The sequence below is a fragment of the Papaver somniferum genome, chromosome 10 (genome assembly GCF_003573695.1).
Source record: "Papaver somniferum cultivar HN1 chromosome 10, ASM357369v1, whole genome shotgun sequence".
In the NCBI taxonomy this organism is placed as follows: domain Eukaryota; kingdom Viridiplantae; phylum Streptophyta; class Magnoliopsida; order Ranunculales; family Papaveraceae; genus Papaver; species Papaver somniferum.
Window position 1 is genome coordinate 73,925,136 of NC_039367.1, and position 72,089 is coordinate 73,997,224.

The window sequence follows — 72,089 nt, forward strand, 5'->3', positions numbered from 1 at the left end:
AATTCTACCAAGTGATTAAACTTGTTATGTATCTTTCAAGATACGAATTCTACAAGAAACAAGTCTCATAATCGATTATAATTAAGTGGATGTATCTACTTAGATTGAATACGTACAAATCTGTATAAATCCAATTATAAAGATAAACAATATAATGTGGAAAAGGAAAAATATAAGATACCAAAAAAATTGTTGACAAGGAAACCACAATAGTATAAAACCCTCGATCGCTCGTCCAGATTTGAACACCACATTGTATTAATCCGCTATAGACATTAGTCTACTATCAGACTTCATACCGGAATATAGTTGAGACCGAACCCACCCTCCAAGCGATTCAATTATATCCGCGCTCCTTACGTCTCTTGAACCTCGCAAGTATCTACACAGATGGTTCACTTAGCTGATGTCCTTTACAGCCTAAGAGTTGCTTCAGCCAAAGTGAAGACTTTTGATACCAATCTGCCTTTAACAGATAAGCCCGTTTGATTCTCGTTTAGATCAAAGATCAAGGTGAGTAAATTTGTTTACAATAGACAAAGCTAGCAAACCTCACAAATCCGGAACTTACGACTCCCGAAGAGCAGCCTGGATTCTTAACCACCTCTTAAGAACAATCTTCAAAAGGTCAATTAAGATCAGTTTTCAGATATCCATCTTGAGGAATCACAAATTCTGAGACGAAGAGAACTTTGTGATTACTATCTATCTTGCCTGGAAGAGATTACGAAAACTTCAATAACAAAATAGCAAGATCAGGATACACGAACTATCAAGGTAAAGATAGTCGGATCTGGTTTCACGAATCCCTAAGCGAAGTATTTTAGTCGTTAACCACGGTTCATGAAATGTACCCAACTGAACTTGCGGTTTGCGAACTGGTTCGCCAACCTTCCTGTATTTCTGAAACTCAAATATCTATGGTTTGCGAACTAGTTCGCCAACCTACCCTGAGTAGAAATATCAGTAAGTTCAGTATTTCTCTCTTATGATATTTGAAACATTCCGAAGTGATTAAATCATTTGCATGGGCAATTTTCAATGGGTCCACAAATTAGTTCATAAAAATAATATTGTGAAGGACCGTTAAACATCTTTGCTAGATCATATTTCGATATTTTTCACAAGACAATCTTGACTCGAAACTTCACCTTTGTAAATCTACTAGAAGTCACACAACATAGTCTCAACAGATATAATGGTAAGATAATGAGTAAAATATAATAGTTCAGTCTTCACATACCCGATACAAAAGTTCTCCAAATGTCTTCGGCGATCTTCAGTCTTCAAGGGTGGTCTCAGATACTCAGCTACAAATTTTAACCTAGTCCGAGACTTGATTTAGTAGACTAGTGATAATATTTTTGATGATGTTGTAGTAATGAGGTTCAAACTCTCAGACTTGTGAAGATTAAATTTAAAGATTTAATAAAATTATATACAAAAATATTAACAAAGTGGGCGAGAGGTATGAGAAAATAACCAAGACACTGATTCCACTATTACACATGAATTAATGATGGTAAATAATCCAAAACTCTAATTACATTTTAAGTCCTTTATATCTTAACTCACTAATAATCAAGCAAATTCTCAAACATCAATTATATCCCTTAAGTATAGATTATCTAAACAAAGCATAACCTATCTAATTGAATCACAACTGATTAGGAAAATTACGCAAACAATTTAAAACACTGCAAAAGCAGTGATTGAGTGAATTATAATTAAATATTAGAGAAAATAAAATAGTAACCAATTATTCATGCGTAAATAGCTTCATCATTGCCTTGGTTGTGGGAGAATTAGCCGCTCATCATGTTGGAAACACGCTAAAAATCATTATTATTGCTCAAAGGGTGTTTACAAATGATGAAAATGGAGAAATAATTCAAAACCGGGTTTGTAACAATTATATTTGTTACAAACCAGAGAACTACAACCCACACTATGTGTCACTGATACTGTTGCTCTAAGACCCACGGCTCTGTGTCGCAAACGCTGGAAAATAAGTCTGCCTCTGATGTACGACCCACGCCTGTGAGTCGTTGACACTGTTAAAAAACGATTGTCTCTGCAGGTCCTTTCTTCGTGTTCTTCATGTTCATCAGCAGCAGCAGCAGAAACCGAGTTTGGGAAAACTCGAATTTCTTCTTCTCTGGCTCTCCTCAGCCCCCCAGACTCTCGACACCCCTTCTCTATGATCCCATCCACCTATTTATACTCCTTCGACTCGTTTAATCACGCCATGATTCTCAATATTCTTCATTGAACTCGGGCAGTAAAGAAAATATTTTGGGAATATTTTCTTCCCTAATTTAGCTTCTCATGCGTTTCTACAGCTGCAAAATCTCCTCATTTATCTTTTTCAAGGTCCAAAGTGTTGCTAGAGTCATCATACATGAGCAGAACACGTTTAAATTCTCCAAAACTCATGTAATCCCGTGAACTGTCCCTCTCATGCACGTGCTGCCCTGATTTCTTCTCACGGATTTTTCAGCCAAGTTTGATAGACCAAAACACTTGTAATAGCTTTGTATATGTCCCAGGAACAATCCCATAAATTGTCAGCTATTTAGTCTCCCTATAACACCTCCAAATCCTTGATTGAAATCTGACAGTTGAGAATAACATTTCCCCGCCAAAACGAATTTTTGAAATGTTGAAGATGGTGTCCCCCTAACCAAACTGGGGGTGCGAATAGCAGGTGCCCAACTGAGGCGCCCCTTATCCAAATTGAGGGTGCCTTTAGTACTTTTCTCCGGGAGTCCAAATAGCACTTTTTGAGCAACTTTTTCCACACAAGTGTATTTCTCCAAAAACACCTGCAAACACACAAAGCATCAAAATTAGTACAAAAGTCGAGCACTAACAATAGAGACATTGAGTACAATTTAGACACAAAAATGTGTCTATCAACTAGAAATTAAGATATAATTTTGATCAACTAATATTGACGGCAAACTTGAGATATAAAAACTTGTGGGTTTAACTGAGCAATGTTCTAACAATCTCCCCCTTTGTCAATCTTAATGACAAAACTATTTAATACATATGGATTCAAAAATAAATAAACTCTTCAGCTCAATCCACTATGCTTGATTTCCTTGGTTCTTCAACACATATCTTGAATGTTCTGCATGTGTTCGTTCAACAATTTGTTGTTGAAGATCCATAGCGATAACAACTTCTGAGAATGCTCAAAAAGATCTTTGATATAATGAGGTAATCACTTTATTCATTGGTTGTTATACAGAAACATAGTAATTTTACCTTTCTCAAAATTCAATTGCACCACAATTTTGAAGCAATACTACGGTGATATGTTCTCCCCCTTTTTTAATACATACTACTTTTGCAAAATAGGTAAAACCTATAGAAAATAATTCACTCCTTCTTACGTGATGCTCCGTAAAGCCATATGTAATGTAGTAAGATACTACTTAGTAATTCTCCTTCTTTTTGTCAACAATATTGGCAAAGGCGGAAAATCGGGATAATCATGAATTAATCAAAAGAGTTTCAATACTAGAGAACACATACCAACCTTTATATTAGACAATATCACCAAGAAATCACGGTTTGCGTCAAGGAGACATAAGGCACAAGCATCTCCTACAATTCCATATCCACTCTCCCCACAAAGATATTACCACTAAGTGTTAGAGCATAGCTCGGTCAACCTCGCATGCGTTGCTATCTCAAGCATGTTTGTCAATGTTAGTGATCAAAACTATAAGTCTTGATTTCTAGCCTATATAGCTAAGTCTCGGACTAGGATAGAAAAGTGTAGTTGAGCTCAAGGACTTCATGGCGATTCATCATACAACAACGAAGATCTATACAAGGAACCGTGGAACTTCATCAACAAAAAGGTATGTGGAGACTTGAACTTATCTATCACTCAAAAGTCTATCTCTTCTATCTCCTACTTCTTATGAGACAAAAGTCGTATGCTATATAGACTAGATCATACACATTTGACATTTCGAGCTGAGCGTTCATTGCTTATCTTTTATCTCGAAATCGTGTGTTGGTAAAGGGTTTCGCTTTGATCAAGTTTATCTTCACCTAGTGACGAAAGTCATGAAAAGTTTCAATCACTTTGATAATTGCTCTGACGTGAATCGATCTGTGAATAACGGTTACATAGCGTCATCTGAGAATGAATCAATGATTGAAATGAGAGTTTAGATTACATAACCATGTATTCCTTGAACCGAAGTTTTCGAACTTTGTTGATCAAGAGAAATCGGGAGGATTGTGGAATTGGCTTGCCAAGTCCGCGAACTGACGGAAGTTCTCGACCGAGAATTTCTACTGGGATTTTCTAAAACTCGTTTGTGTGCTAAGTCCGCGAACTCATTCCGCGAACCCAATCCGCGAACTGGCGGAAGTTCTCATCCCGAGAATTTCTGCTGAGTTTGGAAAACTCAACCAATTAACTTAAGTCCGCGAAATTGTTTGTGAACTTAAGTGGTTATGATTTAAAGATGTGCTCTGAACATGAAACATTAAATTACTAAGGAATGCTTTATGCAAACCGTGGCTATAATGTTCATGAGTCGTTTCAATCGAATCGAATCATCTTTGTTTCAATTGTGTCTTGTGTAGTTACACAGTTATGGTGAAGACAAACAAGGTTAATATGAAATGATCATATGGTTAACATTTTGGGTTACTATGTTGAACCAACATACACGTACACGTTTGGGCATGGTTTTCACGAACCCAGTAAACGTCTACCCGAGTGTGTGTGACAAGCTAAGTTTTCGATCTAACGGTTGAAAAATATTAGCTTGAATCTAAATCAGGTTTTCATCTAACAGTGAACAAGTATTGCTTTGTAACTAAGGCAAAACCCTGATTTGAAGGCTATATAAAGGAGACATCTAGCATTGTGCAAAACTAATCCCCACACGTCTGTGTGCTACTACTGCGCCTGCTAGAGTTGATCTCCATTAACCTTTGATTTTCTTCTCTAAAATCAGGTTAACGACTTAAAGACTTCATTGGGATTGTGAAGCCAGACCGATACTACTTTATCGTAGTTGTGTGATCTGATCTTGCATCTTATATCGTACGAGTACAATCGATTGATTGACTTGAGATCGTGAGAGTTCTCCGATAGGCAGGATAAAGAAGTCACAAACATCTTCGTCTCACTGTTTGTGATTCCTCGACAATCCTCTTGTGTAGTCAGGAAGGATTGTAGAGGGGTGATTGATTAATCTAGGATGTTCTTCGGGAATATAAGACCGTATTATCAATTGGTTCATGTTACCTTGATTTTATATCTAAAGACGGAACAAAACCTAGGGTTTATCTGTGGGATACAGATTTATCCTCTTATAGACTTGTATGTGTGAGACAGATCTGTTTATTATCAAGTCTGTGATTTTGGGTTGCAGCAACTCTTGGTTGTGGGTGAAATCAGCTAAGGGAATCAAGTGCGCAGTATCCTGCTGGGATCAGAGGCGTAGGAGTACAACTGTACCTTGGATCGGTGGGAAACTGATTGGGGTTCAACTATAGTCCAGTCCGAAGTTAGTTTGCAGTAGGCTAGTGTCTGTAGCAGCTTAATACAGTGTGTATTCAATCTGGACTAGGTCCCGGGGTTTTTCTGCATTTGTGGTTTCCTCGTTAACAAAATTTCTGGTGTCTATGTTATTTCTTTTCCGCATTATATTTTATATAATTGAAATAATACAGGTTGTGCGTTCGTGATCATCAATTGGAAATCCAACCTTTGGTTGTTGATTGATATTGATTGATCCTTGGACATTGGTCTTTTGTACCATCCAAGTATTCCTTGTATTTGATAAAGACTCGCTATTGTTTTTATCTTGAGTAAAAATCAAATCAAGAGAGAGATATTAACTCATTGAGATACTTCTATCTAGATTGAGTCTGACTGTCTAGTTGATTCTCTAGCAAAATATTTCGGAGTTAGTCTATACAGATTGCTAATCGAAATATTTGGTGGTGTTGTTAGACCCCCGCTTTTTCACTAAGCACAAGTTCAAAATAACTCTACCCCATTAAATGTCATTCGCGGAAATACAACATGAGCGACCTTACTCTAGTCACAAGAGAAGGATTTCTTGGAATGTAAATTTATTTGCGAGTTACAAACAAAATAAATTTGTATCCCTTATTTTTCTCTCTTCTCGCCAGTTACGAGCAAAAAAGTTAAAAATAGCGATCTTAATGTTAGAGGCACTAAGATACAAGATTTTCGTGAGAAAAATCATCAACAAAAACTAGTATCTACGCCAGTTACGAACAAGAGAACAATTAGTGCGGTATGACTCTACATAAGAACTATAACTTCTCTATCTATGTACGAAAGTAGATATTAAAGTTCTCCACTTATTCCCTGGAGTGACGCAATCAAGGAAGTAAGGAATCGTGTAGCAGTTTATTCACAAAAGTGTAATCCTGGAGATCAAAACTGTAATTCTCAAAATAGTTTACTCTTCTTTTGCAAGAGTGAAAAAGCTTAACCTATGAGAAAATATGAGATATATGTTTTATCCACTAAAGGATGATAACAAAGAACAAATCTCACAGTATAAGCAATACAAATATATAATCCATGAAGATTAGGTATTGCAAGTCATCTTCCAAAATAAAATTTAATTAATAAACTTTAAACATGCTAGACGATAATATTTGGAATAGCTAACGTAATACATAAAAACTACTCCAAAAACTAGTGTTCCTCCTTAAATAATGAGAACAAATTCTTACAAGGAGTTTATTAACAAAAGATAGCTCATATCTAAGAGACTATGCTGAGAATTCCTTCTTGGTATTGAAGAATCCATTGATGATTGGATCATTCAATTCTCTTACGTCTTTAGAGATATCAGTTAACTCACTAAGCTCTGTTTCAAGACTACACAAGGTATTTTTCCACAGATTAAGCTTTTGTTCATAGCGAGGTACCTCTTTCAATGAGTGATTAATCTTGAACAATAGATCGTTTCTCCTTGTCACGAACTCCTTCACCTTGGTTCTAAAATCATTGTCACGGTAACAGGTGGACAACAAACATGTATCCGAGGAAGAGTCTGCATCTTCTGAAGACTTTCTTTTTTTGGTTCTTGATGATGTGATTTCTTCGCACAGAAAAACATTGACAGCTTCTACTCCATCCTCACCTCTAATAATATGAGCCATTGTTCTGTACCAACTTTGAAGTTCAATTCACCACGGTTCGTGAATTGTACCCAACTGAACTTGCGGTTTGCGAACTACTTAGTCAACCTACCCTAAGTAGAAATATCAGTAAGTTCAATATTTCTCTCTTATGATGTTTGAAACATTCCCAAGTGATTAAATCATTTGCATGGGAAATTTTCAATTGATCCATAAATTAATCATAGGAATAATATTGTTAAGGACAGTTGAACATCTTTGCTAAATCATATTTCGATTTTTTCACAAGACAAGCTTGACTCGAAACTTCTTCGTTGTAAATCTACTATAAGTCATACGACATAGTCTCAACAGATGGAATGGTAAGATAGTGAGTGAAATAGAATGGTTTAGTCTTCACATACCTGAAACAGAAGTTCTCTAAATGTTTTCATCGATCTTCAGTCTTCAAGGGTGATCTCTGATACTCAACTACAAATTATAACCTAGCCCGAGACTTGACTTAGTAGACTAAAAATCAAGATATAGTTTTGATCAACTAATATTGACAACAACCTTGAGATAGCAAAACTTGTGGGTTCAACCGAGCAATGCTCTACACTTGGTTTTCACACTATAAATAGTAGACCTTGTGTTCTTACAAACTCATCCCAAAACACACTGCCTAGCCGTTTATGTGGGAAGCCCACTAGTATTATTTTTTTACAATACTTATTGAGATACGAGAGTATCCTAAATAAGTGAAATCTCTTAGTGGACTTCGTTTAAAGTCTCATGTGGGATCAAAAAGCTTTTAGTAACACCGTTGATGGAAAACTAAATCGTATTGTTATTTTAGTTTTCAAATATTGATTTGATTGAGTGACGGTGAAGTTGAACCTTGATAGACCTAGTTTGTTTAGTCCGTGATCATTCTCTTAGGATATAAGGTCACTCGAAAAAGCTCAAGGATCGACGATTCCTGATCTACCTAGTGATCATCCATTTTTACCAGACTTCGTTATGTATGTGATCGATCTTTAGTGGAAATCAGGTTGTTTGTGCAGGTACTTTGAAGTTTGAAGACTAATTATTATTTTATTTTTTTGGTATTCTGATCTTTTTGATACTTCTTGAAAACTTGATTGACTGAGATCCGACAAGTTTTTTATTTTGATAGACTTTAAAGCTTGTCATATAGACCGACAATCTATCTAGTTGTTTCTTTTTGAGATTGTTTGAGGGTAAAAATTGATTCTGCTGGTTTTGGTAAATTTGGGTGTGTTGATGAGAAATGAATTCAAACCCTAAACAAATGCACTGCAAGGGAGTACTTTTATATTCGAGAGATCAATTTGTAAGACTCTGGCCTAAACCAAGAAATGGTCGTTCCAAACTCAATTCGGTCACAAAGGGAAGGAGAAGGGTTGATCTTAGGGAGGGAAGCGAAGAAGGTGTTTGGGATTATGAAGGTGTGTCTGTTTGATGACTTATTTCAGAAAATGATTTCTGGCTACTCGTTTTGATAACACTTGTGTTCCCCCCTTTTGAAATAGGTCGAAAAACCTATTTATACAAGTCATTTGAGCACCACCCTTATCTCGTAGGAAGTGGAGAAGGTTATGTAGTGGAGTAGTGGGGTTGTGTAAGAGGTGGTGATCGTTACACAGTCACACCTTCACCCACTACTCTCACCGTTGTTAACCGTTCGTCTTTTCCTGACACATTCTCGTAATGGGCGTGTTGCACGCTGTAAACCGCCATACCAATACCCCGGTAAGTATCCCCCGGTTTGCGACATGTTTAATGTCTCGAGTAAGTGGGTCAAGTCGTTAGACTTGCCGCAAAGAATAACATGCAGTACTATTAGGTGAAACAACTAAGTTGTTTTGTGAGGCCGACATAAAATATCGTATGCGTTCGATGCATGTAAAGTATCGCTTTTAAGCAAGCATCTCAAGACAATCGACGTGCATGAAGCATCGTTGTCTTAGAGCTTATCAAATAAGTCGCGAATTGAGCGTCTTAAAATGGCAGCATGTCCGATCACCTTTGGGTGATCGTTTGAAGGCCGCCTGAATGAGCCACCACTTGTCTGATTGATCCCTATGACACAGTAGAAGCCGGTGATCATTGAGGTACCTCATTGATCGCCTAATATCTAATCCAAACTGTCCGACCGAGATGGCGAAGTTGGACGAACGAGATGGTTTGCGGTAGATGTTTTCCGCCGTTGATATAATTTAGGGTTTGAAAACCGTGTGACATACCACCCTTTGGGTGTGCGTTTCGAGGCATCGAGCCCTGGTTTGCATAGGTCGGTCGGTCACGTGTAAAGGTGGGTCGATGGTGGTCACGTTAACACCTTTGGGACCATTTGAACCTAGATCTACACCGTCCGTTTAGGCTTGCGAAGATGGATGGTTGTAATTATTTTACCACAGAAATGTGTTGCTGTAAACCCAATTAGGGTTTTGAAACAGCCGCGACTTCTCTAGTTCGATCGAGCAATTCGATGCATCATTGACTTCCCATGGGTAAGTCGATCGAACAGGAATAGTGTTGGGCCGGTGGTGAACTCGCGCGCACCTCCCTGATTTTCCATAACGCGATCTAAGCCATCCAAACAGGCTGGATAAGTTGGATGGTCGTGATCGATTTAAGACACTAATACACTTCCGCGACCCAAATTGGGGTTTAAAGCATCGCGTCTGTCTGGGAAAATGATTCATTTCTCTACGGACTTGCCGTGGATAAACCGATCGAGTGGGGGAAAGACTGGGTCGCGGGTGTGCATGCTGGCACTTCCTTAATCACTCGTAGGAAAATCAAAGCCATCCAACCAGGCTGGCAAAGTTGGACGGTTGTAACACTTTTGAGACTGTTTTAGTCAGTCTAGCTCATTCGAGCTTCTTTCAATAACGCGACCACCCTGTTTAGGGTTGGTGTTTGACAACGCTGGGATGTGTTTAGGCAAAGTCCGGTTGGTTGGGACGTTGGTGGGCCCACCGGCGGTCAATGATAGACACATTTTTGTGTCTAAATTGTACTCAATGTCTCTATTGTTAGTGCTTGATTTTTGTACTAATTTTGATGCTTTGTGTGTTTATAGGTGTTTTTGGAGAAATACACTTGTGTGGAAAAAGTTGCTCAAAAAGTGCTATTTGGACTCCCAGAGAAAAGTACTAAAGGCACCCTCAATTTGGATAAGGGGCGCCTCAGTTGGGCACCTGCTATTCGCACCCCCAGTTTGGTTAGGGGGACACCATCTTCAACATTTCAAAATTTCATTTTGGCGGGAAAATGTTATTCTCAACTGTCAGATTTCAATCAAGGATTTGGAGGTGTTATAGGGAGACTAAATAGCTGACAATTTATGGGATTGTTCTTGGGACATATACAAAGCTATTACAAGTGTTTTGGTCTATCAAATTTGGCTGAAAAATCCGTGAGAAGAAATCAGGGCAGCACGTGCATGAGAGGGACAGTTCACGGGATTACATGAGTTTTGGAGAATTTAAACGTGTTCTGCTCATGTATGATGACTCTAGCAACACTTTGGACCTTGAAACAGATAAATGAGGATATTTTGCAGCTGTAGAAACGCGTGAGAAGCTAAATCAGGGAAGAAAATATTCCCAAAATATTTTCTTTACTGCCCGAGTTCAATGAAGAATATTGAGAATCATGGCGTGATTAAATGAGTCTAAGGAGTATAAATAGGTGGATGGGATCATAGAGAAGGGGTGTCGAGAGTCTGGGGGGGTGAGGAGAGCCATAGAAGAAGAAATTCGAGTTTTCCCAAACTCGGTTTCTGCTGCTGCTGCTGCTGATGAACATGAAGAACACGAAGAACGGACCTGCAGAGACAGTCGTTTTTTAACAGTGTCAACGACTCACAGGCGTGGGTCGTACATCAGAGGCAGACTTATTTTCCAGCGTTTGCGACACAGAGCCGTGGGTCTTAGAGCAACAGTATCAGTGACACATAGTGTGGGTCGTAGTTCTCTGGTTTGTAACAAATATAATTGTTACAAACCCGGTTTTGAATTATTTCTCCATTTTCATCATTTGTAAACACCCTTTGAGCAATAATAATGATTTTTGAGCGTGTTTCCAACATGATGGGCGGATAATTCTCCCACAACCAAGGCAATGAGGAAGCTATTTACGCATGAATAATTGGTAACTATTTTATTTTCTCTAATATTTAATTATAATTCACTCAATCACTGCTTTTGCAGAGTTTTAAATTGTTTGCGTAATTTTCCTAATCAGTTGTGATTCAATTAGATAGGTTATGCTTTGTTTAGATAATTTATGCTTAAGGGATACAATTGATGTTTGAGAATTTGCTTGATTATTAGTGAGTTAAGATATAAAGGACTTAAAAGGTAATTAGAGTTTTGGATTATTTACCATCATTAATTCATGTGTAATAGCGGAATCAGTGTCTTGGTTATTTTCTCATACCTCTCGCCCACTTTGTTAATATTTTTGTATATAATTTTATTAAATCTTTAAATTTAATCTTCACAAGTCCGAGAGTTTGAACCTCATTACTACAACATCATCAAAAATATTATCATTTTGGCGTCGCCGACGCGGATTTGTGCTTAGGTAGAATTTTTAGGTTTTTTTTTTTAATTTCATTTGTTCTTTTTACGTTTCTTTGGGTGTGTCTTTGTATTACAGGTTTGAAGTTGGATACTAAAGACTTGGAATCAAAGCTTAAAGCCAAAAGAGACGCAAAAAGACAAAGCAAAAAAAAAAAGAGCGAAAGAAAAATTAAAAAAAAAAAGAGAGAATTTTTTTTTTTTTTTAGAGACCTTCCATTTTTGTAATTATTATTTTTATTTCTTTTCTTTTGCACTTTATTTGGACTTTGGACTTGGACAATTTGTTTTTTAAACCCTAAGTAAGGGTACATTAAATATAAAACTGTTTGCAGGGAAGGACGACGATTACAATATCGTCTCGGCCCCTCGGGTTCGCACATGACATAGGAGTCATGGCCCGAGTCGACTTCAGCGGTTCTGCGCCCGTCTGGTACGGGAGGTAAGATTTCGAAACACCTGTGAATCCCCTGTCAGCGGGTTTATTGTATGCCTTAAGGTGAATATATGCTGAGGATTTGAATACGGTTGTTTTAATTTCCTAGTAAAGGGCAAGGCCTGTCCAAATTAAGATAAGGACTCGGATTTCATCACCGTTTCCTTCTTGCCCGCCTTAGGAAAACGAAACCAAACGCGAACCTAAGCTTAAAATTTTGACTAGAACGAGACCTATAGGGTAACGAGCTTAATAGGAAAGTCTTTCAAAAAATATTGGTTACTCTTTTGAGCATACTTTGAAGTTCATGATGGTTTCTACGAGTTGAATGCGTGACTGCGCCGCCTTATAATACCGGTGAGACCTTGGGTATCAAAGCTCCTCGCAGCTTCCCTCGTCTCAATTCAACTTACTTAAACTCGAATTGATTCCAGAGAGGTTTGCTCAGATTGTAACGAATTCCTTTTCGAAAGATTAGAAGCTGGTCTAGAAACAATCTAAGTGGAGCCATCATGCTTGTTGTTTGCTAGATTTTATAGGTTTGATTTGGTCGAGTCAGCCTTGTTTGTGATTGTGTAGAATTCCCTTGCAATTAAGAATGTCGAACTGGTATGATAGAAGCCAATACAATGATTATCGACCTGAATTTGAATATGGACATCATCCTTTTTATGACCATGTTGGGAATAGTGGTTGGGAACGCCATCCTTTGGAAGGATATGGGTCATACCCTGGTGAGCCCAATTACTATCCACACATGCATCAGTCTTACGAGCGAGAAGATTATAGTACTAGTTCTTCGTCTCTATAGGATACAATCAAACTATTGAAAAGTAGTCCTTTTTATGATCCCTCTGTTCCTATTCCTCCTTTAGAAGAGTCCCTCAGGAAGTTAGCTGAGTCGACGCGTAAGTTAGCTGAGATGAATAGTATAATTATAGACGAAAGAACTACAATAATGAGTGAACCTTCTTTAGAAGACCACCTCAAGCGGATAGCTGAGACGAACGAAAGAATTGCTCGAAATTACTCGAATTGCCAATATAGTGTATCCAACAATACCCTTGAGAATGAAGATAGTTATTTACATAATCAAGATAACAAGGTTAGAATTGGTAGCACTACTTGTTTTGATGAGGTTCGATCTTTTTCATGTTATTATGATGAGGATAATGTTGATGGAGAATCATACTTATGTAGGAATAGTGATCAGGAAATGGATACTCCAATTGAGCTTTACAATGATAATATTATTTCTACTTCAAATCCAAATAATTTTAATAATTATTCACCTATTCAAAAGGACGAGGATTTGACTAGAGATACCCTCGTTTTAGACGATGTAGTATTTCCTGTTTACAAAGCCGATAATGATTTAGAGGAACGAGTTTATTCTGAGAATAATGTTTTAGAGTCTAGCGATTTAGAAACAATAGTCTTAGACGAAGAAGATGAACTCGTAGAGCTTTTAAATATGAGTGAGGATGCATCACCTGAGTATAACCTAACAAAAGCAATTGACCATTTTCAGGATTCCGATGATCTATAAATTAGGGAAATTGTAGTTAGTCTACCTAGAGACACCCAAAACTCGAAGTTTGGGGGGTGATTATCATTCTCCCTGTGCTTTACCTTTAACTCTTAGAAAGTTCCCTCGTGTAGGGCTTGACATTTGTGTCTCAACCATCGTACAAGATTATCTCCATACACGTTTTCCCGAACCTAATAATGTCCAGAAAGAAGTTCAGTCATTAGAAACCCATCCTCTGGTTGATGTGGTTTGCCCAAAATATGATACCCTTATTGACTTTGTTTTCCCACCAAATAGTTTTCTTCCAAATGTGGGAACGTTTATATTTCAAATGTGTCGAATATTTAGTTGTGAGACTAAACCTAAATGCTTTAGGAAATTAGAATCAACACATTTTCTTAAGAATGACTACTACCCTCACTGTGGTTAATTTTGTAAGTCAAACCTGATTGACTTAGAGGATCCTCAATTATTTAGGTTATTATTATGTGCTTCTAAATTTTTATTTGAGTTTTTACAGACTCTAGGACCTAATAATTCGGATCTCACTTTTGAGGAGTTGCAGCCTAAAGAAATATATTTAGACCCTTTTATAGAACCTGAACCTGAGCCACAACTAGATGTAGTTGTCTTAAACAAGGGTATGTTCGGTATCTTTTTGGTCTGTTGCAGTTTCCTCTTCTTGTGGGTAATACTTTTTGATCCAGATGACCCACAGTTATTCCGGCTACTGTTATACGGTTCGAGTTGACTAATCCTTTCCTAAGTCTGGCTGAAGACTTTAAACTTAGCACTTCTTGGGAGGTAACCCATGCTCATGCAACATGGTAATATCTTTCCTTAACTCTTTTTCTTCAAGTGGAAACAGTTTCTCCTTGTTCATGCTTTTAATTTTATCTTTAGAACATCGAGGACAATGTTAGATTTAAGTTTGGGGGTGGGGAAGAACTTTTTAGTTGCACTTTTGAAACTTCTAGCGTCACATGGTATCCGGTTAGCTAAGTTTACATACTGTTTCTCACCGAAAAGATAGAAATTGGAATGCTAGGGATAACAACCTTTTGAGACATTAGAGAAAAAGACATTGAGATCCTTGAAATTCAGGAGAGAACTTGTTCCTTTTAGAAGGTAACCGTGATGGACCTAACCATACATGATGGAAAGGCAAGTAGGTCAGGAAATGCCAGAAAGACAAAGCAACCTCACAATGTAGTCTTAGTTACCGGATTGCGACTCTCTCTCAGTAGAAACTTATCATCATCAATAAGCGGAGCGACATCAAAATCTATGAAGAAAGTTGAAGACGTTTTAGGTTTAGAAGCAACAATAGAAAAGAATAATTCAAAAAATCAAAGTTGAAGTTATAAGAGCAAATGATATAAGTTGTTAGAATCCATGATACCAAGACATCACAAGTTGCGAAGATCCAAGTTTTGAAAGTCCTTCTCTCATGGCCATGTAAATTGTTGTCTTGTAATTTTTGTTTCCAAAAAAAAAAAAAAAAAAAGTGAAAAAACAAAATGAAAAAAAAAAATGAAAAAAATCATCGTTATGTTTTGTCCAATAAGGCCAAAGGGAAGTAGAAATTTATAAGTCAAGCAAGAAATCGAAGAGAAGAGTTAATTGTCAAGGTTCTATGAGGTTCGATAGTTTATCATCAACAGTTGAAGACCGAAGAAGACATTGTTTCTACTGAGCACTATGAGAGAGTCGAAGAAAGATACATTTTGTTGCTTTGTTAGTCCGCGTTCAATCTGGCACAAGATCTTTCTAGCACCGGTTTAACTCATCACACGTAATTAGTCCAGCTGTGTAGCAGATGTCCCTCTCATCTTTATCTCTCTCCTAATCTTATCCAGCTGTAAAGCAGCGGACGCATCTTACAATGTTTATCTAGTTGTGTAGCGGATATCTCTTTATCTAGCAGTGTTGCGGATGTGTCTCCCCTTTTCTTCAGTCAGCTTTAGAGCTGACACCTTTAATTTCTCTGGCATTCTAGTTACTTGGAGATAGATTGAGAATATGTATGTCCTCATAGCTCTTTGGATACTTGTGACCAATTAGAAGTAATGGTTTTGTGGGTACACCTCTGGTAAACCCTCCCGAGATTAACTCGGCTTTATTTTTTTTATTAGTTTTGCTCGAGGACTAGCAAATAATAAGTATGGGGGTATTTGATAGACACATTTTTGTGTCTAAATTGTACTCAATGTCTCTATTGTTAGTGCTCGATTTTTGTACTATTTTTGATGCTTTGTGTGTTTGTAGGTGTTTTTGGAGAAATACACTTGTGTGGAAAAAGTTGCTCAAAAAGTGCTATTTGGACTCCCGGAGAAAAGTACTAAAGGCACCATCAATTTGGATAAGGGGCACCTCAGTTGGGCACCTGCTATTCGCACCCCCAGTTTGGTTAGGGGGACACCATCTTCAACATTTCAAAAATTCGTTTTGGCAGGAAAATGTTATTCTCAACTGTCAGATTTCAATCAAGGATTTGGAGGTGTTATGGGAGACTAAATAGCTGAAAATTTATGGGATTGTTCGTGGGACATATACAAAGCTATTACAAGTGTTTTGGTCTATCAAATTTGGCTGAAAAATCCATGAGAAGAAATCAGGGCAGCACGTGCATGAGAGGGACAGTTCACGGGATTACATGAGTTTTGGAGAATTTAAACGTGTTCTGCTCATGTATGATGACTCTAGAAACACTTTGGACCTTGAAAAAGATAAATGAGAAGATTTTGCAGCTGTAGAAACGCGTGAGAAGCTAAATCAGGGAAGAAAATATTCCCAAAATATTTTCTTTACTGCCCGAGTTCAATGAAGAATATTGAGAATCATGGCGTGATTAAATGAGTCTAAGGAGTATAAATAGGTGGATGGGATCATAGAGAAGGGGTGTCGAGATTCTGGGGGGCTGAGGAGAGCCAGAGAAGAAGAAATTCGAGTTTTCCCAAACTCGGTTTCTGCTGCTGCTGTTGATGATGAACATGAAGAACACGAAGAACGGACCTGCAGAGACAGTCGTTTTTTAACAGTGTCAACGACTCACAGGCGTGGGTCGTACATCAGAGGCAGACTTATTTTCCAGCATTTGCGACACAGAGCCGTGGGTCTTAGAGCAACAGTATCAGTGACACATAGTGTGGGTCGTAGTTCTCTGGTTTGTAACAAATATAATTGTTACAAACCCAATTTTGAATTATTTCTCCATTTTCATCATTTGTAAACACCCTTTGAGCAATAATAATGATTTTTGAGCGTGTTTCCAACATGATGAGCGGCTAATTCTCCCACAACCAAGGCAATGAGGAAGCTATTTACGCATGAATAATTGGTAACTATTTTATTTTCTCTAATATTTAATTATAATTCACTCAATCACTGCTTTTGCAGAGTTTTAAATTGTTTGCGTAATTTTCCTAATCAGTTGTGATTCAATTAGATAAGTTATGCTTTGTTTAGATAATCTATGCGTAAGGGATACAATTGATGTTTGAGAATTTGCTTGATTATTAGTGAGTTAAGATATAAAGGACTTAAAAGGTAATTAGAGTTTTGGATTATTTACCATCATTAATTCATGTGTAATAGTGGAATCAGTGTCTTGGTTATTTTCTCATACCTCTCGCCCACTTTGTTAATATTTTTGTATATAATTTTATTAAATCTTTAAATTTAATCTTCACAAGTCCGAGAGTTTGAACCTCATTACTACAACATCATCAAAAATATTATCAGTCAATGCGGTAATTACCTAGTTCTGCCAGGAGTGGTCTAGCTAGGTTTGTTGAATTTCGCGGCCAAATTGTGTGGTCGTGATTATTTTGAGACTGATATGGACTGTAGTTGCAGGAAATCCTACACTACACCCCTCATATGATTTCATTAATACTCAACTCATTTTTAGATTTACAATCTTAATTTTATTGATGAATCTTTGAATATTCTTACAAGAAAAGATAAAGGAATCAAGAATGACTTCTGCTCTAGACTTTCTCTCTCCTATTTACTTGTTTCTTTTTCAAAAAAGATCCCTCTCCTTTCTTCCCAGTTGAACGACTATTTATAGGGAAATACATAGTGGATGACAGCTAATCTGTCCTTTATTTTCGGATATGGCTTGCGACATTCTCGCAATCTTACAAATGTTAATCTCGCAAACTCTCTAATTTCGCAGGATCATCACATCTTTCTCATGATTTTAGCTGACGTCGTTTATTATATCATTTTTGAAATTGTTCTGCGACGTTGTTGTGTTGTGTTGTTGATAATTTCGCTGAAATATTATTGCTGCGAGATTCTGATCCTACATCTTGACTCTTCTCATATCTTCTCTTCAGAGTAGAGAATTATGTGAGAAATGCCGCAACTGTTCCTCTCTTCATATTCTGCATTTATCACACGTATTCTTTCTTCCATCCGTTTCTTGACACGTCTTCTGTAACCGCTGCTTTTCAACCGCTCATGTCTTTTCGTCTTAATAGTATTTATTTATTCGTGTAAAAAATCTTCCTTATATATTCTTCTTACTCTTCTTTTCACTTTCTTTTTACTTTCTCTTCTCTTTTAATTCTCTCATCTCTGTAACCCTATTGTTCTTCCGTAAATTCCGCTACTGTAGTTCTTCCTTCTTCAATCTTATTACTTTTTATTCATTCCCATACTATATATTCAAATATGCCTCCAAGTGGCCATAAACATGAGAAAAACTTAAAAGACGTCCAAAAAGATCTTGCAGAGAAAGGTTTCACACTTTCTACCATTCCTGGTGAAAGTGTCAAATCAATTCTTTCTATCAAACTTTTTTCTGATCAATATTGTGATGATCAATCAATCATAATTTCGCTAGGTCAAATTCTCGCAGGTCTCCCCATTCCTCTTTACGACCCAGATATCCCTATGTTCTATGAAATTCTCGCTCATTCGGGATTTTCGCGAGCTATTTTCCAGTTGAGTGGGGATTTCATCCGTCTGATGCTAGAGTTCGCTAATCGTGGTGCTGGTAAAGGATCTCTATACTCCAAAGAACTTAGGGATCCTAAATTCACAGACTTAGAAATAATTGTTGAGAAATATACAGTAGCGAGCTTCTTTGAAAATTATGAACTGATCTCCATGAAGAAAGAGAATACTCGTTGGGGTATTCGTTTGAAAAGGAAAGATAATATTGATGAAGCGAAAATACTTATGCAAGATATTGATTGAAATTCTGGTAAGAACACAACTCCTCACCAATCCAAAGATGATAAATGGTGTGTTTTTCCCTTGATGCTAAGAGGGCCTTATATTGCTGGATCAAATATTCTTCCTGAGAATCTCGCTACCTATCAACCTTGGGTATTATCTTGGACCGAGAAGGATAAAGAGGTATGTATCTTCCAATTTCGCTCACTTTACATTTCTTTATTCTTTTGTTCGCTGACCCTTGCGATATTCTACAGATCCAAAAACTGAAAGATAGTTATAACAGAACTGGGAGGACTAGTACCTTGTTAGCTCTTCGCTCATACACAGATGAGGTAAGAAATTTTCTCTTATGATTTTAAACAGTATACTATTGCTTCCATTTCTTATTTCTATCTGTGTGTGAAGATTATTGCTGAAATAGAAGAACCTGCCGATGTTGCGAAGACTGGTGATAAAGGCAAAGGTGCTCTTCGCAGGGAAAAATCAACTGCCCCTCCTTCAAAGAAAAGAAAAGTACGTTTTTCTTCTCCTTCAAATATTCGTTCTCATGAAAATTCCGAAAGCGACAAGGATGATGAGGATAATGATGACCTTGCCGCAAGTGAAGATTCTCCACCTGAATCTTTTATGGCTAAACTCTCTGGCCTCTTTTCTGATTCTTTGCAAGGAATGGGAGATAGCCAATTCGCTAATACCTGCAAAGCTCTCGCTACAATTTGTGATGTCCCTTTACTGGATGGTGATAGTTCTCTTCGCAGAGTTTCTAGATCAGTTACTCCCGATTTCTTGCATTCTCTTAATAGTCTGGTATACTTTTCATCCTTTTACTTCTTCATTGTTGTAACTCAAAATCTTTTTATGTATTAATATTTTTTATATTTTCTCGCAGGCTGGAAAAGCTTCTTTCGCTGTTGCCTCAGATCTAGAGAGGAGACGTGAAAATCTTGAAAAGAAGAATCTTCAATTTCGCACAAAGAATGAAGAATTGGAAGCTGAAGTCAAATGTCTTCGCGAGAAAAACAGACAACTAGAAATTGATTCTTCTTCATATAAGAACAAAATCTCTAGTCTTCAGCATGCTAATAATCAGCTTTATGGTATGTTACTTTTCTTCTTTCCCTTCATTCATTCATCTTGTTGTTTTATCTTATTTAAATGATCCTTTTTGCAGACATTTATGGTCTTTCTGATGAAGCTACCCTTCTTCGTTCATTTCCTAATGCCTTGGATAATGATACCCTTCTTGAGCGTCTTAATAATTCTTTAAATAGTTTCTCAAATGATAGAATTTCATCTCTTTCTCTAGATGAACTTAGATCCAAATTTCGCCTCTTAGAAATTGACCATAGATCTAGTTTAGGCTTGGCCAACCGATTTAAGCGTCTCCTTCTTAATTCTAAAGAGAAAATCAATGATTTGAGAACCAAAATTAGCAGTCTTATAGATGATAAGGATCGTATATCTGATCAAGGTGCTAAGGCTTTGGCGAAATTCCAAGAGACTCTTCTTGAAGTTCAACTTGAACGAGATGAGGCTAACCGCAAGAACATCGAGCTCTGTGAAAGGGAAAATCAAATTCGTTCTCGTCTTCTTATAAGTAATGAGGATGAATTTGTTTGGGCTGCGAAAATCTTAGATAATGCCAGAAAATATTTAGGTGTAAATGTTAGTCTCCAAGCTGAGCATACAGCCTTGATTAGAGATATGATTTCTGACAGAGAAGGTTATTAACTGCTCTTCTTTACTAATCTTTTGTTTTTTATGAATTTTCATCAAGTTAATAATTGATTGTCTTTTGCTCGCAGATTCTGAAAGTAGATATCGTGAAAAGATTGAGGAACTTGAAGCTGAAAAGGAGGAACTCGCAGAGACTCTTTCTTCTCGCAACGACAAGTATTCTAGATTAAAGAATCAAATCAAGATCATTGTTGCGAATTTTAAGAATGATGCTATGCATTTTCGCAATCAAACTATCCAAATGGTTTGTGACGATCATAGTATCCCTCCCTCTGATTATCCTTGTCTATTGGAAGAGATCCCGCAGAATACTCCCAGTCTGATTATTTCTGATAGCGAAGCTGATGATGAAGAATCTGATGGTGATGAAGATTCTGACGCAGACGAAGAAGGGAACAAGTCTGATGAAGATAATGAAGGATCACCTAAGAAGTAGTCTTTGTTTCTTTCTTTGATTCTCTGTAATACTTGTACATTTATTCCTTCTTTCTGTATATTTGTGTTTCTTTCATTTTGACCTGCATTCATTAAAACAATTCTTCCTTGCAATACAGTTAATCAATATAATCATAAATTTTTGAATTTTTGTGCAAATCTATCATATGGAGACAAATAATATTTTCTAATGTCATTCATTCCCATACTTGCCTCTGTTATTTGTATCCAAATGAGATTTTATAAACTATTCTTATTTTATGCCTCAATTTCGCAGTTAATTATATATAATTTCGCAATCTTATGCGAAGTGAATTTTGATTCTTTTCAAAATGTCGTTCCTGTCTGGTCTTATTTTTCCTTCCTAATTAAAGGTATTATTATGCCACATCTTGTCTGCGACAAAATCGCAGGACGTCCTTGCACTTTCATGCAAAAACCCATTGATCTTGCCTTAACTTTTTATTTTGTATTGTGGCCTCTTCAGAAATGTTGCGACAATATGACAGGCCTAAATATTCTTGCGAAAATAAAGCCCCATGACATTGTTGTCTTGCGACGAAATCGCAGGACATCTTCGCACTTTCATGTGAAAACCCATTGATCTCGTCTTATCTTTTTCTTTTGTATTATTTCCTCTTCAGGATTGTTGCACAAATATGAAAGCTTTAATACCCTGCGAATAAAAAGCCTCATTACATTTGCGTCTTAAGACACTTATCATCTCCCTAATGGAGGGTGCCGCCCTTATCTCCCCCATGGTTGCCCCTTCAAGGAGGCGTACTTCTACCATACAAGGTTAGCTCCTCCCATCCAGTCTTAACAACAACCAGTTATTTTCGCAGCCTCTTATCCCTTTTACCTATAGGGCTTATGTTTACGAGACTGCACCCTAAGTGGGTTTTTCTTCAGGCCGAGTGCAGTATAAGCCAAGATTTGTCAAGAATGGAAAAGTACGCTTCAAACGTCCCTGGAACTCTTGACTCAACCGTGTACCTCGGAGCCTTGATCAGATCTGCACTCCTTGGGAGAGTCCTTATTACCTTAGTCGCCCAACCTAAGTCATATGCTTAAGCTGAGAATCCAAGGTGCCTCTCCCGGATGGGATTTTATTGACCCCAAATCTCCATGACTCAGGTTCCGGTGGCGGTGTAGCCTTTCCATGATCCATGCAACAGGTACCCCCTTATATGACGTACTTTAGGTCTTACATTTGCCTCTTGCGAAATTGTATTCGCGAACTAGGGTGTACGCCATAAAGGTTCGCCCCTTTCTCTCTTGTCATTTTTCTCTGATTGTCTTCTGTAAAATTCATTACCTCTGCGAGTGTCTCGTACATCATCATATTGTATTTGCATTTCGCAATCTCAATTTTGTCATTCAATAAAATGTATTTTTGAGAATTTTACTTATTGCAAGAGTGTCGCAACAACTTAATCATTTATACATTTCTTGTTTTTATTACCTTTGACATCCTCTGCTTCTTTATTATTTTCTACTACTGCTTCCTTGGTAGTGGTATGTTCATATTTTTTATTCTGATCTAGCATTAATTTCGCAACATCTCTTCTTCTTTTATTTCGATTGCATCCACCATCAACCTCTCACTTTTTTGTGTCTCTTTGATTTTGTGTCGCCAATTTTCCTTCTTGTTTGCTCTTCCTTCGCAAGATTCTATCTCAGTTTCGTAACACCTCTTTCCTTCAACCCAATCTCCCTTTATGATTCCTACACCGCTGGGGTGAGGAAATTTGATGCACTGGTGGAAAGTTGAAGCTACACCTAGAATCCCATGTATCCAAGGTCGACCAATTAATGCATTGTAGGGTGATTCTACATCAACGACACAGAATAAGATTTCAGGAGATATTCCCTTCAATGGAATTCACATAGTAACCTCCCCTTTGGAATCGGATTCTCCTATTGGTGTTGGTTCTTTTATTGTTTTCACAGGTCCTTCTCCTTCTTCCGAAATTTCGCTGGGTATTCCCTTGCCTTCTTTTGCCCTTATCATGTATACTCTAAATTCTTCTTCTTTCTTTGCCTCCTTCGCCAACTTTCTACAAAAAGATTTCCTTTGTGCTTGTCCTTCATAATGCTTTACTTCAATTTGATGACATAATTTCGCATTATCAACGTCTCCTCTGATTTCTCCTATTCCATTTGGTGTGGGGAATTTAATACATTGATGCAACGTTGATACTACAACTTTTATTGCATGTATCCATGGTATTCCTAGCAACATATTATATTGCGATTCCATATCCACCACGCATAGTGTTACATGTGTTTCGATCTCTCCTAGTGGAATTCGTACCACTATTTCTCCTTTAGGTTTTGTTGTGGATTTTCCAAAGCCATGAACAAAATATGTTGAACTGGACATTTCTTCATCTTTAAATCCCATTCCCCAGAATGCATGATAAAATATTATATCCACCGAACTTCCTGTATCGATTAAAGTTCTGTTTAATATCCATTCTCCCGTGGATTTTGTTATTGTCTCCTTCTCTTTTCGCGTAATAGGCACTGTAATAACCAATGGAGATGTGTGGTTCAAATTTTCTTTTGGTATTTCTGCCGCCATGAATGTAATTTTTTGCTTTTCCCAATCCTTCAAGGGTGATGTCTTTTCTACCGCCATAACCTTCCTTCCTTCAAAATTTCGTTTATGTATTCTTCCTTTGACGCTTTCATGGAATTCATTAACCATCGTTTTTGTTATCATATTACACTCCAGTCTTTTGTCATCTTCATTAATTCTAATCATTTTTCTTTTAACTGATTCAATGATTTATTTAATCACTTTCTTGATTTGAACAATCTCAACAATAATCTTCAACTTTTTATCTTCAAGTTCCCTGTTTCTAGCGCCATTATGTAGTTGCAGGAAATCCTACACTACACCCCTCATACGATTTCATTAATACTCAACTCATTTTTAGATTTACAATCTTAATTTTATTGATGAATCTTTGAATATTCTTACAAGAAAAGATAAAGGAATCAAGAATGACTTCTGCTCTAGACTTTCTCTCTCCTATTTACTTGTTTCATTTTCAAAAAATATCCCTCTCCTTTCTTCCCAATTGAACGACTATTTATAGGGAAATACATAGTGGATGACAGCTAATCTGTCCTTTATTTTCGGATATGGCTTGCGACATTCTCGCAATATTACAAATGTTAATCTCGCAAACTCTCTAATTTTCGCAGGATCATCACATCTTTCTCATGATTTTAGCTAACATCGTTTATTATATCATTTTTGAAATTGTTCTGCGACGCTGTTGTGTTGTGTTGTTGATAATCTCGCTGAAATATTATTGCTGCGAGATTCTGATCCTACATGGACAGTCTAGATTTCCCTTAAGGAAATTAAACATAGCTATCTTTAATTAAAAGTGTATCGATACGATATTCTCTTTGTCAGAGAGTGATGTAGCCTGTGCGGGTATTTTCATGCAGATCTCAATACTGGCATTTTGGGAGATTCATGCTACTCTGCTGAGAGTGAGCACTTAATCGTCATGTCATGTCAATGATGAGAGTTCGGCTGAGAACATAGCACGGAAAATAATAGGCAAATCATGCATTAATTAATAATGCTGGTATAAAATAGAATTCACAGAATATTTGGGATTGCTGTTGCACACACCATTCTGAGTGAATTTCATGTGTATATATATATATATATATATTGAATTGCTTCAAACGAACGAAGAGGTTTTTTTGCACTCATCACTTCTTAAGTGGTTTTACCCCTTGCACGGTGGCAGCGCATTAAATACAAGTTTTACAATTTTAGCCCTGAACTAAAAACCACCATCAACATTAAGTCCCATGCTTAACACGCAATGGTTACACTATTGCGGGGTAAGCACTAGATGGTGACAATAAAATATGAAATAGAGACGAAGAAAATAATCTTACCAGGAAAGGCAGAATCGTCCCTCGAGCATGGGGTCGTATGACTAGCGGGCTCGGTATTAGCGCGCCACTAGTTCGTCCGTAGGAGTTAGCTTGGCGGGCCCAGTTTCCTTCGTCCGTACACGAATCCGAGATGGATTCCTTTTCCCGTTCGAATTCCCAACACGCTGTGTGTATAAAAGGGGATCAACTTCCTTTTTTTTTTCTTTAATCTTTCGTTGGCTTCATTTCTATGTTTTGGTTTCAGCAGCAAGGGCGTGTTGATCGAGAGCCGATCAGCAGCAACAATTCGTGAAGGAGAGCATCGTTCCGGTATGTCTTCCAACGTCTCTTCTTTACTTCCGGCTTTTGTTTGTTCTCTCATGTTAGTTCGAACCTTAGCCGTAGGCGTAGCTTCCATGAACTTGAGAAATCGTCCCAAGATGAATGATCCTCCTTGTAGGAAGTATCGACAACACCATTGATAATAAAGCAATCAACACTACTAGTGTCAGGGTGAAAATAAGTCCATAGGCGAGTGCCGTTTGTTTGCTCCTTCTTTTAGAACCTAGTTTTTAGGTTTCGGTCATGGGCGTAAGTCCCTGCTCGAGCTAGCTATGGGAATAAGCCGGTCGTGGGCGTGTATTCCGCAGCTGACAATGGACGGCAATGAATACGGCTCCTTTATTAGTTTGTTATCCACATGATTCGATCTCTGAGCTTTGACTATTGGTTGCACCAAATTCAATAAGAAGTTGTGTGTATGATTCCTTTTTTAGCCCGAAGTAATGACTCTTTTCCGTTGTGCTTCATTGTAGTTGCTCGAAAGTAAACTAAGAAGCTCTTATTGAGATGTCACCTGGAAATAATGTTGCTGCTAAACTGAAGTGTGTTAAGAACTCCAACGATATGCTGAATGTAGAGGATGAGCTCTTCGTCGTGCCTTATCCAAATGTTAGAACTCATCCTGGTCATAAGATAACCTTGCTTGCAGGATCAGAGAATGAAGAGGCTACTCCGTCAATTTCTACAGCACGTGTGATGAGGTTTTGTCTCCAAAAGAAAGAATATCCAGCTTCTCCAATTGACTTCAAGGTTTGCCATACTCCACTACGCTCTTATGAAGGATGGATGAGGCACATGTTGGGAAATGATCGTATCAAGAATAACTTGACTAAGGCACAAATCGTCGAGCCTATCATGGAGTCCGCAACACTTCATATTAGGAAAGACGCTGCAGGTTTGATCACCTTCATTTCTCGGTGGTGTACTTCCACGCACACGGCCATATGTAGATGGGGAGAAATGACCATCACTTTGGAAAGTGTAGCCACGTTGATGAGTCTTCCAATTGCGGGAAGTTTTAATTATACATTGTCCGCCGCAGAAAGCATCACGCTCGATACTCTAGTTCAGAAGGCAGAAGGATATAACCAACATAAAAATGGTGAGAAATGCTTTTATACTTGGTGGGTGTCTGAAAGGTTTCCTAAAAAATCAAAACCGGGCGAAGTGTTGGATGATGAACTCAGTGCTGTCGCATTTCTGTCTTTGTGGATGTCTAGGGATGTCTTTGACCATCGTTCTGGCAAGAAGACCATAAGACGCGAGCTCGTCATGTTTGCCATTAAGTTAGTGCAAAGCGTAGTCCTCCCTTTAGGCATCTTATTCCTTGGGTCGTTGTACTCTCATCTGGATTCCTTGGTAGCAGACATGTATGTTTCCAACGGTTACATGAAGGTGGAGTCGCACATTCACATCGCCTTTCTCCAAGCCTGCTTCTGGGAACACTTCAAAGGTTATACTCCTGCTCCCGTAACTTCGTTTTCCAGTTTGTATGGAGGTTCAAGAATACTCCGTTGGAAAAACATGCGTCCAAAGCCTGGGTTAAATCTTATCGAATTTTTTAACAACGTGAACGCCATATATTTTCGTCCATGGGGACCGGTTCATTCTTTTGCGGTTCAACCGAAAACTTTTGCCGCTGCTCCTGACACAGTGTTGCACATCGACGGAAAGGATATGAGTTTTGGAGAGATCATATTCCTGCTAAGTTGCACACCGGGATATATTCCATCTTTCTTTGATGAATCTCTTACTGCAGTTCCTTATAACATTGACAGAGCCGCTCGTCACATGGGATTTGATCAAGGAATCCCGTTTTACCGTCCGCCAATGCCTTCAGCGGATCTTGTGCCGTCTGTTCTCGATGCGAGCATCTTTGCAACAAAGCAGAGCCTTCCATTTCTGCTCCTCCGAAGAAAACCAGTGGCGACTAGTAGGTATAAGGATTTCTGGAGGGAAGAGCTACTACCTTTTCAAAAGTTCTCGGAAGAAGTTGTAACAGTTCCTCGTGGCAGACCTACCCTCGAAATTTTGAAGCAACATAAATTGTTGAAGCCGCTTCCGGGCAAGCGAACTAGGGCTGATGCTTCTGATGACCGCAGTCCCCAGGATGCAAGAGCGAGGTCTAAGAAGCAGGCAGGTGGACCGGTGGTTTTCAATTCTTCTCATATGCAAGTACTTTAAGTTTTTCCTCTTTTGATCAACTGATCTCGGAAAATCCTCGCTGAATGTACTTCTTATTCAAAATCAGGGTCTTAGGCAGGAAAATGCTTTTACGAGGTTGGCACGCATTCATAACGCAACTTCAGAGAAATTCGGCGATACTGAATCTTTTGAGGGTGAAGACGAGGATGACGAAGGCTCGGTCGGCGACGAAGGAAGCGTCTCCAAACGTAGTAGGGAGTTTGACCGTTCCAGCTAACCGGGAGATGAGACTGTGACAGATACCAACCTTGAGGTTGATGGAAATGATGATGCAGGGACCACTGGAGATGTTTCATCTATGGTCGTAGACGTACTTCCCTTTAAAGAGCCTCATGTGACCGACAAGGCATTAGTTGTGCACTCCGCCGCTGCTGGGGTCATTTTTGACCCTCCTTTTGACGCCCCTTTCGTAGATCATGTGTTGGTTGGAGGATTCAGTGTGCCAGCTAAGTATGAAGAGTTATACACCAAGATATGGAAGAATCATGGTCACATCGCCATTTCCAAGAAGCTAAAAAGTCGTTTTGCATTAGTCAAACATGTCGAAGAAGCTTTATCCTCCATTTATGGCATGAACATCGTGACTGGGCGCACCGTTTCTGAAGATATAGTTTCAAACTGGGAGTTCCACCGAGATGTGTTAGTGAAGTATGAGTTTAACGCCTCTTGGTTCTGTGAAGGATTTTCTGAAATCCAGAAGTTGCAAAGAGAAATGGAGGATGTTCCATCCATGGACTTCATTAATCAGCAAGAGGCAGAAGTCGAGAAATTGTCCCGGTAGTTGAAGCTGAAGAAGACTGCTCTCCATAACATGAAAGATTCCTTTTCCAAGAAGAACGAGTTGTTGTTGGACGACTTCCCTTGAATAATTTATGCTTTCTCTTTGTTTTTAGGCGTCTTTGAGTGACGTGAGGAATTCATTTCATGGTTTGATGATTTTTTTTTTTTTGAACTAGCAAGTGGTTGCTTTCTATGAAGATATTTGAATTTGATTTTGGGATAATTCATGAGTAGTTTTTTTTTTGCTGAGAGGAATTATGATTGGGTCAACAAAAATTCCAGAAACTCTCATTTTTGAATGCAAGTAATGCAACTTAGAGAAATTGTGTATGTTGCATGAAAATTGCAAACATTGCACGAAAGGAAAATATGTAAAGTGAAGCATAAAATAGAGATTGAGAACGATAATGACTTCATTCTCAAAAATGGGACGCGTGCGTCGAGTCCCCAACGAATTTCCAAAAGACTTCTCGTACAAATAATTTTTTTAACGAGACTTACTTGTTGACGAGGTTCCAACGAACGAAATTGGGTTTTCCAGATAATTGCTTAAAATCCGAGTTGCGGCAGGGGTTGTTGTAACAGGCCTCTACTAGCGACCTATGTTAATGAAAAATCCCCAGCTGATTCGATCTCTCCTGTGAAACTGCGCATATCGGCTTGTGGAGAGAGGAAATATTCCCAGTTCATAGGCGCATCTCCCTTGAATTGATTTTCTCCCAGACAATGCGCTTCAGGCCATTGCATTCACTGGTGGCGTGATGGATGAATCTGTGGTAATGGAAATATCTCGGATCAATCATCTCTTGATCGGTTGGTGAACGCCATACAGGAGGTAGTTAGACTACTCCGTCTTGCACCCAAGCTTCCAGTAGCTCGAGAACCCTTCTCATTGGAAATGGGAAGTGCGGGTACCCTGAGTTTAGCTTTTCTTGTGTTTGCAGCTGTTGTCGTGAGAAATCTTGCGGGCTTTGATACGAGGCTTGTTTCGAGAGTGTGGTTGAGACGTTCGTTAACATAGACGCGGATCGCTTAGCTTGGCGGTTTTTCTGAAGTGCAACTTCTCTCGAGGGTCTTGCATCAATGGCGCTGCGACACGGTTGGATTGGGTACCGTTGATTAGTGAAGTTTTTGTCTTCGTGGTGGTCTTGGCGAATTTCCCCTTCTTCAGGCGCTTCTCTGTTTGGTAAAGACATGGTGGTTGTGGATTGTTGAACAACTCTCTGAATTTCCGCAAGGGTCTTGAGATATATACTCTCCAACAGAGTTTCATAATCCGTCCTTTGTTTTTATTCTGCGGGTATTGCGACACTCCTGGAGAGTCCGTCTCCCTGTGAAACTGCTTCGACCCCTCATCGCTGGCTGGATTTTGTCGATTGTTTCCTTTCAGATCATATCCGACATGGTTACGTATCCTGTCTGTATCACTGTTTCCGGAAGCACGGAATTCATATAAAGACCCGACATCGTCTTTATCGTTAATGGTGTTCTCCGGGCGAATGTTAGCCGTCTCCTTCCACAACCGGTTTACCATATTTCTTAAAAGACAAAGCATCTCGCCTTGCCGTTTTGAGATATTAGCCTGACTTGCGAGGATATCTTTTAACACCCTAGCTATGTCTTCCACGGTGATTGCGCTTTGATCATTCATGACTTTTCGGAGAGCTTGCTGGCGAGGATGTATCACAGAGTGGAAGTTGATATTTGTGATTGAAATGAAATTGGGTTAACGAATGTGTTTAGACCAAAAATCCACTCTCTTGAACTTGAGAAAATTGAAACGAATTTGAAAATTGATCTTCCAACTGAGAGATTAAACTCCCACTGTGGTCGCCAGTTGTTTGAGGTAAAAACTGATTCTGCTGGTTTTGGTAAATTTGGGTGTGTTGATGAGAAACGAATTCAAACCCTAAACAAATGCACTGCACGGGAGTACTTTTAGATTCGAGAGATCAATCTGTAAGACTCTGGCCTAAACCAAGAAATGGTCGTTCCAGACTCAATTCGGTCACGAAGTGAAAGAGAAGGGTTAATCTTAGGGAGGGAAGCGAAGAAAGTGTTTGAGATTATGAAGGTGTGGTTGTTTGATGACTTGTTTCAGAAAATGATTTCTGGCTACTCGAGTTGATAACACTTGTGTTCCCCCTTTTCGAAATAGGTCGAAAAACCTATTTATACAAGTCATTTGAGCACCACCCTTATCTCGTAGGAAGTGGAGAAGGTTAAGTAGTGGAGTAGTGGGGTTGTGTAATAGGTGGTGATCGTTACGCAATCACACCTTCACCCACTACTCTCACCTTTGTTAACCGTTCGTCTTTTCCTGACACATTCTCGTAATGGGCGCGTTGCACGCTGCACGCTGTAAACCGCCAGACCAATGCCCCGGTAAGTATCCCCCGGTTTGCGACATGTTTGATGTCTCGAGTAAGTGGGTCAAGTCGTTAGACTTGCCGCAAAGAATAACATACAGTGCTATTAGGTGAAACAACTAAGTTGTTTTGTGAGGCCGACATAAAATATCGTATGTGTTCGATGCATGTAAATCATCGCTTTTAAGCAAGCAGCTCAAGACAATCGACGTGCATGAAGCATCGTTGTCTTAGAGCTTATCAAATAAGTTGCGGATTGAGCGTCTTAAAATGGCACCATGTTCGATCACCTTTGTGTGATCTTTTGAAGGCCGCCTGAATGAGCCACCACTTGTCTGATTTCTCCCTATGACAGAGTAGCATCCGGTGATCATTGAGGTACATCATTGATCTCCTAATATCTAATCCAAACTGTCCGACCGAGCTGGAGAAGTTGGAAGGACGAGATGTTTGCCGCCGTTGATATAATTTAGGGTTTGAAAACCGTGTGACCTACCACCCTTTGGGCGTGTGTTTCGAGGCATCGAGCCCTGGTTTGCATAGGCCGGCCGGTCACGTGTAAAGGTGGGTCGATGGTGGTCACGTTAACACCTTTGGGACCACTTGAATCTAGATCTACACCGTCCGTTTAGGCTGGCGAATATGGATGGTTGTTATTAATTTACGACAGAAATGTGTTGTTGTAAACCCAATTAGGGTTTTCAAACAGCCGCGACTTCTCTAGTTCGATCGAGAAATTTGATGCATCATTGACTTCCCATGGGTAAGTCGATCAAGCAGGAATAGTGTTGGGCCGGTGGTGAACTCGTGCGCACCTCCCTGATTGTCCAAAACGCGATCTAAGGCATCCAAACAGGCTGGCTAAGTTGGGTGGACGTGATCGATTTAAGACACTAATACACTCCCGCGACCCAATTTAGGGTTTAAAGAATCGCGTCTGCCATAGTTTGGGAAAACGATTCATTGCTCTACGGACTTGCTGTGGACAGACCGATCGAGTGAGGGAAAGGCTGGGCCACGGGTGTACATGCTGGCACTTCCTTAATCACTCGTAGGAAAATCCAAGCCGTCCAACCAGGCCGGCAAAGTTGGACGATTGTAACACTTTTGAGACTGTTTTAGTCAGTCTAGATCATTCGAGCTTCTTTCAATAACGCGACCTCCCTATTTAGGGTTGGTGTTTGACAACGCTGGGATGCATTTAGGCAAAGTCCGGTTGGTTGGGACGTTGGTGGGCCCACAGACGGTCAATGCGGTAATTACCTAATTCTGCCAGGAGTGGTCTAGGTTTGTTGAATTGCGCGGCCAAATTGTGTGGTTGTGATTATTTTGAGACTGATATGGACAATCTATATTTCCCTTAAGGAAATTAAACATGTTCGATCGAGCTGTCTTTAATTAAAAGTGTATCGGTACGAGATTCTCTTTGTCAGAGAGTGATGTAGCATGTGCGGGTACTTTCATGCAGATCTCAATACTGGCATTTCGGGAGATTCATGCTACTCTGCTGAGAGTGAGCATTTAATCTTCATGTCATGTCAATGATGAGAGTTCGGCTGAGAACATAGCACGGAAAATACTAGGCAAATCATGCATTAATTAATAATGCTGGTATAAAATAGAATTCACAGAATATTTGGGATTGTTGTTGCACAGACCATTCTGAGTGAATTTCATGTATGTATATATATATATATATATATATTGAATTGCTTCAAACTAACGAAGAGGTATAAAGCGCATTAAATACAGGTTTTACAATTTTATCCCTGAACTAAAAATCACCATCAACAGAGATCTACTTTAATAGTTTGTAAACTAAGATTGATTATTTCGATAGTATTTATCTTAGTTGATCTGCGACCGGAAAAGGGTTAAACAGAAGATTCATTATACTCAATTTATCTTTGAATTATTTAATCAGATTGATATAGAGGTTACCGAAACAGGTTAGTCCTATTCTGTTCGGATTATGATCCAAAGAAGTTGAGTTTCTGAAGTATTCATAGCGGGTGAAGCAACTTGAGATAGTGGAATCTATCTTGGGATTCATGTGCGTAGACCAGCTTGGTTGTGGGCGCTGAATAACTAGGGGTAGTTAACTTGGCCTCAACTATACGAAGTTGAGGTAGTCAATTTGTATATCGACTTAATTCCGAGACCATTCAAAACTGAACTAGGTTCCAGGGGTTTTTCTGACTTGCAGTTTTCCTCATTAACAAAATATTGTGTGTTGTTAATCAAACATTTTGTATGATCCCATAGGTTGGTTAGGTTTCAAAGTTACGCTATTTATTAAGTGTAAATCTTGTTGAAATAATCATTTGAGATCTTTTACCTTAATAAGATTACACAAGGTGTGTGTCTGTAATAAGTTGATATCGAAAAAATTATGGTGTACTTGGTACCCTCGTCATCTCAAATACAAGGGTGTACAATACACATGTATTAAGTTCAGGAAATTGCTAGAACTGATTCATCTGTTTTGACTAAATTTCTTATCAAATTTGTCAACAAATTCGAGCATCTAAGACGTCCACTAACAGTGTTTGCATCCTTGCAATCGTAAAATGTTAAGACCCAAAAAATCAGGGAGGACAATAGTGTCTAACTAATTATACATCTATTGAAATTCTTGTCAAATTTCTCAATAAATTCGAGCAGCTAAGACATTTACTAACAATGTCTGCATCCTTATGATGATTAATTCATCTGAAATAGATCAATTAAATTTTCAAAACTTCAATCAAAATCAAAAAAATTAATCGAAAAAATCCGTAAATTATTAAAATTAGGCATCAAAACTTATAACTATGATGAAACATATGAGGAATGAAAAAGATTTGAGAAGAAAATGAAAATCTACATGAATGAATCCTAAAAAAGATTCATGTTTATCACGTTAAATCTATATTGATGAAATCTCTTCTCTCTCTTAAAATCTCATATTTGGAAGTGATGAAAAAGCTGAGGAATGAAACAAATGAGGAATGAAAGATTTGTAAAGAAAATGAAAGTCCAAAGGAAGAAATCACCGATGATAAAATCGTCTCTCTTTCTCTCCTAAAATCTCAGATTTAGAAGTGAAATAACCTACGTCTGTGTGTGAAATCATTTGCAGGAGATTTATGGTATTATGAAGAAGAGAAAAAATCTGAATCGGGAGAAAAAAATAATTAGCTCGTCCAAAAATTGGACTAAACTGTCTATTTGGGAAAAATTTGGACTAACAAGTACTGGGCTTGGGACTGCATGACTAAAGAGTTTAAAGTCCACTCAAAACGGGATTAATCGATTATTTCTACTATTAGTCATCTGTTGACTGGGCTTTTGGGCTTTTAAAGTTGTTATTTTCCCTATCATTTTAAAAAAAAAAAAAACGAGTAGCTAGCTCAACTGGTCATCTCCATTCCTTAAAGGTTTGATGCCCTCTAGGAGGTCCCAAGTTCGAGTCTCTAATGACGCAATATTATAAAATTTGATGACATTTTGATGCCCTCTAGGAGGTCCCAGGTTCGAGTCTCTAAGAGCTTCTCCAATGGTGAATGTGAATATTCATATGTGGCATCACTTCTCCTTTGAGCATAAATCCTAAATATTAGGAAAAATAAAGTTTTATCTCCAACCCATAAAGTTTTCTATTACTTGTTTACTTATTTGTAGGCATATAATTGGTTAAAATCTTTTTCATTTTCATTTTTCAATGACTTCTAGAGCTTTCCCAATGTAATGTATGTGAAGATAAATGTCTAAGTCCACATAGGATGGACATTCATTTTCCCTCAAATTCTTCTCCAACCCCAACTTCTTAAATCAATGTGAAGATGACGTGGCTTAATTTTTGTTAGACATTGTCAAGGTGAATGTTGAGTTTTAGACATTCACCTAGACAATGTCAAGCTATCCTAGTAAGCTTGCCTACTAAAATTAATTTCAATATATTAATTATCCATTTTTATCTCTAATAAAATCTAAAAGTCACTAAAAATAAAAAATGCACTTAATCCTTACAAAATCACAAACAATACCACTGGAGATGAACTATTTTCCCTCCCTAAACTTAAGGAAAAATTGGATTGAGAATGTCTTGTTTGCATTGCCACATAGGAAACACACACCACCACCATTGGAGAAACTCTTATTAATAAAAAATTGACTAGGATGGGAAGACATCCTCTAAGTGAATGTCTAAAACTAGAGGTTGACCTAGAGGATGTCTAATTTTTTTTTTTACCACATCATCTTTAAATGGGTTGGAGATGATTTTTTATAAATATTTTTGTGGATCCTACGTGGATTGAGACTTTTTCCTTCATACACATTCCATTGGAGAGGCTCTAATGACGCAATATTATAAAATTTGATGACATGGAAGGTCGAGTCCCTTGGGACATAATCAGCCCCCTATTCGCTTCGGCTTCCTTGGCTGGTTCCTCATGAGGCTCGCTGGTAGGCTAGCACGACAACCTCTTCAACTAATGTAGTAGTACGCTGATGGAGCTTAGAGCTTCTCCAATGGCATGTGTGTGAGGATAAATATCTAAATCCACATAGCATACACTGTTATTTTCTCTAAAACCCTTCTCCAGCCCTAACTTCTTAAATGAGTGTGGGGTGACGTGGCTTGTCTTCCTATCCTAGTCATTTTTATGTTAGTGAAATAAGTTATAAAATAAAAATAGAATACTTGTTAACCAATTATTAAATGACACTTCGTAAACAAAGATTAAGATTGATTTGGGTTGGAGATGAATTTTTTTAGTTCCCAATATTTAGGAATTTATATCTATATAAAGAAATTTTAACCAAAAGAAAGTCAAGACAATGTTGACACATATGAAATAAGCACATCAACTATTGGAGAAGCTCTTAGCTTGTTAGGTTTCCTTCTTGTAATAATACTCTTATCCAATAGGTAAATAAATTTACAAAAAAAAAAAGATTTCATGGGATTTCATTGTCTGAGACACCGTGCCCATTCTTTTACACCGTTGAAATCACATGTTATTTGACATCTCTCCTCCTTTAAAATGCGAAGTCATATGAGCTCCCACGTCTCACGGTGAGTGTGACATCCCCTCAAATTAAATTAGATAAAAGCTTTGAGCATTAGTAATTCTGGAGAGGACACTTGCAGGACTTTATTGGCCAAAACATTAAAACATGTATTATACTCTGTTTACACCCCGTATTTAACTGGCCGTTTGTAACACCGTTAGCCAAAAACGTGGGTAACAATACTTATGTGTGATTTTACACCTAACTAATTACTTACACTTGGTTTACACCAAATACTTAACTGGACGTTATTAACGTTCGTTAGGTATACAAAACATCCGTCACAAACTAGTCCTAACTGATACACTCGCTTAAGAAAAAACTGGGATGCTTTCATCACACCATGGTTCTTCACGTGAGAAATAAACCTAAGTGAAGATTTTAGAAATTTCTCTTTTTCATCTTCATCGACACCCTAAACTTAAACGCTCTTTTCATCGGCGGCACCCTCCCCCTGATCTTCTTCTCTCCCTTTTATCCTTTTTGATCCCTAAGTCTTCTTTGAGTGTGATTTTTAGGTATAATTGACCAACTACTTTGTTTTGTTTGTTGCAGAATTTAATGAAATTCAAGGGTTTGTAGTCGCTGTTGGGTGAATGAATTGAACAGGGAACTGAATTTCCTCCATGAAATAGGTTGAGGAAGAATTGGTTTCTCAAAATTAGGGTTCTGATTTTTCTTTTACAGAAGTAGGTAGATATGTACATATTACTGAATTAAGGTTTGTAGATAGAATATAATCATGTCCACTACAGGTACTGTATCTGTTCAGTTCCACCCAATTGCTAAAATTTGTGGTTCTGAAAATGATAATTCAGTGTGATACATCCATAATTGGAGTTTCCAAGGAGCAAATTTCTCAGATTCAATCTTTGCTCAACCGATAATACTCGCAAGGTATGTCAATAATTTGGCTTCTTTTTCTATGATTATGAATTCATTTGTAGCTTGGATTTAGTAATTTAAGTGAGAAATGCAACATATGTTGAAAATCTGGGTGTTGCTGGTAATTTTTTTTGAAAGGGTGGGTTGTGATGACATTTTTATCTGTAGGGATGTATTGGGAGAGTAAGTGATGTACCAGAAGATGAAGATTTTTTTTTTGGGAGAAAGCGTTAACGCCTTTACTTCATATGGTTGAGACTCCGGCGCATTTGAAGAATTTGTCTATCAAGGTTTTGGTTTATGAATTTTTAGAATTTTTAAGTCTGGAGCTATGTAGGTTAAAGTTCTTTTACTAACTAGAGATGATTACGATGTATGAGTTAAAACAATTAGCTGATGAGATCCGTTCAGAGTTATCTTTTATAACGTCGAAGATGCCTCGACACTTCAAAGCCAGTCTAGCAACAGTGGAGCTGACCGTTGTGTTACATCATGTTTTTGATTCTCCAACGAATAAGATATTGTGGGATGTGGGTCAATAGGTAGGAACTTACTTCATCATGCTCTTGGGCTGAATTTCAGCTGAAATATGTGCTGCGGTGATTGAATTTCTATGGTTGTTTACAGGATTTGAGTTGGGTTTGTATGGATAGCAACATGGCCTGAACTGGTCATGATATCATGACAATGCATCTATGTATAAGGTATGGTCCCTTTTAGCACGCTGGTCACTTAATGATATCACGAGCTCGCACTTTGAATGGCGGGAGTTCCAATACCTCGCGTATAGCCTTATAGCTAAGCAATAACATCTTTCGTACTTTAATTATTTCAAGATATGTAAATGTGATATGTTGTAATGAGAAGACAGCTCATATGCGCAATAACAAGTCATCCTTAACTAATTTGCTTATATCTCCATATTTAAAAGTACGAGACATGTCGAGACCAGCGTGAAAATCCTAAGTTGCTTAAATGTAGCTGATCGGTTTCTAGAAAAACTTCAATCACTGAATTGTAAGTTGGACACAATGACTTCTTGGTTAGACTCATTTTTTACTTTCATTTAGTCTTAATTGATTCATATTTTTTGGCGAAAAACAAAAAGGTTACTTTATTCTATTTAAATGACATATGCTTAAATGAGTTCTAGGGTAGATCTTAGGTATAATGTTATCATTGTTGGAGTACTTTGACTCTTAGAAGTTAGAACTTGGATTCAATTTTTTTTACTGGAAATCATATTTTTCCTTACAATCTCATTACCTCAACTTGACAACTTTGACGCATAAGTGCAGTTCATTTACACAACCTGAATGATATAGATTAATGAAGAATCAACTCTGCAGCAAGTGAAGCAGCTTACAACAAGCATATCCAGTGCTCTAAGAAAAAGATTGAGCTTGGATTTAAAATCAGAACGGTGAGTATTACGGGTCTAATTTGCGTATACAAATAATTGGTCTTACCTCTTAGAGTTACTTTTTTTTGTATTCCACTGATGAGAAATTATTACAGGGCCTAATGGTTCGTGCTACGTACTATGGAATCAGAAATGATAATTTGGGGAACAAGGATGGAGCTGATGCTGAAGATAATGATATTGGAATAGAAAGTGAAAAAGCGGGGGTCTAACAATACCACTCAATATTTCGCTTAGCAATCTGTATGGACTAACTCCGAAATACTTTGCTAGAGAATCAACTAGACAGTCAGACTCAATCTAGATTAAAGTATCTCAAGGAGTCAATATCTCTCTCTTGATTTGATTTTTACTCAAGCTAAAATCAGTAGCGAGTCTTTATCAAATACAAGGAATAACTTGGACGGTACCAAAGACCAATGTCCAAGGATCAATCAATATCAATCAACAACCAAAGGTTGGATTTCCAATTGATGATCACGAACGCACAATCTGTATTATTTCAATTATATAAAACATAATGCGGAAAAGAAATAACACAGACACCGGAAGTTTTGTTAACGAGGAAACCGCAAATGCAAAAAAAAACCTGGACCTAGTCCAGATTGAATACACACTGTATTAAGCTGCTACAGACACTAGCCTACTCCAAGCTAACTTCGGACTGGACTATAGTTGAACCCCAATCAGTCTCCCACCGATCCAAGGTACAGTTGTACTCCTACGCCTCTGATCCCAGCAGGATACTGCGCACTTGATTCCCTTAGCTGATCTCACCCACAACCAAGAATTGCTGCAACCCAAAATCGCAGACTTGATAATAAACAAATCTGTCTCACACAGAAAAGTCTATCAAAGGATAAATCTGTCTCCCAAAGATAAATCCTAGGTTTTGTTCCGTCTTAAGATATGAAATCAAGGTGAACATGAACCAATTGATAATCCGGTCTTATATTCCAGAAGAACAGCCTAGATTAATCAATCACCTCTCTACAATCCTTCCTGACTACACATGTGGTTTGTCGAGGAATCACAAACAGTGAGACGAAGATGTTTGTGACTTCTTTATCTTGCCTATCGGTGAACTCTCACGATCTCAAGCCAATCAAAGATTATACTCGTACGATAGAAGATGCAAGATCAGATCACACAACTACGATAAAGTAGTATCTGTCTGGCTTCACAATCCCAATGAAGTCTTTAAGTCGTTAACCTGGTTTTAGAAAAAAAAAACCAAAGGTTAAAGGAGAATCGACTCTAGCGAGCGCACTAGCATCACACAGACGTGTGGGGATTAGTTTTGCACAATGCTAGATGTCTCCTTTATATAGCCTTCAAATCAGGGTTTTGCCTTAGTTACAAAGCAATCCATATTCACCGTTAGATGAAAACCTGATTTAGATTCAAGCTAATATTTCTTAACCGTTAGATCGAAAACTTAGCTTGTCACACACACTTGGGTAGACGTTTACTGGGTTTGTGAAAACCATGCCCAAACGTGTACGTGTATGTTGGTTCAACATAGTAACCCAAAAGGTTAACCATATGAGCATTTCATATTAACCTTGTTCTTCTTCACCATAACTAGTTCAATTGACTCAAATGAACTAGTTAAAGAGTTGTTCAATTGCTATGAGATCTTATGTAACTACACAAGACACAATTGAAACAAAGATGATTCGATTCGGTGAATCGGCTCATGAATTTTATAGCCACGGTTTGCATAAAGCATTCCTTAGTAATTTAAGTTTCATGTTCAGAGCACATCTTTAGATCATAACCACTTAAGCTCACAAACAAGTTCGCGGAGTTAAGGCAACCGGCAGAGTTTTCCAAACTCAGCAGAAAGTCTCGGCAAAGAGACTTCCTCCAGTTCTCGGACTAGGTTCGCGGACTGAGTTCGCGGACTAAACACGCAAAAGAGTTTTTGGAAAATCCCAGCAGAAATTCTCGGCAAGAGAACTTCCATCAGTTCGCGGACTGGGTTCGCGAACTTGGCAAAGCCAATTCCTCCGGTTTCTCTCAATCAACAAAGTTCGAAAACTTCGGATTAAGGAATACATGGTTATGTAATCTAAACTCTCATTTCAATCATTGAGACATTCACAGAGGACGTTATATAGCCGTTATTCACATATCGTTTCGCGTCAGAGCAATTCTCAAAGTAATTGAAACTTTTCATGACTTTCGTCACTAGGTGAAGATAAACTTGATCAAAGCGAAACACTTTACCAATACATGATTTCGAGATATAGATAGGCGAGATATACTCGGCTCGAAATATCAAATGTGTATGATCCAGTCTATATAGCATACGACTTTTGTCTCATAAGAAGTAGGAGATAGAAGAGATAGACTTTTGAGTGATAGATAAGTTCTGTCTCCACATACCTTTTTGTTGATGAAGTTCCACGGTTCCTTGAATAGATATTCGTCGTTGTATGATGAATCGCCATGAAGTCCTTGAGTTCAACTACACTTTTCTATCCTAGTCCGAAACTTAGCTATGTAGGCTAGAAATCAAGACTCATAGTTTTGATCACTAACATTGACAAACATGCTTGAGATAGCAACGCATGCGAGGTCGACCGAGCTATACTCTAACAGAAAGCACCTCTGCAGTTTATAGGATCGGCGGTAGTGGCTACAATGAGGTAGAATCAACCGCAACTGAAGTTAATGTGAATGGTGTTAAGTAAAGAACTCCATTGTGGGGAAAATGAATGATAAAAATGGTGGTAATGATTCAACTCAAATTACAGATGATGTTACTGCTGCGGAAGTTGTTTTGGAAAGGCTAAGAGAGGTGTGGATTCCACTATAGCTAAGAATGTATTGATGGCTGACATCAACATTGTTGTAAGTTGTTTGTTTTGAAAACCGAAAAGAAACTCAATGTTTGGTAGATGCCTGCCCAGTCCTGAAACTCTTTTGGATCATATTTGATAAGTAATAACTATAATTGATGTATGAAATTTTACCTGTAAACTGGCTTGGGTGGAAACCATTTTGAGTTCACCGGGTGTTACTATTCTTTTCAGTTGTTTTTTAGATGTTATTGCAGTTGAGTGCTTCGAGTTCTTAAACCATATTTGTTTGTAGTTTGTGCTTCTTCGATGCATGGTATTAACAAGACTGGGTGAATAATTTTGGGTTCATTTGTTTGGTTCCAAAATGATTTGGCAGAACATAAAAGAGGTGGCTTATTGGATATTTTCTGTGGATGTATGAAAAGATTGGATCTCAAGGGAGAGTTTATAGAATCATTTTTTAGCCCTTCACAGTGAGTTCGATAAAAGCCTATTGCAACTATACCGGTGAGGCGAAGCCGAGCCACGCCAAATCAAAAATCTTAAGCGACGGGCGAGGTGAAACCGAGCCACACCAAATCAAAAATGCATACAGGAAGAGGAGAAGCCGAGCCACATTCAATCAAAAATCCTAGGCGGCGGGGCGAGGCGAAGCCGAGCCACACCAAAACAAAAATCCTAAGTGATGGGGCAGGCGGAGCCGAGCCACACCAAATTAAAAATGCACGACAAGGTGGGGCTAAACCGAGCCACACCAAATAAAAAATGTACGACGGGTGGGGCGAAGCCACATCACACCAAACCAAAAACATGGTTAAAAGAGAAAAAATGACGGTGGATGGTTTTCTGGTCAGCCCGTTGCGTAGCACGGGCACAAAATCTAGTGTTACTAGGAAACTGTATCGTTCTAATTTTCAAAACTTCCCCAAGCATCCAAGGCCCTCGTTACTTTTTCCTGTAAACTCTACTACCGATCCAAACAGTGTAGTAATAACTGGTTTACCTCAATCTCTCTCTCTTATTCTTGAACGTCATCAGTTAGCTGTGAGGTTGCTGTCACTAAAGAACGAGATCTAGCATTGTAACTCAAACGTTCGGCATTTCACGGACTTTTTGCAATCTATGACATAATATAATAAGATGCGCTCATTGTAAACCGTTCTTTCTTCACCAACAGCTCCATCGACAATGAATCCAGAAAGCGGTCCAAAAAGCCACCAACCAAAGAGGTTACACAAAAGGTTGACATCAGCATATTCCAATCGACATACCCACTCATGGTGGAGCCTAAACCTAAAGGTTATAATTTGCTAGAAAACATAAGTGTTGGAGCCAATTTTCCCTGGTAGAGCTGAGTTTTCCTATTTATACTTCCAACTTCTCTGACAAATTCATTAGAATACACTTAAAACGCCATATCTTGCAACTTGTTGCAGAATTTAGTATACCATTTTCAAAGCAACCGATTACAGATATGAAAATGACAAGATCTGATCTCTATTAATTTGTTATCTCCTTGGAAAGTGGAGACAACAACTCTACCCATACTTTGAACCACTATGTCATCACGTCTGTCACGGATTGCCAGCAGCAACCTTAACCTGACCTGCTCAATACTTGATTACCCTGCATACATCACATTTTTTTTGAATTGTTCAACGGAGACAGTTAGACAGGTGAGTAAATCACAAGAAAGAAAAACGGGACGAATTTTCATTTTCCAATCCTCCAGAAAATTGAATCCTAAATCTGGTTAAATTCAAAGAAAGACCATTACAAAGAAATTGTAGTTTTTGGAGATATTTTAAGCAGTGAAAGATATACATGGTCATCAAGCATTTTATCATTCAAAACCCTACATAAAACTTGAACTTAATAAAACCCCATAAACTATATCTACCCGTAACATTCCCACACATTAGACTACTATAAGCTTCTTCGTAACTACTTGGTAACTTCACTTTCGTTATCAGATGATGAAGCAGAAGAAACAGATGACCCACTCTGGTTAACTGCTTCACTTTCACCAAAAACCTTGGCAATCCTCTCAGTAGGAACAAGTGGGAGAAAAGATGAAACCACGAACCCTTTCTCAGCTGTGTAACACACGGTTTGATTGTATTTCTCTGACCAATAAGCAGCTGTAGGTACCATAACATGAGCCACTTGGGGAAACAATGGCAAGGTGTTCAGTTTACGCCAAGCCGTTACTGCGTACTGCTCAGCAACTGGTTCATACTTGGTGTACATTTCTTTGGCAGTAGGTTCACAACTTGTGTAAAGATTCTTCACTATAGCCTTTCCTGTATCAATCAAACCACTTTGTTGTACCTCCGTAGCTACAGCTCGTGCCAGTCCTGGTGCCTTTTGAGCAGCTGTATAAGCTTGGTTAGTCGCTTCTTTCACGAGATTGGGCACATGACGATCTAATTCCCCAACTGAATCATCTACCTGTAAATCACGTGAGAAACAAACATTAAACAATAATCAACGACTAAATTGGGTCATGAGAGGGAAGAATGTGAGTGGGGAGACACCAAGTAATACTAGTTAATTAACTACAGTACAGGCAATGTACTTGGGCATTGTAACTTCAAGAAACAATTAGTAGCATATTAAGTTGAACCTTAGCATCTAAAATATTTTAATCACTCTGATTCTGTAAAAGAGTACAAACATTGGTTTTTTATTACGGTTTCCATCTGAGTCCAGAGTTCTCCCATACATGTGACAATCTATCACAACAGATTTCCCAAGAAATAGGAAGGAATAAACAAAAGTAAGCAGTTCATGACAGGAACTGATTTCCTTCTGAATCTGATGTCATTTGCAGAGTTCTCCAATAAATGGGACATTCTAAGAATAAATCTACCCAAGGATTGAAAAGCAAAACCCTAAAGTAACCAGTGAATGATTCATAAAGGAGCAAATTCAATGAATAAAACATAACAGCATATCAACTAACAACATTAGACAGTAAAAATATTGCAAAATCAAGAAGCGCCGCAACTCAATGAATAAAACTACAAGTACATATTCTATTAATCAAGGAAATCCAATATAATTCGCCAAAATAAAAACTGAAAAACCCTGACAAATAAAATTTGGCAAGGAAATTCATCATTTCTAACAACTATCTTAGAGCCTGAAATTATACCTTGCGATCAACGAATTTGAGGAGTTCAAAAGGAACATCGTGAAATTTCTCATAGACAGGACCAATAACAGTCTTTACAGTACCTTCAACCGTCTGTACACCAGGTTTCAAAGGACCAGAGTTATCTTTAGCGTAATCATAGACGCTTGCAAAACACACAATCACATGAAGAACTGCAACTTGTACAAAATCAAGATACTTCAGCTTCTGGTGTTCATATTCCTGATTAGTATTATTAGTACTCTGAAATCAAGAAAATCAACAAAACCTCTATCAGTAATTATAGGAGAGATTATAAATAATCAGGAAAATCATAGATTGAGAGAGGAATTACCATGTTCAGGTGCTCTGTTTCAGCCATGAGAGGATCTTTACCGACTTTGGGGATAAAAATGGAAATTTTGTTTTCGGAGATTTTAGAGAGAGAAGGAAAGGAAAGATTGTGTTTTATATAGATCTGCGAAGGAATTGTAGTAACCGACTCCCTTTTATAGAGGATCCAAATTGTTCAAAGTAAGAAATAAAACTATGACGACATAACATCTGACGGTTCATCTAGGTGAGAGGATATTGATTACATCAGACTGTGAAGATGTGATCTTGACCGTGTAATGTGCCATTGATTGACTCGACCGATTGATTACATGTGACCCTTCTTTTTTGAAGGAACGGAAATCGAAGCAGACAGTGCCATTTAGGTTACCAAGGAGATATTCGATTGCTGGACAATTACGAATGAGGGCAGCCAAGTGGATGCAAGCAACGGCCATAATCCATCCTACTTTTTCACCGCATTAGAACTAGCCAGAAGACAATCATCATGTTTGTTTTCTGTGTACTCGGCGGTTAGAGTTAGTCCGGTACATGACTTGGCTCGAATTAGATGTTAGGGAGTTTCTAGTTTGAGTCAGATCCGACTCAATACATGATTCGGGTCTAACATTTGAGTCGAATCCGTTTGAATTAGGGAATATAATGTTCATGATTCAAGGGATTAAATCGCTAATTCATATATTTTTGAGTCAGTCGAGTCGGATATGACTTAAAAAACAAACACATTAAATTAGATCCAGATGAATCAAGTGATTCCAGTCAATATAGATGAGTCAGAACTACAAAAAATAAAAAATAATGTATTAGCAACTCAAGACATTACCAAGTACATATATCATAGTGGTAATCTTATGCATAAGAACTACATATAATTCAATGTTAAGTATTTGGCATGATAATTAAGAAAGCGCGATTGGGGATACTTAAACTAATTGGGGATAGAGGTAAAGGACAAAAACCGGATTCAGATATCAAGTCAGGGTCATCCCTTATCTAAGTATTTTACCTAATACCTAATCTACCCCTCAGTAATCAGGTTTAGTGTTAATTATAATTAGGAAAATCTTAAGTATTTGTTAAATGATTAGTGTGTATTATTATTTGTATTTGGGTGAGTGAGTTGAGATAGAAGGAGGGAAAAAATATTTGAGAGAGAACTTTTTTTGGTGAAAATGGAGGATGATTGTGAAGAGAGAATTGCTGATGAATCTTTAGCTCAATTACACCAAGGAGCATATCTTCAATCTTCTGTTAATGACAACAACTCACAATTGCAAGTTTTTGTGGAACCAACACCCTTGGATCATGATTTTTATGAGCATGAAGTGTTTCATGAAGAACCAACCCAAGAGAGTAAACTAGTTCAACATACAAGCACTCCAAATACTCAAGTAAAGGTGCCAATGTGTTGAAAATTTGGTTTTTTCTTTGAATCCACCATTGTTGCAGCTAAAATAGCTCGATGCCAGCATGGACGTAGAATGAATACAATGTCGGCAACAACATTGCAGGCATTGTATTCATACTACGTCCATGCCGGCCAACAATATCACCCATTTTGAAAGGCAAGCTGGCATTGTATTCAACCGAAATCACCATGTCGGTGCAAAAGTTATTTTTTACCTACCACGGAATATTCTACGGAATATGCTACCGGCATGGTTCAATTATAAGGTTACCATGCCGGTACCGCTTGAAAAACATGCAAGAAGCAGTGTCTTCCAAAGCTAAATACCGGCGTGGTTGATTAATTATCGATCATGCCGGCACTTTGTACCGACGTAGAACCGTAGGTAACGAGCATGCCGACACCTCGGTTTCCGGCGTTGATTTCAATAAATGTTTTTTTTTATGCCGGAAGCGTTTCAAATTTGATCTTCAGTTTCGATGATGTTCAACCACGCCGGAACCCTGGTCGAGCATGCCGGACCAATAATATCTTAATTTTTTTTCGAACTAATTTATTTTCTTTTCATTCGATCCTTAGGTTGTGACATATATTGATCCAACAAATGCAAGACTGCTAGGTCGGGATACGTCGGAATACTATAAAATGCCTCCGATATGTTACCAAAGAATACTTTTCACCTAGTATCTTGAACTTTACTAATGGATTGCTTGTAATGAACCTTATAATCTCCCATTGTTGTCCTTATGTAGGGAATAAAATCTAATGAAGAAGCAATTGCTTGGGCTAAAGAGACGGTTCTTAAGAACATGTGTGTGTTGGTGAGGAATACCCAAGGTTCAAAGATCTAACACATAGTTTGTAACCGTCACATAAGTGGGATAAAGGAGTTTGAAACCGCCACATAACTTAAAGGAGTTTGTAACCATCAGAATGCCGGCGTGGAAAGATGGGACAATTCAATACCGGCATTCTAACACTAAGTTTAAATTGGGTTCAGGAAACCGACATTGTATGTTGATCACACTTTAACGCCGTCACTAGTAAGGGTATTGTATTTGGTTATTATTCAATATCGGCATTCTGACGATCAGTTTAAATTGATTCCAGAATACCGGCATCATACGATGATCACAATTCGAACTGGCCTTCATATTAATCTTACGGAAATAAACTTAAAAACATTAACCACATAAACAATGTTACATTTAAAATGAAAGATCTTAAGCTAATTGCAACTAACATCATTTCTTGGAACGAGATTCAATAAACAAAGCAGCTTCGAAATGCCTAAAAGGCTCTTTTCTCCACTTGGTATATGCGTCCTGGGCTTGATACCTATTCCCTATGTATCTTGCGAGAAACTCGTTGTATTTGCAACATAATTTTATGAGCGTAATTGTTCGATTCGATACAAACTCATCCCCGTAATCCATTTTGAGTTCTTGCACTTACCGTCCACAAACTTCGGTATATAAGGACCATCCGAAACAATATCCCAAGAAAGGTTTAAAGGGCGGTGATCTTCCGGGAGATCCGATACAATGTAGAAATTTTTAATCCATTCGTTTTCTTCCTCAACATCCACTTCTATATTCGCTTGTTTTACACATTCGTATATCTCTTTAGTTTCTTCGCGATAAATTGCTTCTATTGCTGCCTCTTCTTCTTCTTCTCTTTTCCTTTTAAGTATCTCTTCTTCCATTGCGGCAATTTATTTGGTGGTTTCTTAGTATCTTTTAATTTAAAGTTTCATGTTTTTTAGTATGTTTTAATTTAAAGTTTCAAACATAATGTAATAGATTATGAACTAGATTATCTAGGAACGAAATAAAAAGAGCATTCGTAACAGATCTATAATCAATCCCGACATTGTAGTTTTAATCTCTGAAGGGTTTATAGAGTGTCTCCATAGAAACATATCTTATTTACCATGCCGAATTTCTGCAAAACTATCCAAGTTCAAAAAAATCATATTTCCGACATGGATTGTTAAAAATATTTTTATGCCGGCACAGTTCAAATTCTATACAGGAACTTGGACCATTTCATCTCCACTTTCCGGCATGGTTTTAGAAAAACATTCCAATGTCGGTATTAGTTGCGGCATGGAATTATAATCACAAATCTACGCCGGAAATGGGTAATGCATTGATATTACAAAGAAAACATTTTACTAGAAATCTAAACATGTTCAACATAAACCAAACAACTAAATTGTGCTTAAATGTTCTTAATCCAAGTATCATAAACCAAAACAACTAAAGACTTAATCCAAAAACAAGTCCGGAATTGTTCACAACGTAACAACCATCATCCAAATGAAGAAACACAACTAAAGAGTTCATCACTTGGTCTTTTGCTTCTTGTGGACGACCACCTTCCTCGTTTCCCCGAACAAAGCTTTTGCACTTGGGTCTTCCATTTTATCAATCTTTTCCTCGACTTCCTTCATTTCTTTAAGGGATAGCACCTCTCCTTTCTCGTGCTTGCAACCAAACATCTTCGTTAAATTTCCAAGCCGACGCCGCTAGTTTCATATATCCAACACATAATTAGTATATATATGCTAATATAAGATTATGTGTACATTAAACGACTAAGAAATTAACAATACTTACTAGCAATCCAACAATCTTATTAAGTTGGGCCATTGTAGGTGGTGCATCTGTAGGAGTTGGAGCGGAGGGTTTTACTGGGGTGGAACTTTGACGTTGTCCGGGCGCACGACAAATGGATGTGACCCTTCTAGGTAATAATACATGTACTCGGGGTGAGCTTCATCACCGTTTCCCGCAAGCTCCCAGTTACTAATATCTACCAAACGACGTGGTTCCTTATCCCTCCAATGTGTTGGTTCTGGAATTGGATCATACTCTACCCTCAACTTCAGCTTAGTTAAAAAGATCTGATAATGATCAACTTCGTACCTTTCAAGATAGGTTGTCTATGGATAAGGTAATTTCTTATATCCAAGTTGTTGCGTGACATGTCGGGGATCAGCCATAACGTATTCCTTTGGGTGGAATAAGGGTCCATTGTAAAATGCAACGTTATTATAACTCAAAATTTGGTGGTTCTATCGAGCCTCCTTGTAAGGGTCAAACACAACCTCTTTGGTAGTCATCACGTCCAGAGCCAATCTCATATCTGTCAGTCGACGATTGTTACCGGGCTTCAAAATATTGTTGAACTCATATCTCTTAGCTCTATGCTCCTCGGGTTCGGAAAGGTTTTTGATCTTCAATAAAGGGTAGTCCTTAAACAATGTTGGGAAGTATTCACAAGCCCACACATATATAAATGTGGAATGATACATATAAGAAGCAGTAAATTTTGTTTCCAAGTTCATAATAAGGGTACATGTGAACAATATACATAAGAACATAAGTTTAAGAACAAAATTACCTGGACTAGAGTGAAATTCCCGACAAATTGGTTTGTAACATCCTTGGAGGCCCTTCTCATCTCCGCCATCAAATGCACGGTGCCCCAAGAATAGTGATGGACCTCTTCCAACGAATCCAAGTATTGAAGGTGGTTTGCACTAACCCTATTTACACTAGCGTCAGGGAATACCTTAGTGCCAAAGATGAATAACATGTATGTAGCGGCTGTATAACGAATTTGTGCAGGGTCCCATCCATCCTTCAAACTTCTTTCCTTTGTGTTTTCAAAGGTCTTCTTAAGAAGCGTTAGCTTGATGGTCTTTGTCCTACTATTCTTAGATACATAGAAGCCTTCCACATAATTTTTGTAGTCCCACCCAAACAGTTTGTTAGTGAGATCATGCAACTTCGACCATTCTAGGTCCGGACACTTATCTCCTTCTACAACTGATTTGCCGGTAACACTCAAGCCTAGAATATTCTGAGCATCATCAGGGATCAAGGTCATCTCCCCAAACGGGAAGTGCATGGTATCAGTTTCACCATGATACCTTTCGACGAAGCAATTCACTGTCACAGAATCACACTTCACATAATTTTCAACCAAACAATATATATCAGAATCCCTTACTAATGTTTGGACCTCTTCACATTCCGTAGACAAATCCCAATGAGACGCGGCTTGGTTTCGGCAAACACGCACATCATTCTTATGATCCTACAATTAGGAGATAATACAATTAAGGGATTTTATATAAATACAAAACAATACATATGCACAAGATAAAAAATTCGTACATAGGTTTGATAGATAGTACGAGCCCACGTGTCCTTGTAGCCAAATAGCATTCTCAGATCGTCAGCTTTACCCCAAATTCTACCACGATCAACATCGGGTATCATGTCATCAGTATGAGGAAGGTGAGAACCTTTAACTTTTAATTTACCTTTGTCTTTGCCTTGTGTCGGTTGTTGACTTGGCCCAACAACTTCCTCTACAACTTCATCTTGGGTTGCTAATTGACTTGGATCAATCTCATTATCTTCCTCCTCACTTTCCTCTTCATCTTGCTAATCGTTCTCAACTATTCCAGTAGGTTCACGGATTACGAGTTTTCTACGGCCCCACCACTCTCCCATTTTTCCCCTCTTATAGATGCCCCCAAACGCTTGTCGCGACCAAGTTCTCTCCCTCGAGGAGGAAGAGAATCAGGAGTACCAAGAACGTTCTTCTTTCTTTTTTTAATACCAGCATCTTTAGCTTTTCCTTTCTTAGCTTCCTTGGCTTTAGCCCTATATCAAAAGAAACACGAAATAAATATAAGACAACTCACTTTCATATTTGATTTCGTCATAGATATACTGAATAACGACATAGAATCATCAGTACCGGCATTGGTGCACGAAATATCAACCATGTCGAGACCGAAAAATGACATAGTAATATCACAAACACACCATGCTGGGAACGAATTCCGGTATTGCCGAATAATTGTCGACAATGCCGGTAGTCTTAGGTAATTCCTAGGCAGTTCCTGGATATCAAAAGATCACTACCGGCACATACGTAAAAAAACAAACTCATGCCGTAACCAAGTCCCGGCATGGTATTCAACCTAACATCAATATCAGTACTTGTTAGAGCATAGCTCGGTCAACCTCGCATGCGTTGCTATATCAAGCATGTTTGTCAATGTTAGTGATGAAAACTATAAGTCTTGATTTCTAGCCTACATAGCTAAGTCTCGGACTAGGATAGAAAAGTGTAGTTGAGCTCAAGGACTTCACGGCGATTCATCATACAACGACGAAGATCTATACAAGGAACCATGGATAAGGATGCACAAGACCCGGTCCAATTTACATGTACCGGTCAGGAACCGAAAAACCCGAACGTGTACCGTACCGGACCGGACCGGGAGTTGCCGGTACATGTACCGGTTCTGAAAGTAGAGACCCGGAGTAGGCCGGTACAGGTACTGGTTCTGGGGTGAGTCCCGGCCTGTCCCGACCCATATGTCCCGGTTAATCATAACCTTAGATTTTTTTAGGAATCTTACATCCTGACCGTCCCTATCCCTCCTAGGTATAACATATCTCTAATTCATATCGACTTCCATTTCAGTTTCTTTTTATTTCTTCTCTGAAGAGTGAAGACTGCAACATTCGCTCACCAGAATCACCATCATCATCGATTCGTTACTTGTTCTTCTTCTTCTTCTTCAGCATCTCCTAGGTAATTCTTCTTCTGCTGCTGCTTAGATTTGTAAGTTACTTTAACTCTCATGGGATTTGAAATCGATTAAGGAATAAACTAGGGTTTGAAACTTTGAATCATGTGATACACTGATACTGGGATTTGAAATCGATTTAGGAATAAACTAACGATTGTTCTTTTACTATTAAGAATCTAATATTGAATTAGGGTTTGATTTGAAATTGAATTAGGGTTTGATTTGAGATTGAATTAGGGTTTACCATCAAATTACTGGAATTATTCATTGTTGATGATATATGCTGATTTATGAAGTTATGATTTGAGTTGGTTTGGAGTGGAATTGTGTTTGATGGTGATTTAGGGTTGTGTTGATATACAGAGAGTGGTATTGAATTGTGGTTAATTGAATAAGAGAATTGTGTTGGTGAACTATAGAAGTTGTTGGTGTGGATGTAGATTGTTTTAATGCTGAGTTTAGTTGAATTGTTAGTAGTGATGGGTGGAAGCTGATCATGAAATTGGTGGTGATGTTGCACTGTGGATATGTATTATTTGAATTGTTGCTAGTGTAGTGCAGAGTTGCAGAGTATATGACCAGATTATTGAATGAGATGTTGCAGAGAGTGTGTGTGTGTGTTATCTGTATTGAGAATTAGTTGAGCAGTTGTAGGTGAGTTGTGAAATTATGGTAACTGAATTTGATAGTAAATTATGGTAGGTTTTCATTTTAAGTTTCTTGTATTGGTAATTTGATACTTACTTTCTTATTGTACTTTTTTGTTGCCTGTTGCAGCCATATGGGATTCTCTGCTAAAAGCTTGAAGTAAACTCCATGTCAGTGCTGCCAGTGTCATTGTTTGAGAAGTCCCCCATACTTTTTTGTTGCATGTTGCAGTTATATTGGATGCTTTGCAAGATGATTGCATTTCATTTCGTGTCGCGGACTTATGGAAAAATTGTTTATATTATTATTTTGTAATGTTGAACTTTGAACTTAAGTGTGTGATGTTGTTTTAAACCTTTGTTTATTTTGAACTTAAGTTGTAATGTTAAACTTTGAACAATCAGTTTTTAATATGTTGAGTTTGATGTTAGTCTAGTTGTTACTGTGTGTCTCAAAATTCAGGTAAAAAATCGGTACCAGACTGGAACCAGACCGGTCTTACAGGTACAGGTAAAAGTCCAGGTACAGGTACCGGTTCCAATAGAAAACCGGACTGTACCGACTCATGTGCAGCTCTAACCGTGGAACTTCATCAACAAAAAGGTATGTGGAGACTTGAATTTATCTATCACTCAAAAGTCTATCTCTTCTATCTCCTACTTCTTATGAGACAAAAGTCGTATGCTATATAGACTAGATCATACACATTTGACATTTCGAGCTGAGCATTCATTGCTTATCTTTTATCTCGAAATCGTGTGTTGGTAAAGAGTTTCTCTTTGATCAAGTTTATCTTCACCTAGTGACGAAAGTCATGAAAAGTTTCAATCACTTTGAGAATTGCTCTGACGTGAATCGGTCTGTGAATAACGGCTACATAGCGTCCTCTGAGAATGTCTCAATGATTGAAATGAGAGTTTAGATTACATAACCATGTATTCCTTGAACCGAAGTTTTCGAACTTTGTTTATCAAGAGAAATCGGGAGGATTGTGGAATTGGCTTGCCAAGTCCGCGAACTGTCGGAAGTTCTCGACCGAGAATTTCTGCTGGGATTTTCCAAAACTCGTTTGTGTTCTAAGTACGCGAACTGGCGGAAGTTCTCATCCCGAGAATTTCTGCTGAGTTTGGAAAACTCAACCGATTAACTTAAGTCCGCGAACTTGTTTGTGAACTTAAGAGGTTATGATCTAAAGATGTGCTATGAACATGAAACATTAAATTACTAAGGAATGCTTTATGCAAACCGTGGCTATAATGTTCATGAGCCGATTCAATCAAATCGAATCATCTTTGTTTCAATTGTGTCTTCTGTAGTTACATAAGATCTCATGGCAATTGAACAACTCTTTAACTAGTTCATTTGAGTCAATTGAACTAGTTATGATGAAGAAGAACAAGGTTAATATTAAATGATCATATGGTTAACCTTTTGGGTTACTATGTTGAATAAACATACACGTACACGTTTGGGCATGGTTTTCACGAAACCGATAAACGTCTACCCGAGTGTGTGTGACAAGCTAAGTTTTCGATCTAACGGTTGAGAAATATTAGCTTGAATCTAAATCAGGTTTTCATATAATGGTGAATAAGGATTGCTTTGTAACTAAGGCAAAACCCTGATTTGAAGGCTATATAAAGGAGACATCTAGCATTTTGCAAAACTAATCCCCACACGTATGTGTGTTACTAGTGCGCACGCTAGAGTCGATCTCCATTAACCTTTGATTTTCTTCTCTAAAATCAGGTTAACGACTTAAAGACTTCATTGGGATTGTGAAGCCAGACCGATACTACTTTATCGTAGTTGTGTGATCTGATCTTGCATCTTCTATCGTACGAGTACAATCGATTGATTTGCTTGAGATCGTGAGAGTTCTCCGATAGGCAAGATAAAGAAGTCACAAACATCTTCGTCTCACTGTTTGTGATTCCTCGACAATCCGCTTGTGTAGTCAGGAAGGATTGTAGAGAGGTGATTGATTAATCTAGGCTGTTCTTCGGGAATATAAGACCGGATTATCAATTGGTTCCTGTTACCTTGATTTTATATATCTAAACACGGAAAAAAAACCTAAGATTTATCTGTGGGAGACAGATTTATCCTCTTATAGACTTTTCTGTGTGAGACAGATCTGTTTATTATCAATTCTGTGATTTTGGGTTACAACAACTCTTGGTTGTGGGTGAGATCATCTAAGGGAATCAAGTGAGCAGTATCTTGCTGGGATCAGAGGCGTATGAGTGCAACTGTACCTTGGATGGTGGGAGACTGATTGGGGTTCAACTATAGTCCAGTCCGAAGTTAGTTTGCAGTAGGCTAGTGTCTGTAGCGGCTTAATATAGTGTGTATTCAATCTGGACTAGGTCCCGGGGTTTTTCTGCATTTGCGGTTTCCTCGTTAACAAAATTTCTGGTGTCTGTGTTATTTCTTTTTCGCATTATATTTTATGTAATTGAAATAATACAGGTTGTGCTTTCGTGATCATCAATTGGAAATCCAACCTTTGGTTGATTGATTGATATTGATTGATCCTTGGACATTGGTCTTTGGTACCGTCCAAGTATTCCTTGTATTTGATAAAGACTCGCTATTGTTTTTAGCTTGAGTAAAAATCAAATCAAGAGAGAGATATTAACCCCTTGAGATATTTTTATCATGATTGAGTCTGACTATCTAGTTGATTCTCTAGCAAAGTATTTCGGAGTTAGTTCATACAGATTGCTAATCGAAATATTGGGTGGTGTTGTTAGACCCCCGCTTTTTCAATCGGTATCAGAGCGGGCAAACATGTTCAAGACCTAACAAGTCTGTGTTTGTAGCGATATGACTCTATGGACAGAGGTGCTATCTCTATTAACGTACCACCAGTCCTCGATGGCTCAAACTATCTATGGTGGAAAGTTGCTATGCACACTTTTCTTCAGTCGTGTGACTTCCAATCATGGATATGTGTTGTGAATGGTTATGAGACTCCCGTTGTTATGGAAAGAGATGTTATTGTACCAAAAGATTTATGTATGTACAATACTGCCGAGTTATTTGCTGCAAGGCAAAACTCCGACGGGTTGAACGCCATCCTACATTTTGTTTCCCCAAATCTTAGACATCATGTGGTCTCATGCATTACGTCTAAAGAAGCTTGGGATACTTTAGAAAGCATATTTGAAGGTAACCCCAGTGAAAAGGAAGCTAGGCTTCAAAACCTTAATTCTGAATGGGAAGACCTTTCTATGGAAGAAGAAGATTCGTTCGACGATTTTTATCACAAACTGTCTGAAATTGTTAATGCATCATGTGAATTGGGTAGGGCAATTCCTGAAAAGGAAATTGTGATGAAAATCCTTTGATCGCCTCCATCCAGATACGAATCTAAAAGACATGCCATCGTTGAAGGAAATAACCTTAATACTATTTCACGGAACACATTGGTCGGAAAAATTAGAATTTTCGATCGCGAATATATGGGAAGAGACGGTCATCATTTTCTTGGCAACTGTGTTACCTCTCCTGATCATAAATCTTGTCATCCAAAATTGACAAAAGAGAAAAGTGAGAATTGTTTTATTTCTATGTTGTCTTTGTTTATACAAAAACCTAAGAAGATCATCAGACGTAGTAAAAGAAAGTCTCAAAAGGAAACTTCGTTAGTCAATATAAAGGATAAGAATACCAAGAAGAGCCTTACTAATGAAACTGGTCTTATGTGTGTTCAAGCTTCTTCGAAAATCCTGAAATGGAGATAAGAGAGATAACTAAAGCATGGATGAACACTCTTGATTATTGTCCTGAGGAAATCTATGATTGCTCTCTCAGTCTTTTTGCTGAAAATCATTCTCATGATTCCTTCGTGACATGTCCGCCTGTGTTGTATCAGCAAACCTCTCCTGATTTTGTGTTGAACTCCAGGAGTTTATCAGAAAAGAGTCTACCAAATCACTCCGTTCAGTGGAGTTCACCTCAGGATTATCTTAGCACGTCAAATCAAAAACAGTCCTTCCTGGCTAACCGTAGTATGTTGAAAAAAAAAGGAAGTCTACCTTTCATCAAAAGGTGTTTTCAAAAACGATGCAGAATTTGCAAAGATCTGCAATCAAGTTTTCTAAAACTCTGATCACAATGGATAAGCAGAAACCTAGTGAAATTGGTGGTTTCACTCTTTGCAAAGATTATCCCAGTCCAATCTTGGATTATATGCCTTATGCTCAGTAATCTTGTTGAAAAATGATTCTTGTGTTCTCTTCCTCTTATACAAGGGGACTGTAACATATTTTTTTGTTTTTTTTTCAGGTCTTGTTCGAGAACGGCTTCAGTTTTTTTTTTGATAACCAACTTCTGTTATGATTTGGTAAAAAGGGTGTTTATGGGAATTCTACACCTGTATTCTTTTTAAAAGGTTCTACGTCTTCAACACTCTCATTTCATCCTCTCTGGTAGGGTTTTGAAAGAACCTACAACTTAGACCTGCAAGTATACAGGGTCAGTTGTAGTGAGTGAATAAGCAGGGGAAGTCCACAGGGACAAGGAGGGAGCTGTGTTGATTTTCTATGTTTCTTAATTGAATTCGAACCTAAAGTGTCAAGACAAAAGCTAAAGCTCAGTGTGGATATGGAGATTGCTAGGATTTTGGAGTCCACCACCTAATCTTAGCTAAGTAATTCAGTTACAGTGATGTCATTGTCTCTGGTAAAAAGTATTTATCACAAGTATTAATTGTCTGATTAAAGCACAACTAATCAAAAGATAAATCTATTCATTTTAAGCATGATTTACAGCACAACAACATAGAATTGATCAAACTACCAAGTATGCATGACATACATGGTGAAAGTAATATGTTGTGGAACTAAGATGAAATCTACCCTTAAGCAATTAAGTACAGCAATAACACCACTAAAAACATGAATCAATTTAGCAAAATATTAAGGGCTCCATCTAACCCTAGCAGAATGGATTAGAACATAATAAACATTGTGAACAAATGTAATTGAGTTCTACTGAACATGAAATTATGCTAAAAACTGAAATTGTAATTGAAACTAACAATAGAGAGCACTGGCTAGTCCAGGCCTCTAAGGTTGAGCTCTGGATAACCCAGGCATGCCCCAACACAACACACAAGCCTTCTATTTATACATGCCAACCAAATATCCAAAAACCCCAAAATATAAAATTTAGGGTTACACAAAAAATCCGAAATTGACCTTTACCTAATCTCTGAAATCAATCAATGGTCTCGACCCATTCTTCTATTGCTTCTCCTCTTCCGTAATTGGTGGTTTGATTTCACTAACTCTGTTTCTCTCAAACCTAGTTTCTAGGTTCACTGTTTTTGAAAAGATAAAAGGGTTGAGATAGAAGGAGCTAGAGGGTATCATGGTGGTGTCCTTTAGTGATGGCGGGGGTGGCTGATTGATGGGGTGCAGTGATGGAGGTGGTTGAGCGGAGTTGGTGGCGGACATGGTGGTGGTGATGGTCGCTGTAGAGGAATGGAGAAGATGGAGTCGATGGTTTTGGGAAGAAGGGTGCGTTTGTTTTGAGGGTATAGGTGTTAGGTACTAGGGTGTTGAGTGGGTTTAGCAATTGTTGATGCACAGCGAGGATGAGACGTTGGATGCGAAGATGATGGATCGATCTAACGGCGAGATGGAAGGAAGCGGGGAGCAACCGTTGGATGCCCGATACAACGAAACTGACGGCTCAAGATGGAGTTAGGTGCTGTAGTGTTTGACAGGATCTTCAGACTTCGATGCACGACGATGAAGCGACCGTAGGATGCTGAGATGATCCAATCTGACGGCTGAAGATGAAGGAGGGTATGGATATTGGAAATGGGTTTGGGTGAGGGTTTTGGGCCTTGGGTATGCCAAGCCCATATCTTCTTTAAGGACAATTCTTCCTCTTTTTGTTTTTGAAAAGATAAAAGGGTTGAGAGAGAAGGAGATAGAGGGTATCATGGTGGTGTCCTTTAGTGATGGCGGGGGTGGCTGATTGATGGGGTACAGTGATGGAGGTGGTTGAGCGGAGTTGGTGGCGGACATGGTGGTGGTGATGGTCGCTGTAGAGGAATGGAGAAGATGGAGTCGATGGTTTTGGGAAGAAGGGTGCGTTTGTTTTGCGGGTATAGGTGTTAGGTACTAGGGTGTTGAGTGGGCTTAGCAATTGTTGATGCACAGCGAGGATGAGACGTTGGATGCGAAGATGATGGATCGATCTAACTGCGAGATGGAAGGAAGCGGGGAGCGACCGTTGGATGCCCGATACAACGAAACTGACGGCTCAAGATGGAGTTAGGTGCTGTAGTGTTTGACAGGATCTTCAGACTTCGATGCACGACGATGAAGCGACCGTAGGATGCTGAGATGATCCAATCTGACGGTTGAAGATGAAGGCGGGTATGGATATTGGAAATGGGTTTGGGTGAGGGTTTTGGGCCTTGGGTATGCCAAGCCCATATCTTCTTTAAGGACAATTCTTCCTCTTCAAGCCCACTTCTAGCCTTTGAGTCTTTCGCACGACATTCTTCGCGGCTTCCTTGCGTGATTCCTCCCGGCTTTTTCACCACTTTTCTGCTCTTTTCTCTCCGCGATTCATCCAAGCTTTATTTATTACCTAAAAATGCAAAATTAATTAAGAAAAATATTTATTCTTGAAAACAAAGAAAATACAGAATATGGGATAAAATGTAGAATTAATGCACAAAAGATGAGTTAAATGCCAAGAAAAATATATAGAAATATGCACTTTTTAGCACTCATCAAATGCCCCCAAACCTGAATTTTACTTGTCGTCAAGTAAAACAAAACTAAGGGAATCCTACCTATACCACTGTCGCTGGTCTCTCGAATGCATTTAGCGTATGCACTAAGCCTTTTAAACCACTAAGTGTCCCTAGTGGACGAGTTGAAGTCTCGTGAAGGTTTGCTTAGAACGTACCTACAAAGTTCTAGGACAAAATATAAGCTCAGATTCCATGAAATGTGACATGTGCAAGACAGTTTAAGCTCACAGCAAAATGGAGATGTCAATCTAGCTATCAAAGGCACAATCCTAGCACTGATAACAAATAAAGACATGTGATAAGAGTGTAAAGTGTATCTACACATGTGTAAAGAAAGATCGGATGTTATGACTACTAATCACCAAGAGATAGTTTCTCAGGCTAAGAACCAAGGTCGAAATCTAGCTAGCTGTCCGGACTTTAGAGAATTGTGAATGAGTTGGAGGTATTTCACAATTACTCGCGTTGTACATCAATGGCATACACCCTTCCTTGCTTATAACACAAAAACACAAAAGATGACTCTTTACATGACTCTTATTTACATTGACTACTCTCTTTTATTTTTGGAACAAGAGAGGATGGAATTGATAAATACTTGATTTTTTTATTTTTGATTTTTGATTTTTTTCTGAATATATACATCGTTTTTTTTCTTTCTTTTTTTTTTTTTTTTTTTTTTTTTTTTTTTAACACTTGCTAACACTTTTGATACATAACAAAAAGAAACAAAAAATTACATGGCACTTTGCAAGAGGTAGCCCTTTTTGATGCACCCAGTTAAATTCGATGGTTGTTTTTCTTAATGTAACTTCCACCTTCTATCCCAACCAACCAAAGAACAAGCTAGTCAAGTTTCGTTCAGTATTCTAAAGTGATTGGCAACTAAAACTTCCGATAAAACACCTCAAGGATGAGGCTATACATGTATTGGTAGATCGTGCGCGTGCAAGTTTCTTATCACTATGTGAATTGTGCTAGAATGGATGCCTAAATATCCAGACTAAGGCTCCTTAAAATAATACATATTTGCACAAGAGTCAACATTTCAAGGTAAATGAGCTCCATTTTTATGATTTTTTTTTATTTTTTTTATAATTTTTTATTTTGATTTTTCATTTTTTTCAAAAAGAGGGAGGAGTTTTGTTTTCAATTATACCATGATATCGTGGTACCTACTTTTCACCCCTAAACCTAAACTAAACATTTTCCTCAGTGTTTCTAAAGATAAACATATTCATAACTTGGACATATCGGAAAAACATGTTGAGTTTTGAGAGAAAGGAAGGAGAATACCCGATTTGACGAAAGAAATAAACGAACTCCATTATTCATGGTTAGAATCCAACGTATTTCAGCCGCGATCGCCATGGGGTAGTAAGATATAAAGAAAAAGAAACTAAAAACTACCTACCGAATTATGTACAAAAAATTCACTATATACATAAAGTCTAAAGAGTTGAGGATCAACCCAAAAGACAAAGTGTTGAAACATAGAAAGTTTCAAAACACTAAAATTGGACTTAAATGGGAGTGAGAGTGAAAAACCGAATGAATCACCCCTAAACCTAAATTGTTCAACAGGTTTACTTTTAAGCACAAAATCTTTTAATTTTAGGGGTTCAGGATTCAAAAGGTCTAACTCATAATGGACTGTTTTCGGGATGGGCAAAGAAATGCATTCCAACTGTGGCTCTTTAAAAGTGTTATATTTTGAAGCAAAATAGTCCAAGAGGACTTGGGAGGCACACAGTTCCAATCCTAGATTGGGAATTTTTAGAAAAGTTGGTTTAAAATTTTTGTTGCAAACCAAATCTAGGTTGGGTGGAATAATCTCAATTTGCGATTTAGGTAAGAAAGTGGGTACATCTAAATTATTTTCATGGGTACGATCAATAGTACCAACACATACTTTCCCTAAATCAGAAACAGGTAAAAAATGCTCACATTCATCGAACAAAACATCAAGACCTAAATCAGTATCATGATTGTTCGAAGTACTCAAATCATCACCGGAAGAAATAACATTTTGTGACTTAGGCAAGGAATCAGACACATCAAATTCGTCCTCATGCATAATAAAATTAGTGTCTACAGAAGATTCAACTATTCCTATGTCATGTTCATCTTCACAGAAGAATTGTACAAGCCCCATATTAGAATCAAAATCATATGAATTACAATGAGTATCAGAAGAAACAACATTCATGAAGGTTGAGGCTGAGAAGCCATATGTTATTGAACCAAAAGGTTCCACAATATTTTCAGCAAAAACATGTTCTTCTAACATATCATTATCATCATAATCATCATCATGGTAACATGCATATTGGTCCTCATTAAAAGTGGTGGTGTCCTTAGTCGATTCATGTTCCTCTAAATCAGGTTCATATTCAATATCATTTAGATGAATGGGACTGGACACTTTATTAGGGACAACATGCATTTCCTCATGAATTTCCTCCTTTTGTAGTTGAAGCAAAATCTGATCTAACTTCGCCTGAATGCGTGATATAGTTCTATCAGAATTTTTCTCACTGAGTCTGAGAGCTTCTATGGTGGAGTCTAAATTACGGGATTACAAAATTCTTCATGTTCAAATTGTGGTGAATGGTACATGTGTGCATGGTCATTAGGGTTTACAAAATATTGATCGCAACCTTCGAAAGGTTGATTATGGTCCCAATGACTACCAGCCTCACAATTTGTGGGCATTTCATAATTTGGATTTTCATGGTATCCCCTAGATTTCCTAAATTCATGCAAAACATAGCAATATTCATCAGGATGGTCTAAACCACCACAAAAGGTACAAACATGCATATTAGGTTGGCTAGGTTGATACATGGGTGAATAGTTATACGGGTTTGCATATTGAGGCTCATGACCTTGAAAAGGTCCATAATTATAATCCCTATAACTATTGACATCATGGTCTGTGGGAGGCTCATAAGGTGAATCTTGCCCGTAAGCATCTCTAATAGATTTATTCCCAGAGGCAGACCAAAATCCAGACATGTCTTTGTTTTATGAAATAATCACACAAATCACAAAAAAGTAAGGCCCATACTTTGAGAAAAAAGCAAGCCCAAAATTTGATTTTTTTTTTTTTTTAAAGGGAGATGATAAAAATTTGGTTTAATTTGGGAGCAATTTTGGTTTTAATTTTGGGAGCAAAAATTTGGTTTTTGAAATTAGGAGCAATTTTTTTTTTTTTTTTTTTTGTGTTGGGTTTTGAAGCCCAAATTTTAGTTTAAAAGAAACTACAAGCCTAACAAACAACTAAATTACAAGCCCAAATAGAGAAAGAAATAAAAATAAAACTAATTATTACAAACCCACAAAAAAAAGAAAATAAAAATAAAACTAAAATTATTACAATCCCAAATAAATAAAAGAAATAAAATTAAAATAATTATTACATGCCCAAAAAGATAATTACAATTACAAGCCCAAAAGAGAATAACAATACAAACCAAAAAAATTACAAGCCCAAAAAATTTGGGTTTGGGTTTAGGCTTACCTTTTTGGAGGGAAGCCCAGTTGGGCTTTTATCCCTTTTCTTAAGTTGCACAAGCCTAGTTGGGCTTTGGATCTTCCTAAACTTTTGTTGGAGAGGCCCAGTTGGGCTTTGGCTTTCATTTGGCTTTACAACAGAAACCCAGTTGGGTCAACCCAACAGCACCAGGCAGCTTGGAGAAGGCAGCACCAGCAAGAATGGCTAGCTGTACCAGGTTCACTCCAACTGCACCAGGGCAGCCTAGCAGGCAGCAGTACAACAACAACAAGTAGCAGCAGGGCTACACAGCGCTCAGCAGCAGCGGGTGAGAACAATATGCAAAACATTAGGAACTAGCTAAGGACTAGCTCAGAAAAGCAATGAAGATGAACAAGCTAAGATGACTTGGTAATGCAAAAAAGTATGCAAGAACTTAGTATGCAAGACCAGCTAAATGCTTACACTAAATGCACAGAAGCAAGTGAGACTCTGATGCAGTTACACAATGATGCTTAAGCAAATGGATGCAGTGCAAGAAGATATGCAAGATGATGCTTCACAGGGAGGACCAAGGCCCAACAGCAAGGTTAAGAAAGGTCTAGCAGCAACAGGCAACAGTTAGCTAGCTAGCTAGCAAAGGCTAGCCAGCCACAAGACCTGCAACAGCAAACAAATGCAAAGAACAGCAAACAAATGTAGAACAAAAACAACAACAGCCCCACTAACCGAGTCCCCGGCAGCGGCGCCAAAAACTTGGTAGGGTTTTGAAAGAACCTACAACTTAGACCTGCAAGTATACAGGGTCAGTTGTAGTGAGTGAATAAGCAGGGGAAGTCCACAGGGACAAGGAGGGAGATGTGTTGATTTTCTATGTTTCTTAATTGAATTCGAACCTAAAGTGTCAAGACAAAAGCTAAAGCTCAGTGTGGATATGGAGATTGCTAGGATTTTGGAGTCCACCACCTAATCTTAGCTAAGTAATTCAGTTACAGTGATGTCATTGTCTCTGGTAAAAATTATTTATCACAAGTATTAATTGTCTGATTAAATCACAACTAATCAAAAGATAAATCTATTCATTTTAAGCATGATTTACAGCACAACAACATAGAATTGATCAAACTACCAAGGATGCATGACATACATGGTGAAAGTAATATGTTGTGGAACTAAGATGAAATCTACCCTTAAGCAATTAAGTACAGCAATAACACCACTAAAAACATGAATCAATTTAGCAAAATATTAAGGGCTCCATCTAACCCTAGCAGAATGGATTAGAACATAACAAACATTGTGAACAAATGTAATTGAGTTCTACTGAACATGAAATTATGCTAAAAACTGAAATTGTAATTGAAACTAACAATAGAGAGCACTGGCTAGTCCAGGCCTCTAAGGTTGAGCTCTGGCTAACCCAGGCATGCCCCAACACAACACACAAGCCTTCTATTTATACATGCCAACCAAATATCCAAAAATCCCCAAAATATAAAATTTAGGTTTACACAAAAAATCCGAAATTGACCTTTACCTAATCTCTGAAATCAATCAATGGTCTCGACCCATTCTTCTATCGCTTCTCCTCTTTCGTAATTGGTGGTTTGATTTCACTAACTCTGTTTCTCTCAAACCTAGTTTATAGGTTCACTGTTTTTGAAAAGATAAAAGGGTTGAGAGAGAAGGAGCTAGAGGGTATCATGGTGGTGTCCTTTAGTGATGGCGGGGGTGGATGATTGATGGGGTGCAGTGATGGAGGTGTTTGAGCGGAGTTGGTGGCGGACATGGTGGTGGTGATGGTCGCTGTAGAGGAATGGAGAAGATGGAGTCGATGGTTTTGGGAAGAAGGGTGCGTTTGTTTTGCGGGTATATGTGTTAGGTACTAGGGTGTTGAGTGGGTTTAGCAATTGTTGATGCACAGCAAGGATGAGACGTTGGATGCGAAGATGATGGATCGATCTAAGGGCGAGATGGAAGGAAGCGGGGAGCGACCGTTGGATGCCCGATACAACGAAACTGACGGCTCAAGATGGAGTTAGGTGCTGTAGTGTTTGACAGGATCTTCAGACTTCGATGCACGACGATGAAGCGACCGTAGGATGCTGAGATGATCCAATCTGACGGCTGAAGATGAAGGCGGGTTGGATATTGGAAATGGGTTTGGGTGAGGGTTTTGGGCCTTGGGTATGCCAAGCCCATATCTTCTTTAAGGACAATTCTTCCTCTTCAAGCCCACTTCTAGCCTTTGAGTCTTTCGCACGACATTCTTCGCGGCTTCCTTGCGTGATTCCTCCCGGCTTTTTCACCACTTTTCTGCTCTTTTCTCTCCGCGATTCATCCAAGCTTTATTTATTACCTAAAAATGCAAAACTAATTAAGAAAAATATTTATTCTTGAAAACAAAGAAAATACAGAATATGGGATAAAATGTAGAATTAATGCACAAAAGATGAGTTAAATGCCAAGAAAAATATATAGAAATATGCACTTTTTAGCACTCATCACTCTCTATCATGCCCTCCTCTAGTCTTTCAAGTAAAGAAAGTGATGTATGGACAGTTCTATTTCCCTCAAAGAAGATTCGTTTCGATTCTTCTGACAATGAGATGTGCTATGACAAACATGTCTCTTCTTCTAATGAGAACCTTTCTGTCTCACAGTTTGATAAGCTCTCTCTAACCATGAATCTCGTTTTGGAACAAGTTCGTGCTCTGAAAAATGAAATTGAAGTGTCTTCCAAAAAACTTGAGGAGAAAATGGATAGTCTTGAATCAAGGATTGACCTAATCGAAGATGAGCTTGAAGAATATAGGGAATACGAGAAGAATATTCAAGGTAAGTGAAATGATTGTTAAGAGGTATATATACCTAGTAAGTCTTCTTTTTGGATTAGTTGGAAGAATAACTAGTGCTTTGAATAGCGATGATTGTGACTACACATAGCTATTTTTGTTTTCATCTTCTTATGTTATTTTTTAGGTTTATTGGTATTAAATTCTAAAAATATTTGGAGGATGATGTTTATTGCAGTATTTTAACGGTTTGTGATATTGCAATATTTTTATGGGATATGTATTGTTTACGTCCGTGAACATGAAGGTCCCATATTGCAGTCAAAGGTAAAGTCGTTCATGAATCGGTGTCCGTATTGATGAAAGGACGAATGGACTTTTGACATATACAAAAGTTCAGCCTATGTAATCATTAATTTGATGGAAAATAGGATAAAATCTTTTGTTCAACAAGGAGAAAGTCTATTATGTCGTTATGATGGAAAATAGAATAGATCCTTGTATGTTATCCACGGTATTGATCTTCATTGATCCATTTTATTATGTTTTACCGTGAAGGCTCCATTGTGTGTCTTATGTTGAGCACCTTACAACTAAGTCGATTTACCTTGGCTTTGTTGGTTGTTCCATAAGATGCTATATGTCGAGCATTAAGAACTAAATTAATCAACCTGTTTGGTTATTTAGTTTGTACTCCATAAGTTTTATTTCTTATGTCGAGTACATGTACGGTTAAGGTTGTCATATTCTATGATAAACTTAGTCGGGGTTCCATAAGTTCTTTTATGTTGAGCCCAAAATAATTAAACTGATTACTTCGGTGATTAGTTTGGTTATTTGTATTCCAATTAGATTAATTATAGGTTCTCTTGTAATTAATCTAGTTGAGTTTTCATATATTCCACAAGTTCTTGTGTTGAGTATATGAAAGGCTACACTATCATGTTCTTTGGTTAATGTAGTCATATATTCCGTAAGGTTTTCCTTATGTTGAGTTTTTGAACGGTAAAGTTAGTCATCTCCGTGTGATTGACTTAGTCATAGCTCTGTGAGTTTACTTATGTTGAGCACTTTCAATTAAATTGATCACTTTTGTGGTTTGATTTAGTTGTGTATTCCAATTGAATTAATCATGGGTTTACTTGTGATTAATTTGGTTGAGCTTTGGATATAGAAAATCATTCCTATGGTTTTTGGTGTCCAATGTAAAATTCTTCTTTTCTTTTGAAATTAAGGTCGCTCTTGTTGTTCTCTCGGGAATGACATCAAATGGGGGAGAGTTCTTTTGAACTTGTGCTTATTGGTAATATCTTGCGGGAAGTGCGGTTGTGGAATTTTATAGGGGTTATCTTGTATCTTAAAACTCCTTGATTAATGTTGTTAGCTTCGGCTATTAGATTGCATCTAAATTAAGTTGGTATGTATTTTTTTCTTTTGGTCATGAAATGTCTCTTGTGGAAATTTCATTATGATCCCATTCTTGTACCTTTGCCAATTTTATTGACAAAAAGGGGAAGAAATATTGTAGTTCACACTACAAATACATATGGTTTTCGGATCATTGTGTAAGGGGGAGTGGTTTCCATGATCGAGATGGAGTATTGACTAAGGGGGAGTGATACATATCACCGTAGTATTATTGTTAAAGTCGTGATACAATTGGAATTTGATGTTATATAATAATATTATGACACTGTATAATAATGATCGAGAATCTAGATTTCTCTCATTGTTATATCTACGGATCTTCAACAACGATGGTGCTAAACTTACAACCTTTGGGATCATTGGAGTACTTGGAAGGACGAAGATTTCAAGGAACGTTGAAGATTAGACTATGGAATAGAAGCCACTAAAGTTTATCTTTTTTGTATTCCATATGTATTAATAGTTATGTCACTAAAATTGACAAAGGGGGAGATTGTTAGAGCATAGATCGGCCAACCTCGCATGCATTGCTATCTCAAGCATGTTTGTCAATTGTTAGTGATCAAAACTATAAGTCTTGATTTCTAGCCTACATAGCTAAGTCTCGGACTAGGATAGAAAAGTGTAGTTGAGCTCAAGGACTTCATGGTGATTCATCATACAACGACAAAGATCTATACAAGGAACCATGGAACTTCATCAAAAAAAAGGTATGTGGAGACTTGAATTTATCTATCACTCAAAAGTCTATCTCTTATATCTCTTGCTTCTTATGACACAAAAGTCGTATTCTATATAGACTAGATCATACACATTTGACATTTCGAGCTGAGCATTCATTGCTTATCTTTTATCTCGAAATCGTGTGTTGGTAAAGCGTTTAGCTTTGGTCAAGTTTATCTTCACCTAGTGACGAAAATCATGAAAAGTTTCAATCACTTTGAGAATTGCTCTGACGTGAATCGGTCTGTGAATAATGGATATATAGCGTCCTCTGAGAATGTCTCAATGATTTAAATGAGAGTTTAGATTACATAACCATGTATTCCTTGAACCGAAGTTTTCGAACTTTGTTGATAAAGAGAAATCGGGAGGATTGTGGAATTGGCTTGCCAAGTCCGCGAACCTAGTTCGCAGACTCAGTCCGCGAACTGTCGGAAGTTCTCGACCGAGAATTTCTGTTGGGATTTTCCAAAACTCGTTTGTGTGTTATTCCGCGAACAGGCGGAAGTTCTCATCCCGAGAATTTCTGCTGAGTTTGGAAAACTCAACCGATTAACTTAATTCCGCGAACTTGTTTGTGAACTTAAGAGGTTATGATCTAAGATGTGCTCTGAACATGAAACATTAAATTACTAAGAAATGCTTTATGCAAACCGTGGTTATAATGTTCATGATCCGATTCAATCAAATCGAATCATCTTTGTTTCAATTGTGTCTTGTGTAGTTACATAAGATCTCATAGAAATTGGAAAACTCTTTAACTAGTTCATTTGAGTCAATTGAACTAGTTATGGTGAAGAAGAACAAGGTTAATATGAAATGTTCATATGGTTAACCTTTTGGGTTACTATGTTGAACCAACATACACATACACGTACACGTTTGGGCATGGTTTTCATGAACCCAGTAAACGTCTACCCGAGTGTGTGTGAAAAGCTAAGTTTTCGATCTAACTGTTGAGAAATATTAGTTTGAATCTTAATCAAGTTTTCATCTAACGATGAATAAGGATTGCTTTGTAACTAAGGCGAAACCCTGATTTGAAGGCTATATAAAGGAAACATCTAGCATTGTGCAAAACTAATCCACACACGTCTGTGTGCTACTAGTGCGCCCGCTAGAGTCGATCTCCATTAACCTTTGATTTTCTTCTCTAAAATCAGGTTAACGACTTAAAGACTTCATTGGGATTGTGAAGCCAGACCGATACTACTTTATCGTAGTTGTGTGATCTGATCTTGCATCTTCTATCGTACGAGTACAATCGATTGATTGGCTTGAGATCGTGAGAATTCTTCGATAGGCAAGATAAAGAAGTCACAAACATCTTCGTCTCACTGTTTGTGGTTCCTCGACAATCCGCTTGTATAGTCAGGAAGGATTGTAGAGAGGTGATTGATTAATCTAGGCTGTTCTTCGGGAATGTAAGACCGGATTATCAATTGGTTCCTGTTACCTTGATTTTATATCTAAAGATGGAAAAAAACCTAGGGTTTATCTGTGGGAGACAGATTTATCCTCTTATAGACTTTTCTGTGTGAGACATATCTATTTATTATCAAGTTTGTGATTTTGGGTTACAACAACTCTTGGTTGTGGGTGAGATCAGCTAAGGGAATCAAGTGAGCAGTATCCTGCTGGGATCAGAGGCGTAGGAGTACAATTGTACCTTGGATCGGTGGGAGACTGATTGGGGTTCAACTATAGTCCAGTCTGAAGTTAGTTTGCAGTAGGCTAGTGTCTGTAGCGGCTTAATATAGTGTGTATTCAATCTGGACTAGGTCCCGGGGTTTTTCTGCATTTGCGGTTTCCTCGTTAACAAAATTTCGGGTGTCTGTGTTATTTCTTTTCCGCATTATATTTTATATAATTGAAATAATACAGGTTGTGCGTTTGTGATCATCAATTGGAAATCCAACCTTTGGTTGTTGATTGTTATTGATTGATCCTTGGACATTGGTCTTTGGTACCGTCCAAGTATTCCTTGTATTTGATAAATACTCGCTATTGTTTTTAGCTTGAGTAAAAATCAAATCAAGAGAGAGATATTAACCCCTTGAGATACTTTTATCTAGATTGAGTCTGACTGTCTAGTTGATTCTCGAACAAAGTATTTGGGAGTTAGTCCATACAAATTGCTAATCGAAATATTGGGTGGTGTTGTTAGACCCCCGATTTTTCAGTACTTATGAAAAATTCATAGGGTTTTCCTGTATATTAAAAGTGCACTTCCGGCATATTCGAATAAATTTAAAACAGTGTCGTAACATATTTCAGGCGCAGTATTCAACCTAAAATCAATGTCGGGATTAAACATTCACTTTCAGGTGATTTTAGTTATATAACCGGCATATTATTCAACCTAAGATCAACGTCGTAACACAGTACTGGCATAGTATTCAAACTAAATTCAGTTCCGGAACTCATTACCGGCATTGTATTCATATTAATTTAAATGCCAAAATTCATTGAAACTCAACTGTTTGAGTTAGGGTTCGCAATTCTGACCTAAACCCACTGCTATAAATCGATTCAAACACTTATGAAACAGTTCAAAATCCCTTACCTTCTCACAAAATCCATGTTTACGAGAGGTTGATTGTCCGAGTTCTCTTCTTCTTCTTCTTATTCTTCGGCAATCCGATTGATTCTTTCTTTCTTTCTTTGTTGAGCAAGTGATTTTGATTTTGATTGCGGATTGGGATTGGGTTTCTTTCGTGGAGGCATGATTATAGATAGATTGGGTAATCGATGAAGATATTTTTGAATCGACGATTAATCGACGATGAAGAACGATGAAGAAGATGAAGAATTTTTTTTTTTGAAACCCTAACCTGTGCCGGCACAATTGATGGAAATGGGGGATAAATGATTTGGTTTTTGATTTTAAGTTTTAAGAATTTTATTTTGTGGGAAGGGTGGTATAGTCTTTTGATAATGTTTTTAATTAACCAAACGGTATTTTAGTATTTTCGTCCCCAAAAAACAGCCCTTAGCATACACTATTGGTTGTGGGAGGTAATTTATATCCCTCAATTAGTTCAAGTATCTCCCAATCGCGCGTTCATAATTAAATGGATGCAATACTAAGACGGAATTCTAACTAAAAGCTAATTATAAGAAAATTAAAAATTATGTACGAATAAAATAGAAGAATTTATTAAAAAATATTAAAATTTTCAAAAAATTAACAAAAATATTAAAATTATGAAAAGAAAAAGAAGTTTTTTGTAAATAATAATAAAACGTAAATAAGAAAACGAAACAAAATATAATAATAAATAAGTAAACAATAATTAAGATAAATTTAAGAAAAATCAAATTAAATTAATAATAATATCGATAAAACCTTTTTTTCAAAGAATAAAATAAAAAATATGTCCGATTATGTGAATGAAATAAATACAATATAATATGAAATATATTTGTATCTAAATAGAATAAGCAGTCAATAATGATCGACGGTGTAGTAGGAGCACATAGTACAGGGTCGGTCGCTTTCGATGCACACCTCAAGAGGTGAGTTTTTTTCTTATTTTTGAAACAGAAAAAAGAACATTCATTCATTAGTTATAATTACATAACTTCAGTGTAACTACATCCTCTCTAACAATATCTGCATATTCAGGTGGGATGTTTTTCATGAAATCTTTTAATTTTAGCTTTATTAGCTACTTGATGGGCTGCCTTGTTTCCTGACCTTTTAACATGACACACTTTAGTACTACATAAAAGACTAGAAAGGAGTGTTTTATTTCATCGACAAACCCATGATTCATCCGGTGAACCTAAGGGGTAGCACAGAGAAAAAATTAAAAGAGAATTAGGGTTTTGACGAAATAACCCTAATTCTGGAAAGATTGATGAAAATTGGATTTTCCTTTTTATAACAGGGAGTCTAGCCTCTACCCATTTACTTGACAGGTCCCCTGCACCTCTTCTATTTTTCCAGAGATACCAAGTGATTATTAACATAATGAATATCCAGTGATTCCATTCTTCTGCATCTGCGTGAGAATAGTTAATGTACCAACTGTTAATCCAGGATATTTTTGTAGTGTGTTGATCCTGAATGTTATAAATACATTCATCACTAGCCAGATATATCTAGAGTAGTCACACCCAATGAGGAGATGCTCCATATTTTTCTCGCAGTTCCACAAAGATGACAGACTATATCTATATCTATATTTTATTTTATTTTATTTTATAGTGACTCAATTTTACTAGAGTTGGAACTATCCCTTTTAAGCATTTCCATATGAACAATTTCACTCTATGTGGATCTTTGATCTTCCATAGTTTCTTCCAGACTACCTTAGGCAAAATCTGTTGTTGTTAATTTCTTTGATGAGCATCAGAAGTTAAGGTGTTGTAAGTAGATTTGACAATAAAAGTTCATGTTCTACTTGGTTCCTACACCTTTTATATTCTCCATGCTGAGCTAGATACATGTTTACAATAAGATCATTTATATGTGGTGGAAATAAGGATTTGATAAGATCAGAGTTCCATCTTTTTGGGTTTTGAAGCATGAAATCTGAGACATAGACAATTATGATTGATACTGCATAATTATTATTTAGGATTGGTGGCCTTTCCAAACCTGTTACCCACTTATCTTACCAAACTAGGATTTTTATGCCATTTCTTACCTGCCATCAGTAATATTTTCTCACATTCTCTAACCCTTTTTCAATTCCTTTTCAGATCCAAGAAGAATTATAATGTTCACTTTGAAGATGGATGAAATCACAATAAGGCGAGTATTTTTCCTTCAGAATTTTAACCCATAATTGGTCAGACTCAGTGCACATTC

At 37.8% G+C, this 72,089-nt stretch overlaps 1 protein-coding gene and 1 long non-coding RNA gene across 10 annotated transcripts; one reads left to right on the forward strand and one right to left on the reverse strand.

Annotated features, from left to right (window-relative positions):
• Positions 1–36,087: 36,087 nt before the first annotated feature.
• LOC113315207 lies at positions 36,088–38,380 on the forward strand. Of its 9 annotated transcripts, XR_003342849.1 has the most exons (6): positions 36,091–36,654; positions 36,811–37,184; positions 37,270–37,346; positions 37,574–37,659; positions 37,941–38,065; positions 38,161–38,380. It is a non-coding gene; the product is annotated as an uncharacterized LOC113315207 (long non-coding RNA). The 9 variants fall into 9 exon arrangements; XR_003342848.1 differs by having other exon boundaries at positions 36,088–36,654; positions 36,811–36,932; positions 37,036–37,184; positions 37,270–38,065; XR_003342844.1 differs by having other exon boundaries at positions 36,089–36,654; positions 37,574–38,065.
• Positions 38,381–42,599: 4,219 nt separating this feature from the next.
• Positions 42,600–44,525, reverse strand: LOC113318758 (stress-related protein-like). The gene is made up of 3 exons (XM_026566998.1): positions 44,367–44,525; positions 44,033–44,275; positions 42,600–43,326 (listed from the first exon to the last, which is right to left on the reverse strand). The coding sequence occupies exons 1-3, from the start codon at positions 44,391–44,393 to the stop codon at positions 42,820–42,822; spliced, it is 777 nt and encodes a 258-aa protein (XP_026422783.1). The 5' UTR covers positions 44,394–44,525; the 3' UTR covers positions 42,600–42,819.
• Positions 44,526–72,089: the final 27,564 nt, after the last annotated feature.

Excerpts from the sequence above, each read along its gene's own strand:
- LOC113318758 (XM_026566998.1), bottom strand. The coding sequence starts at position 44,393 with ATGGCTGAAACAGAGCACCTGAACATG. Across the intron at positions 44,276-44,366 it reads AAACAGAGCACCTGAACATG|AGTACTAATAATACTAATCA; the intron begins GTAATTCCTCTC and ends TCTTGATTTCAG. Across the intron at positions 43,327-44,032 it reads TCAAATTCGTTGATCGCAAG|GTAGATGATTCAGTTGGGGA; the intron begins GTATAATTTCAG and ends CGTGATTTACAG.